At 43.6% G+C, this 72,089-nt stretch overlaps 1 long non-coding RNA gene across 12 annotated transcripts; it reads right to left on the bottom strand.

Annotated features, from left to right (window-relative positions):
* Positions 1-15,707: 15,707 nt before the first annotated feature.
* Positions 15,708-71,260, bottom strand: LOC142476212 (uncharacterized). 12 transcript variants are annotated; one of them, XR_012791432.1, is made up of 31 exons: positions 71,143-71,260; positions 69,788-69,898; positions 67,270-67,389; positions 66,154-66,249; positions 64,606-64,709; positions 58,957-59,067; positions 56,441-56,560; positions 55,325-55,420; positions 53,777-53,880; positions 52,431-52,541; positions 49,913-50,032; positions 48,797-48,892; positions 47,249-47,352; positions 45,906-46,016; positions 43,392-43,511; positions 42,276-42,371; positions 40,728-40,831; positions 39,600-39,661; positions 39,385-39,495; positions 36,867-36,986; positions 35,751-35,846; positions 34,203-34,306; positions 32,861-32,971; positions 30,343-30,462; positions 29,227-29,322; positions 27,673-27,784; positions 23,933-24,052; positions 22,849-22,946; positions 21,172-21,282; positions 17,750-17,859; positions 15,708-16,378 (listed from the first exon to the last, which is right to left on the bottom strand). It is a non-coding gene; the product is annotated as an uncharacterized LOC142476212 (long non-coding RNA). The 12 variants fall into 12 exon arrangements; XR_012791431.1 differs by lacking the exon at positions 39,600-39,661 and having other exon boundaries at positions 15,709-16,378; XR_012791434.1 differs by lacking the exons at positions 15,708-16,378; positions 39,600-39,661 and adding an exon at positions 17,241-17,255 and having other exon boundaries at positions 17,748-17,859.
* Between the last annotated feature and the right edge of the window lie 829 nt (positions 71,261-72,089).

The raw sequence follows: 72,089 nt of genomic DNA, 5'->3' as shown, positions 1-72,089 counted from the left end.
TCACATAACTAAAAATGTTCTATTCTTTTTTCACCAAACACAAATACAAAAATAATCGTAAGGGTCAACCCTAACCCTAACTTTCAACGCTAACCCTAACTCTTCTCTGATTGGTTAGTACCCAAATGAGTCACATACCTAAATTTTCGTATTCCCCTATAACCCTGGGCCAAACAAAAATAGAAAAATAATCCTAAGTGTCAACCCTAACTTTCAACCCTAACTTTCAACCCTAACTTTCAACCCTAACTTTCAACCCTAACTCTTCTCTGATTGGTTAGTACCCAAATGAGTCACATACCTAAATTTTCGTATTCCCCTATAACCCTGGGCCAAACAAAAATAGAAAAATAATCCTAACTTTCAACCCTAACTTTCAACCCTAACTTTCAACCCTAACTTTCAACCCTAACTTTCAACCCTAACTCTTCTCTGATTGGTTAGTACCCAAATGAGTCACATACCTAAATTTTCGTATTCCCCTATAACCCTGGGCCAAACAAAAATAGAAAAATAATCCTAAGTGTCAACCCTAACTTTCAACCCTAACTTTCAACCCTAACTTTCAACCCTAACTTTCAACCCTAACTCTTCTCTGATTGGTTAGTACCCAAATATGTCACATACCTAAATTTTCGTATTCCCCTATAACCCTAACCCTAACCCTAACCCTAACCCATACCCTAACCCATACCCTAACCCTAACCCTAATACCCTAACCCTAACCCTAACCCTAACTTTCAACCCTAACTTTCAACCCTAACTCTTCTCTGATTGGTTAGTACCCAAATGAGTCACATACCTAAATTTTCGTATTCCCCTATAACCCTAACCCTAACCCTAACCCTAACCCTAACCCTAACTCTTCTCTGATTGGTTAGTACCCAAATGAGTCACATACCTAAATTTTCGTATTCCCCTATAACCCTGGGCCAAACAAAAATAGAAAAATAACCCTAACTTTCAACCCTAACTTTCAACCCTAACTTTCAACCCTAACTTTCAACCCTAACTTTCAACCCTAACTTTCAACCCTAACTCTTCTCTGATTGGTTAGTACCCAAATGAGTCACATACCTAAATTTTCGTATTCCCCTATAACCCTAACCCTAACCCTAACCCTAACCCTAACCCTAACCCTAAATTTTCGTATTCCCCTATAACCCTGGGCCAAACAAAAATAGAAAAATAATCCTAACTTTCAACCCTAACTTTCAACCCTAACTTTCAACCCTATCTTTCAACCCTAACTCTTCTCTGATTGGTTAGTACCCAAATGAGTCACATACCTAAATTTTCGTATTCCCCTATAATCCTGGGCCAAACAAAAATAGAAAAATAATCCTAAGTGTCAACCCTAACTTTCAACCCTAACTTTCAACCCTAACTTTCAACCCTAACTCTTCTCTGATTGGTTAGTACCCAAATGAGTCACATACCTAAATTTTCGTATTCCCCTATAACCCTGGGCCAAACAAAAATAGAAAAATAATCCTAAGTGTCAACCCTAACTTTCAACCCTAACTTTCAACCCTAACTTTCAACCCTAACTCTTCTCTGATTGGTTAGTACCCAAATGAGTCACATACCTAAATTTTCGTATTCCCCTATAACCCTGGGCCAAACAAAAATAGAAAAATAATCCTAAGTGTCAACCCTAACTTTCAACCCTAACTTTCAACCCTAACTTTCAACCCTAACTTTCAACCCTAACTCTTCTCTGATTGGTTAGTACCCAAATGAGTCACATACCTAAATTTTCGTATTCCCCTATAACCCTGGGCCAAACAAAAATAGAAAAATAATCCTAACTTTCAACCCTAACTTTCAACCCTAACTTTCAACCCTAACTTTCAACCCTAACTCTTCTCTGATTGGTTAGTACCCAAATGAGTCACATACCTAAATTTTCGTATTCCCCTATAACCCTGGGCCAAACAAAAATAGAAAAATAATCCTAAGTGTCAACCCTAACTTTCAACTCTAACTTTCAACCCTAACTTTCAACCCTAACTTTCAACCCTAACTCTTCTCTGATTGGTTAGTACCCAAATGAGTCACATACCTAAATTTTCGTATTCCCCTATAACCCTGGGCCAAACAAAAATAGAAAAATAATCCTAAGTGTCAACCCTAACTTTCAACCCTATCTTTCAACCCTAACTCTTCTCTGATTGGTTAGTACCCAAATGAGTCACATACCTAAATTTTCGTATTCCCCTATAACCCTGGGCCAAACAAAAATAGAAAAATAATCCTAAGTGTCAACCCTAACTTTCAACCCTAACTTTCAACCCTAACTTTCAACCCTAACTCTTCTCTGATTGGTTAGTACCCAAATGAGTCACATACCTAAATTTTCGTATTCCCCTATAACCCTGGGCCAAACAAAAATAGAAAAATAATCCTAAGTGTCAACCCTAACTTTCAACCCTAACTTTCAACCCTAACTTTCAACCCTAACTCTTCTCTGATTGGTTAGTACCCAAATGAGTCACATACCTAAATTTTCGTATTCCCCTATAACCCTGGGCCAAACAAAAATAGAAAAATAATCCTAAGTGTCAACCCTAACTTTCAACCCTAACTTTCAACCCTAACTCTTCTCTGATTGGTTAGTACCCAAATGAGTCACATACCTAAATTTTCGTATTCCCCTATAACCCTGGGCCAAACAAAAATAGAAAAATAATCCTAAGTGTCAACCCTAACTTTCAACCCTAACTTTCAACCCTAACTTTCAACCCTAACTCTTCTCTGATTGGTTAGTACCCAAATGAGTCACATACCTAAATTTTCGTTTTCCCCTATAACCCTGGGCCAAACAAAAATAGAAAAATAATCCTAAGTGTCAACCCTAACTTTCAACCCTAACTTTCAACCCTAACTTTCAACCCTAACTCTTCTCTGATTGGTTAGTACCCAAATGAGTCACATACCTAAATTTTCGTATTCCCCTATAACCCTGGGCCAAACAAAAATAGAAAAATAATCCTAAGTGTCAACCCTAACTTTCAACCCTAACTTTCAACCCTAACTTTCAACCCTAACTTTCAACCCTAACTTTCAACCCTAACTCTTCTCTGATTGGTTAGTACCCAAATGAGTCACATACCTAAATTTTCGTATTCCCCTATAACCCTGGGCCAAACAAAAATAGAAAAATAATCCTAACTTTCAACCCTAACTTTCAACCCTAACTTTCAACCCTAACTCTTCTCTGATTGGTTAGTACCCAAATGAGTCACATACCTAAATTTTCGTATTCCCCTATAACCCTAACCCTAACCCTAACTTTGAACCCTAACTCTTCTCTGATTGGTTAGTACCCAAATGAGTCACATACCTAAATTTTCGTATTCCCCTATAACCCTGGGCCAAACAAAAATAGAAAAATAATCCTAAGTGTCAACCCTAACTTTCAACCCTAACTTTCAACCCTAACTTTCAACCCTAACTCTTCTCTGATTGGTTAGTACCCAAATGAGTCACATACCTAAATTTTCGTATTCCCCTATAACCCTGGGCCAAACAAAAATAGAAAAATAATCCTAAGTGTCAACCCTAACTTTCAACCCTAACTTTCAACCCTAACTTTCAACCCTAACTCTTCTCTGATTGGTTAGTACCCAAATGAGTCACATACCTAAATTTTCGTATTCCCCTATAACCCTGGGCCAAACAAAAATAGAAAAATAATCCTAAGTGTCAACCCTAACTTTCAACCCTAACTTTCAACCCTAACTTTCAACCCTAACTCTTCTCTGATTGGTTAGTACCCAAATGAGTCACATACCTAAATTTTCGTATTCCCCTATAACCCTAACCCTAACCCTAACCCTAACCCTAACCCTAACCCTAACCCTAACCCTAACCCTAACCCTAACCCTAACCCTAACCCTAACCCTAACTTTCAACCCTAACTTTCAACCCTAACTTTCAACCCTAACTTTCAACCCTAACTCTTCTCTGATTGGTTAGTACCCAAATGAGTCACATACCTAAATTTTCGTATTCCCCTATAACCCTGGGCCAAACAAAAATAGAAAAATAATCCTAAGTGTCAACCCTAACTTTCAACCCTAACTTTCAACCCTAACTCTTCTCTGATTGGTTAGTACCCAAATGAGTCACATACCTAAATTTTCGTATTCCCCTATAACCCTAACCCTAACCCTAACCCTAACCCTAACCCTAACCCTAACCCTAACCCTAATACCTAAATTTTCGTATTCCCCTATAACCCTGGGCCAAACAAAAATAGAAAAATAATCCTAAGTGTCAACCCTAACTTTCAACCCTAACTTTCAACCCTAACTTTCAACCCTAACTTTCAACCCTAACTCTTCTCTGATTGGTTAGTACCCAAATGAGTCACATACCTAAATTTTCGTATTCCCCTATAACCCTGGGCCAAACAAAAATAGAAAAATAATCCTAAGTGTCAACCCTAACTTTCAACCCTAACTTTCAACCCTAACTCTTCTCTGATTGGTTAGTACCCAAATGAGTCACATACCTAAATTTTCGTATTCCCCTATAACCCTGGGCCAAACAAAAATAGAAAAATAATCCTAAGTGTCAACCCTAACTTTCAACCCTAACTTTCAACCCTAACTTTCAACCCTAACTCTTCTCTGATTGGTTAGTACCCAAATGAGTCACATACCTAAATTTTCGTATTCCCCTATAACCCTGGGCCAAACAAAAATAGAAAAATAATCCTAAATGTCAACCCTAACTTTCAACCCTAACTTTCAACCCTAACTTTCAACTCTAACTTTCAACCCTAACTTTCAACCCTAACTTTCAACCCTAACTCTTCTCTGATTGGTTAGTACCCAAATGAGTCACATACCTAAATTTTCGTATTCCCCTATAACCCTGGGCCAAACAAAAATAGAAAAATAATCCTAACTTTCAACCCTAACTTTCAACCCTAACTTTCAACCCTAACTTTCAACCCTAACTTTCAACCCTAACTCTTCTCTGATTGGTTAGTACCCAAATGAGTCACATACCTAAATTTTCGTATTCCCCTATAACCCTGGGCCAAACAAAAATAGAAAAATAATCCTAAGTGTCAACCCTAACTTTCAACCCTAACTTTCAACCCTAACTTTCAACCCTAACTTTCAACCCTAACTCTTCTCTGATTGGTTAGTACCCAAATGAGTCACATACCTAAATTTTCGTATTCCCTTATAACCCTGGGCCAAACAAAAATAGACAAATAATCCTAAGTGTCAACCCTAACTTTCAACCCTAACTTTCAACCCTAACTTTCAACTCTAACTTTCAACCCTAACTTTCAACCCTAACTTTCAACCCTAACTCTTCTCTGATTGGTTAGTACCCAAATGAGTCACATACCTAAATTTTCGTATTCCCCTATAACCCTGGGCCAAACAAAAATAGAAAAATAATCCTAAGTGTCAACCCTAACTTTCAACCCTAACTTTCAACCCTAACTTTCAACCCTAACTTTCAACCCTAACTTTCAACCCTAACTCTTCTCTGATTGGTTAGTACCCAAATGAGTCTTACCTAAATTTTCGTATTCCCCTATAACCCTGGGCCAAACAAAAATAGAAAAATAATCCTAACTTTCAACCCTAACTTTCAACCCTAACTTTCAACCCTAACTTTCAACCCTAACTTTCAACCCTAACTTTCAACCCTAACTCTTCTCTGATTGGTTAGTACCCAAATGAGTCACATACCTAAATTTTCGTATTCCCCTATAACCCTGGGCCAAACAAAAATAGAAAAATAATCCTAAGTGTCAACCCTAACTTTCAACCCTAACTTTCAACCTTAACTTTCAACCCTAACTCTTCTCTGATTGGTTAGTACCCAAATGAGTCACATACCTAAATTTTCGTATTTCCCTATAACCCTGGGCCAAACAAAAATAGAAAAATAATCCTAAGTGTCAACCCTATCTTTCAACCCTAACTTTCAACCCTAACTTTCAACCCTAACTTTCAACCCTAACTTTCAACCCTAACTTTCAACCCTAACTCTTCTCTGATTGGTTAGTACCCAAATGAGTCACATACCTAAATTTTCGTATTCCCCTATAACCCTAACCCTAACCCTAACCCTAACTCTAACCCTAACCCTAACCCTAACCAGTGTCAACCCTAACTTTCAACCCTAACTTTCAACCCTAACGCTTCTCTGATTGGTTAGTACCCAAATGAGTCACATACCTAAATTTTCGTATTCCCCTATAACCCTGGGCCAAACAAAAATAGAAAAATAATCCTAAGTGTCAACCCTAACTTTCAACCCTAACTTTCAACCCTAACTTTCAACCCTAACTTTCAACCCTAACTCTTCTCTGTTTGGTTAGTACCCAAATGAGTCACATACCTAAATTTTCGTATTCCCCTATAACCCTGGGCCAAACAAAAATAGAAAAATAATCCTAAGTGTCAACCCTAACTTTCAACCCTAACTTTCTACCCTAACTTTCAACCCTAACTCTTCTCTGATTGGTTAGTACCCAAATGAGTCACATACCTAAATTTTCGTATTCCCCTATAACCCTGGGCCAAACAAAAATAGAAAAATAATCCTAAGTGTCAACCCTAACTTTCAACCCTAACTTTCAACCCTAACTTTCAACCCTAACTCTTCTCTGATTGGTTAGTACCCAAATGAGTCACATACCTAAATTTTCGTATTCCCCTATAACCCTGGGCCAAACAAAAATAGAAAAATAATCCTAAATGTCAACCCTAACTTTCAACCCTAACTTTCAACCCTAACTTTCAACTCTAACTTTCAACCCTAACTTTCAACCCTAACTCTTCTCTGATTGGTTAGTACCCAAATGAGTCACATACCTAAATTTTCGTATTCCCCTATAACCCTGGGCCAAACAAAAATAGAAAAATAATCCTAAGTGTCAACCCTAACTTTCAACCCTAACTTTCAACCCTAACTTTCAACCCTAACTTTCAACCCTAACTTTCAACCCTAACTCTTCTCTGATTGGTTAGTACCCAAATGAGTCACATACCTAAATTTTCGTATTCCCCTATAACCCTGGGCCAAACAAAAATAGAAAAATAATCCTAAGTGTCAACCCTAACTTTCAACCCTAACTTTCAACCCTAACTCTTCTCTGATTGGTTAGTACCCAAATGAGTCACATACCTAAATTTTCGTATTCCCCTATAACCCTGGGCCAAACAAAAATAGAAAAATAATCCTAAGTGTCAACCCTAACTTTCAACCCTAACTTTCAACCCTAACTCTTCTCTGATTGGTTAGTACCCAAATGAGTCACATACCTAAATTTTCGTATTCCCCTATAACCCTGGGCCAAACAAAAATAGAAAAATAATCCTAAGTGTCAACCCTAACTTTCAACCCTAACTTTCAACCCTAACTTTCAACCCTAACTCTTCTCTGATTGGTTAGTACCCAAATGAGTCACATACCTAAATTTTCGTATTCCCCTATAACCCTGGGCCAAACAAAAATAGAAAAATAATCCTAAGTGTCAACCCTAACTTTCAACCCTAACTTTCAACCCTAACTTTCAACCCTAACTTTCAACCCTAACTTTCAACCCTAACTTTCAACCCTAACTCTTCTCTGATTGGTTAGTACCCAAATGAGTCACATACCTAAATTTTCGTATTCCCCTTTAACCCTGGGCCAAACAAAAATAGAAAAATAATCCTAAGTGTCAACCCTAACTTTCAACCCTAACTTTCAACCCTAACTTTCAACCCTAACTCTTCTCTGATTGGTTAGTACCCAAATGAGTCACATACCTAAATTTTCGTATTCCCCTCTAACCCTGGGCCAAACAAAAATAGAAAAATAATCCTAACTTTCAACCCTAACTTTCAACCCTAACTTTCAACCCTAACTTTCAACCCTAACTTTCAACCCTAACTCTTCTCTGATTGGTTAGTACCCAAATGAGTCACATACCTAAATTTTCGTATTCCCCTATAACCCTGGGCCAAACAAAAATAGAAAAATAATCCTAAGTGTCAACCCTAACTTTCAACCCTAACTTTCAACCCTAACTTTCAACCCTAACTCTTCTCTGATTGGTTAGTACCCAAATGAGTCACATACCTAAATTTTCGTATTCCCCTATCACCCTGGGCCAAACAAAAATAGAAAAATAATCCTAACTTTCAACCCTAACTTTCAACCCTAACTCTTCTCTGATTGGTTAGTACCCAAATGAGTCACATACCTAAATTTTCGTATTCCCCTATAACCCTGGGCCAAACAAAAATAGAAAAATAATCCTAAGTGTCAACCCTAACTTTCAACCCTAACTTTCAACCCTAACTTTCAACCCTAACTCTTCTCTGATTGGTTAGTACCCAAATGAGTCACATACCTAAATTTTCGTATTCCCCTATAACCCTGGGCCAAACAAAAATAGAAAAATAATCCTAAGTGTCAACCCTAACTTTCAACCCTAACTTTCAACCCTAACTTTCAACCCTAACTTTCAACCCTAACTCTTCTCTGAGTGGTTAGTACCCAAATGAGTCACATACCTAAATTTTCGTATTCCCCTATAACCCTAACCCTAACCCTAACGTTTATCTCTATGGCAATGAACAGACCCGCTTATTGCCCCCCGGTCCGACCCCCCAGAGATGGACTCCAACTGGACAAGCACAGTCTCACCAAGTATGTGGAGGGCACTGATCGGATTGACATGTTTCTAAGGAACTTTGAAACGCAGTGCCGGCGGTACGGGGTGCTTCCCCAGCATAGGGTTGCACGCCTGGACCCGCTACTCTCCAGCTTGGCTAAACAGACTTTGATGGCGCTTACAGAGGAGTTTGCTGATGACTATGACCACCTGAAAGAACTTTTGCTGTTTCAGCATGGTTTTACCCCTGAAGCTTACCGGGGTAAGTTCCGGCTGGAGGAGAGGCACCCTCAGGAGACCTATGTCACTTATGTGACCCGCATGGCTTTGTATGGGTTACACTGGGTGGAGGGCTCTGAGGCCAAGACTTACCAACGCCTGCTGGACCTCATCTTTCAGGAGCAGCTCATGCAGCAGTGCCCGCCGGCGGTGAGGGCTTTTGTGTATGATAAAAAGCCCAAGACCTACACCGAGGCGGCGAGGATGGCAGATGACTATGTGGTCAGCCGGTCCCAGATGACCGCCAAGGTACCAGCCAAAGCGGTAACCCCACCGGCGCCGGCCAAGAAAGCTGTGAGTACCCCCCAGTGGACCCAAAAGCCGCCTGCGGGCAGCGGGTCACAGAAGGCGGGAGAGCTCCGGCATGAGCGCCGGTGCTACAATTGCAACAGCACTGGTCACATCAGACCAGATTGCCCGGAACCCCTGCGTTCCAACGGACCCTATCGAGGGCAACGCACCCCAGCTGCAAAGCCGGTAGCCCGCGTGCGGGTGGCTTCCACCAAAGAACCAGGACCGGTCATGGAAACAACTCCCAGCGAGACGTCCCATGTCACCCCTACCCCGGTTTCTTCAGTGCCTACAGCCAGGAGCGGAGGACATCACAGCGCAGACCTGCAGCAGACGGACGGCAGGAGCAAGCATCTCACCCCGGTCACAGTCGGTGACCGGCAAGCAGTTGGCTTACTTGATTCAGGAGCTGCAGTGACCCTGGTCCGACCTGATATGGTCCGGCCAGAGGAATTGATCCCAGGCCCTGGGATACAGATCACTGTGGCTGACGGAGAGCCACGTTTCCTGCAGGTGGCCCGCATTTTTTTGGATTGGGGGGTGGGCAAGGGTGTGCGGGAGGTGGGGGTTTTACCAGGTTTGGATGCTGAAATTCTTTTGGGCAATGACCTGGGACCGATGACCTGCACCTACGACCGTGTGCCCCAGCCCGCTGCAGTGGCGGCGGTTACCCGGAGCCAGACCGCGGCAATGTCGGCGGTGGCCACCCCAGTCCCCCAGCCTTTGGGACCAACGTTAGCGGAGGGCACAGAGGAGCCCAGGGAGGTAAGCCAGGATCAGTTGCAACCACAGGCTGACTTACTGTTCCCCCTTACCGTGTCCCCTTCCCCTGACAATGACATGACTGGGGGGGGGGGGGCAGATTTAGGAGCCCAGTTTAGGGAGGCAGTGAAGGCAGACCCTACCCTGGCCGGCGTGAGACTTCGGGCGTCCGAATCTCAGGCAGGGGAGGGCACTGAGCGCTGCCTATGGCATAAGGGACTCCTATACAGAGAAGAAGGGAACCCGAGAATAGAGAAGGGATTGACCGGTAAGCGACAGCTAGTAGTACCCCAGGGGTACCGACAGCAATTGTTACGGGTAGCTCACTCTATTCCGTTAGCGGGACATCAGGGGGTCACCAGAACGCGAGCCCGGTTATTGCAGCGTTATTTCTGGCCGGGGGCATCCAGGGATGCGGCTGATTTCTGCCGCTCCTGTGATGCCTGCCAGCGAGTAGGTAAGGCGGGCGACCGTGTGAAGGCACCCCTGAGACCCCTACCGATAATAGGGGAACCCTTCCAGAAGGTAGCGATGGACCTGATAGGACCCCTCATGATTCCTAGCAGGTCAGGGAAGTGCTACATCCTCACGGTGGTGGATTTTGCCACCCGGTACCCTGAGGCGGTAGCACTGGGCACCATAAGTGCCAAGACAGTGGCAGCAGCTTTGCTGAACATTTTTGCTAGGGTAGGTTTCCCTAGTGAGATCCTAACTGATCAGGGGTCGCAGTTCATGAGTGAACTGTTACATTGTCTCTGGGATGCCTGCGGTGTACAGCACCAGCGCACTTCCCCTTACCATCCCCAAACAAACGGATTATGTGAGAGGTTTAATGGTACCCTGAAGCAGATGCTTCGGACCTTTATAGAGGTGGAGGGGAAAGACTGGGAGATTCACCTGCAGCACTTGCTGTTTGCATACCGAGAGGTACCGCAAGAATCTACAGGCTTCTCCCCCTTCGAGCTACTATATGGCCGCAGGGTACGTGGACTTCTGGACCTCTTCCGTGAGGGATGGGAGGGGGAGACTACTGCTACTGATGCTTCAGTGATCCAGTATGTAGTAGATCTCAGAGACCGGTTAGAGATGCTTATGGGGGTGGCCCAGGACCACCTCAGGGCTGCTCAGACCAAGCAGAAGCAATGGTATGACCAGCAGGCCGTAGCAGAGAATTCATCCCAGGACAGCAGGTGCTTGTTCTCAAACCCACTCGGGAGAACAAGCTGATGGCTGCCTGGTCGGGACCGTACCCGGTTATCCGAAAGGTGAATGAGTGCAACTATGTTGTACAGGTAGCGCCTGAGAGGCACAAGACATATCACATTAATATGTTAAAGGAATACAGAGCACCGAGTATGGGAGCAGTAATGGCCATTTGTAGCCCACTGCTGGAGGATCCGGTGAGCAATGCTCTGCCTGATCTCCTAGGGGAGGCAAAGCAAGGAAACACTGTTGAGCAGGTAGAGATCGGGGCACAGTTGAGTGCTAGGCAGAAGGGAGAAGCCAGGGACATGCTAGCTCAGTATAGCGCCCTCTTCACTGACATGCCAGGGACCACACATCTCACCAAACACCCAGTACACACAGGGGACCTGCAGCCTCTGCATAAGCACGCTTATAGAGTGTCAGCAGAGGTCAAGACAAGTATGGAGAGAGAGATTGAGGAGATGCTGACCCTAGGGGTAATTACTCCGTCCCAGAGCCCTTGGGCAAGTCCAGTAGTCCTAGTGCCTAAGAAGGACAAAACCACCCGGTTTTGTGTGGACTACCGGTTGCTCAACGCTGGGACGGTGTCAGATGCTTACCCCATGCCCCGCATGGATGAGTTACTAGATGAACTCGCGGGGGCAAAGTATCTGACCACCATGGATCTGAGCAAAGGCTACTGGCAGATTCCCCTGACCCTGGAGGCTAGGGAGAAGTCAGCATTCTTCACTCCAAGTGGCCTCTATGAGTTTTTGGTGATGCCATTTGGGATGAAGAATGCCCCGGCTACCTTCCAACGCCTGGTCAATAGGTTACTGGAAGGGATGCAGAGCTATGCCAGGGCTTACTTAGATGACATTGCTGTCTTTAGTAATTCCTGGGAATCCCACATAGGACATGTAGCTGCGGTGCTGGATAGAATCAGGGAGGCTGGGCTTACCTTAAAACCCACTAAGTGTATGGTAGGTATGGCAGAAGTCCTGTACTTAGGGCACAGGGTGGGTGGAGGGCATTTCAAGCCAGAGCCAGCCAAGGTAGAAGCCATAGTTCAGTGGCCTGTTCCAAAAACCAAGAAACAGGTCATGGCCTTTTTGGGCACCGCAGGGTACTACAGGAAATTTGTCCCACAGTACAGCGCCGTGGCCAAACCCCTGACTGATCTGACTAAGAAGCAACTGCCTGTGCTTATTACCTGGTCTCCTGCTGTGAAACTGCTTTCCAGGCACTGAAAGCTGCGCTTGCTGAGGCCCCCATCCTGGCTGCCCCAGATTATACCAAGCATTTTCTTATTCAGACTGATGCCTCAGACTTTGGTGTGGGGGCTGTGTTGAGCCAGGTGGGGGACGACGGCAAAGAGCACCCTGTGGTGTATCTCAGTCGCAAACTGCTCCCCAGGGAGGTGGCATATGCCACCATTGAAAAGGAGTGCTTGGCCATTGTGTGGGCACTCAAAAAGCTCCAGCCCTATGTCTATGGGAGGGCTTTCACGGTCATTACCGACCACAATCCCCTGAGCTGGCTACAGAGGGTATCAGGGGAAAATGCCAAACTGCTGAGATGGAGCTTGGCTTTGCAAGAATTTGAATTCACCATTCAGCACAAAAAGGGTAGTGAAAACAGCAATGCTGATGGACTTTCACGCCAGGACTATCCCTCTGAGACTGAATTCATTAATGGTGCCAGCAGTGCCCCACTCCCCGTCAGGGCCAGTGGGCCACAGGACACGCATTAAGAAGGGGAGGTGTAGAGGGAGAGAGGGGGTGGCCCGGTATTAAAGGGGTTGCACCCCATTTGGCCACCCCTGACCGCACCAGGGAGACAAGGGGTTAACTGGGCTGAGGTCCAGAAATGTGATGTAACCCTTGTTATGACATGTAAATGTATTTTCCCCTGTTCCATTGTAATGTCTGGTTACTCAGTGTTTGCATCACACACACACTAGAATCCATCCGGGAGCACAAGGGTTAATAATTCTTTAATGATTATAGCTCTTTGTGTAAGTTTCCCGCCTTTTCGGGCACCATTTTGCAGGTCCCCATTGGCCGCCATTAGGGCTCAATGCATTTCAATAGGAATTTGTGCTGTTTTCGTCCTGTTTCCTGTAGTGACCAGCAGGTGGCGTCCGAGAGGGAGAGCGGCGGTTTCCCATTGAAAGTCAATGGGCTCATTGACTTCAATGGAGATGCCTCGAGGTAACCTAGTTGGCTGCCGTCCAGACCGCAAACCGCAAAGCGGATACAATGTCCTTCAAAAGAGCTAAAATCACTGGGTCAAGTTCAATGTCAATTAGCGGGGAAATAAACTGTTTTAGGGCACCTAGGGATAAAATTATTTTTGCCCCTAGTTCCTAAGCGTCCCCCCACTCGACCACCACCGGGTCCCCGAATCCTGGACCCCCGATAAGGGTCGAACCAGATAGAGCGGGTCGCGCCATAGGCTTTGCCGGCGGCAGAAACGGCTCAGAAAAATGACTAAGTGAGAAATGCTGAATTTTAGGAATCCATATCTCCGGTTCCGGAGGGTTCAGCGGATCAGGGTTTGGGGTATCTGTAGCCACTGCTCCGGCATCGCTGCAGAACCATCCTTGACCCGCTTGGACCAACCCGACGGAGTATGGACCCCCTTGAAGTTCGGGACTTTTCCCATAAACTTCAATGGCAGAAAACCCCCATTGACTTCAATGGCGGCGATTTACCATTGAAAGTCTATGGCGGAGCTGCCCGTTGTTTTCAATGGGGATTTAGTGAAAAGCTGAGATTTCTTTTTCAATGGAGATTTTTGTATTAAAATGATTTAATGTGCATTGGTGTAACTTCGGTTTCTTAGGTCGTAGCAAGTCGCTTTTTGGACCATATGGTGTCCCAGTTCTGGCAATGCGAACTGGGAAGTTTGGACCTGCTAAACCTAACGGAACCGGATATTTTAATACGTTTATGTTTTATGCTTAATAGTGTATCTTAAGGTATGGACAAAGACCCAGAAGAGATTCTTTTGGGCCATAAGGTAGCAGATGGCCCTGGGGACGCCGCTATGTCTAGGATTTAAGTGCTGTTCAAAGAGTTTTATCACCCTCACTGTTTATCCGAAGCCCAAACCAGGGCAGGTCTTAAGTGTTCCAGTTAACACCTTTCAACAAAGGTTTTCCTGCCAGAACTCCAAATGGTAGACTGTCTGGCATTCCTGACGTAAATGTGGGGCTTCAGAAATGAGACCCCCAGAGTTCTACTGCGCATGTGCCAACTAGCAGGGGGGCATGGGTCAGAATGCTTTCCCACGTTAGTGAGTGGCTGGAGGTAATTGTAAACCAATCCCCTGTGCTTAAGGTTAAGAATAGAAGGAGAATGGTTTATAAACTGCTGTCCACCCATATATCCTTTGTCTTCGTTTGCTGATATGGTTACCTGATATCACCTGAATGATTTCCTCACTGCTGAAAGAAATGCTACATCATACTTCTCATTCCCCAACCCTTAAGTAAGTGTACTTCTTGTTCGTTACTGTATTATCTGTTGTGTTCACCTATATTCTAAGGAATAAATACAATTTATTATATCTTAAGCCTCGTTCAGTTCAAACCCAATTATTTTTGTGTAATATTAATAAGCCTGTGGAAGCTATCGTCACAAGGAGGTATTATAGTGTGTATTGTGGGGAGAATTAGTGTGTGTGTTGTTTGGGAGTGATATTCGGGAGGATTGTGTGTGCAGAAGGAAGAATGAGTGAGGGGGGAGTAAGGGAGCAGGATTGAATGAGAGGGGGTCATTGAGTGATAGCGGGGAGGGGAGGGAAGAGTGAGGAGAGTGGGTGTAGGAGGGAGCAGTGCAAGAGACCGTCGGGGGCAGAATACATGGTGAGAAGGGAGGCTGCCTAGAAGCATAAAAATCTACTTCACCACTGTTCTGTACTCTCTTCAATACTCTGTGTTACAGATCTCTCTGGCAAGAAATGGGGTCCAATGGCAAAGACTGCTCTAAATAAGATAGTATAAATGAACACAGAGAGAAATTCCAAAGAGTAACCCAAGAAAATACAAGTGAAATCTAATCGTAAGGTAATTAGTCCCATTAAGTGAAATACATAAAGGAATAGTCCATAAAAAAGCACAAAGGAAAAAAATAGGAGTACTTTATTGTGATGTTACATTTCAGAGAATATAAAATTATAGGAAAACAATTCCACTTTGTTCAGAAAACCAGAAAGTCTTGGTCCCAGGTGGACTGAATTTTTATTGCAAATAAGTTCCTTAATACACAAGTAAAGAATATAGTTACTTATTCTATTCTCTACTGTAAGACGTGCCACATTGCCCAATATTTGGGTACAGTGCCCAGATTGTGACCATGCACTACAGAGGTGAGATTCCCCCAACTCCAATTTGCTACACACTCCAAGAGAGATTATTGTGATCAGAGGTGGAATGAGAGGGGTGAGAAGGGTCGCTGCCCAGGGAGTAGCCTGACAGGGGGTACAGAAATCTCTTTTGGTGCATATATTGCGGAGCTGCATTGATTGACTTGTCAATCAGCTCTGCTGCCTATCCCATTGACATCATGATCCGGCACTGTGATCAGCTGCAGCGCTGACCCAGGTGTGTTAGTGCAGCACTTTACAGGGAGGGAACAGAGGTTGTGGATGACAGATGCTGGGGATAGGCCATGAGTACGGGCCAGAGTAAGGTGGAGACTTTCTGTACTCTGCATACAGGACACTGCATGCATGACAGTGTCTGTGTGTGTGTGTGTGTGTGTGTGTGTGTATTCCAAGTGTCAGTGTGCATAAGTAAGTGTGCTCTGTAAGTATGCCTGTGTGGCAGGTATAGGGGGGTGGTTCAGCTGGAGGAACTTATCCAGGCACAAAAGCACATAGATGCCCCAGATTATACCACCCCAAATGCTGATAATATCCTGCTGCACTTTACAGAAGATGATGCAGATGTCAGTGGGTGGTGGGTTCATTAAATCCATCCATCATATCATAGCCACACTGTGCATATGATGTACTGAATCAATCACAGGAAGACATCTCCATGGTAGGGGTAGAAGTTAACAGAATATGTCCAGCACTGTGGTGTGTAGCCCATAAATAATAATTGTGCACATTACAGAACATACTTGCAACTGCAAGATCATTTTGCTGCTTGTAGTGTTTGCTCTTGTCCTGTGCAGTGTTGTCGTAGATCCGTCTCTTCAGTGTTCACTGCAATAAAAGTAAGACATTGCATTAATATTACAGAAGTTTGGGAGCTGAAATCCCACTATGCTGCAGACATTTTCCCTTTGCATAAGATTCTTGTGATTATATCTCAATGATGATCAATAACAACTACATCATAACACAGCCGCTCAATACAAAATATGTATTTGCTATCAATGGTCATGGAGGCCAAACGTCACACAATGTACAGATATACTGCTGCGGCCGAGTTTATTCGAGCATTTGCCCGTTCTTGGCCGCAGCAGTAACCTGGCGCGCGCCGGAGGGTGCCGGGCGCACGCCGAAGCAGCGGAGGAGCGCCCTCCGATCGGGGCTTTCTCCCTTCCGCTGCCGGGTCCGTCGGGTCCCCCGGAACCCCCTGCCGCTGTCCCCCACATCGCGGGACACCAGTGCTCCCTCGGGGAGCCCTGGACGCGCGTGCAGGGGGCGCAGGCACCCGATGACGCGTGACCGTGCATCGGTGATGCGCGGCACGCTGAGGGAGTGCGGCTAGCACGCCGGGGCATCCCCCGGCTTGCGGTGCTAGCCGTGCTTCAATAAAACGTGTCGGTAGTGTAGCAAGGATTATTTCTTCCTCTGGTGCATTATGATGGGATGTGTTGTAAGATTCTGCATTATTAGCATCACTGAATCTTTTGGAAACTGAGTAATATTCTATGTTTTAATGCAATATTATGGATGATCAGCCGGTAAAATAAAGCTTACTGTATCTGTAGCCATGCTCTACCCATGATGTGCTGAATCAATGACTGCAGAGTGATTCAGAGTGGTAAACATGACTGGAACTCATCTCTGAATAGAGGACAGAACAGCAGTGCAGAGTAGGAGGTGAATGTATCTCAAATGGAAGACTTAGTAGCTGTGTGGGGAGTAGACAGTACAGACTGATCAAATAAATAGTTAAAGGAGTATCTTCAACATTACTTGGCTTTGTTATCAACATTGAAGTTTCTCTTGTTTTTTCTGTTCTTTAAATCACTACTACTGATGCCATGTGTAACCTGTACTGAGAGATATACTCTACTGGCCTAGATGAAACCATATGATGCAAACAGGATTCATCCCACTCCAGATTCATATGATTGCACCACTTCAACCCTTAATAATACACATAGAACTACAGCAGTGCGCTACTGCACATGTTCTTGTTATGAATGGTAGTAGATGTGGTCCTTGGGTCAATACTTCATACAGCAGCCACACTCTACTCATGATGTATTGAATCAACAAAAACCTGCATGGTACAGATCACAGGAAGGGTAGAGTAGAGGGGAATATGTCCAATGCGAAACCCTTAGCAGCTGGATTGTGTGGAGTCAACAAAACGACAAATACTAAATGAGAAATATACACATTGCTTATCTGTCTCTGTGTAGTCATTTTCCTCCTCTTCAACTGTCTTTCAAAATTTCTCTTCTGACAGAAAAGAAACACATGGCTTCAATATTCACTGTTCTTCCCTCCTGAAATAAAAGTTAAGCATTGCATGGTTATGATCATACATACAATGAACCTTGCGCCAAACCATGTGATCCAAAGTAAATCCACCTCCCTCCCATAGCTGTGTTCCTTCTAGAGCTTCTACCACACAAGTCATTAATGTTCGTGACACTGTACTGCAGTCACAGTCTGCACACAAAGTACTGAATCAATTACATCACACTGAAAAGGCAGTCTACATGATGCAATAGTTAACCATAATAACTCTGTCATGCAAATGACAGGAAAACCTATATGTATATCATTAGGGGAGAGGGGAAAAATAATTAAAAAATAAGTGCGACAAATAAAAACAGATTATAGGAAAGTAAATCCTTGCCCTGGGAACTTTACAATCTAATAGAAATGTTAGAAGACTTAAAGAGAGGCAGCAGTTGGGGGAAGAAGTGCAGTAGATGACAATGCTTGTCCTTAATGGTGGGTACAATTAGTAGAAAGCACATCTTGGGAACAATAGTTGTTAGCAGTGACTGTGGGTGTGGGACAGTAGCCACGAGTCAAAGTTTTTTAAATGCTTGATTTAAGTCGTGAATTTTAAGATTGGTCTTACATGTGGGTGGAAGAGGTTATGTTGGCATATACTGAGTGTGAGGAAGTTTCACATGTACGGTGCAGTGATGGAAAATGGTTTCAGGCAAGTGAGAGAACAGTAGAGGTGAAAGAAGTTTACAGGAGACAGTTATGGTTATAGTGCAAGAGACAAGCAAGGGCATAACGAGAGATCAAAGATGATATGCAAGAAGGAGCAGATTAATGGAGAGCCTTAACAAAAAGGTAAGGAGGAGAACTTTGTAGGTGATACAAAAACTTGATGGGATGCCAGGACAGGGATTTAAGGAGATGAGCAGAGACTGTTGTGGGAGAAAGTGAGATAATTCAAGCAGCAGAGTTTTGCATAGGAGAAAGTTGTGAAGCATGGAGGCCTGTTAGTAGTATGTTAAAATAACCTATAGGATAACAGTATACATTGGAGTTTTAGCAGTAGGTTGAGAGGGGAAAGGGAAGATCTTGGCAATATTACAGAGAAAGAGGCAACACATTTTACCCATAGCCGTGCATGTGAATGGAGATGGAATTGAAGAGCCAAATGTTACTCCTATGCAACATGTTTGATGACAAGATAGATGGTAGTACTGTTTACTGTGATGGAGAAAGGGGATAATATGAGCCCAGTGTTAGACATTAAGTTTAAGGCAGTGGAGTGCCATCCATGAGCATATAGCCAGGAGACAACCCAAGAGTAGGGACTGGATTGCAGGAGTGAGAACAGGGGTGGATAGATTTGTGTGTGTATCATCCGCATAGAGATTATATCTAAGGCCAAAAGCATTGATGAAGTCACCAAATGATAGTATGTAGAGAGAAAGAGAGATCTCAGAACAGAGCCCTGATGTATACCCACAGACAGATCAATAGAAGACGAAGACATGTTAGCAACAGAGATGGAGAATGTGTGACAGGAAAGTTATGATGAAAACCAGGATAGAACTTTGTTACTGATACCAAGAGAGAGTTTAGAATATGAAGGAGGAGAGTGATTGAGAGCATCAAACGCAGCCGATAGATCAAGTCGGATTAGTAGGGAAAAACCTTGGGAATTAGCTTTAAGCACAGTCTGTAGAACGTGCTGTACGAAAGGCAGGTTGTAAAGGATCCAGGAGGGCATGTGATTTAAGAATGTTGACACTAGCAATTAGAAGGCAAACAGCATGAGGGATACAGAGCGGTAGTTAGTAAGGCACATAGGGTGTAGTTTGTTTCTGACAAAAGGGTGACCGCTACAGGCTTAAAGTAAGAGGGCAAAAATCCAGAGAATAGGGAGAAATTGAAGATGTGGGTGAGAGTGGGGACTAAGAGATGCAGTAAGGTGTGAGGGGATACGATCTAGAGGGCATGTGGTAGAGGGAGAATAGAAGATGATTAGCTTCCAGCTCTGTAAGAGAAGAAAAGGAGTCAAGTGCAGAAGGAGATTTGGGAAGAAGGAGAGAAGGGGGAAGGGACAGAAGGAATCTCCTTTTGGGTGGCATCCACCTTGCCTCTGAAGTAGTCAAATGCTTGAGGAGAAGTGAAGGAAGGATGGCAAGTGGGAGGAGAAGGTCAGTGGAGGGAGTCAAATACAGAGAAAAAAAACAGCGTAAATTAAATTTGAGTGTTGATGAGTGTGGAAAAAAGTAGTGTATTTAGCCCTAGAGAGCAGCTTTATACAGGACAGGAGACATTTTTACTGTAGAAAAATCAAACAAAGTGTGAGATTTCCTCCGTAGGTATTAAGAACAGCGAGTGGAAGTGTGATGAGTGTGTTTGGGAATTTAGCCAAAGGTGTGGGTTAGAGGGATGAGTGTGTCAGAGCCTATAGGGGGCATATAGATAGGAGGATAGCATTGTAAGAGTTAATAAGATTGTTAGTTTAAGCAGAAAGAAAGAGAGAGAAGAGAGAAGAGAGGTTAGAGTAGATGTCAGAGGAGAGTTTAATTAAGCAGAGGCAAATCAGTGGGACAGGTAAGATGCGGTGAGGGGAATGACTGATTGTGACTGATGAGAGCAGAAGAGGTTATGTACAACTAGAGCCTTGTTAGTAAGAGTGGACATTCCAGAGGGCACAGGAGAAGGGAAGAGAAAAGTAAGGAAAGGAATGTGGATTACATTAGATAGGTTAACACTCTTAGTAGGGAGGCCTGATGTGTATATGAGCCGGTCCAAGATTATAAGAGATATCCCCCAACATCAGCGAGCATAGAAGGAGACACAGAGATAGGTGTAGAGAGAGACAGAGATAGGGATATGTAGAGAGAGAAGGGCGTCAAGAGAATGAGACAGATAGGCGTAGAGAGAGGAGACATAGAGAGAGGGGGCTTTGAGAGGGGGGCGTAGAGAATGAGGGAAGGTGGAAGAGAATAGGATGTGCAGGAGTGCATTTCATTGAGCAGTGCAGAAATAGCTGCAATAGAGGTCTGTACAAATGGTGCTTTGTGTAGACACATGAAAAGGTAGGGGAAGGAAAGTGTATAGAACATGTGGATAAAAGCAGGAGTGTGGAAGTTAGAGAAATTAGAAAAGTTTTACAGAGGAGTGAGGAAACAGTAAACAGAAAGAACAAGAGAGAGGTTACATTGGGATGACGTGCTGTGGTAGAGAGAAATGCTAGGAGAGAGCCTCCAGATATTAGAGGACATGAATTGAGAGAGCAAATGTATAAATCAAAACCGGAGGGGGAGGTATAGCACGAAAGCTTGCACAGCAGTTGATGAAGATTATAGTCTTAAAGTTGCGTGTACCTGTCAGGGCACTCAAGAAGGTCAATGCTCACAAGTGCAGAGTTCATGAAGAAATGCTGAATCCAGTTCCCCTCCAATTTAATTTTAATATAACTTTTTCATTCTTCATTACTGCAAAAAGCAAACAAAACAAAACCACATTGCATTACTATTTTCAAAATGGATTGAATGACATATTCAACAGTAACTGTGTGATGCCAATATTGCCTTCTCACTCGTAGGCCAGTACGGTCAGGTACCCAGTACTGATAAAACAATAAGTGCCCGTACTAAGTACCAATATGAATTATAAGGAAATGTAAAATCTCCAGGTCTCTCTCCATCTCTGCAACAGATATATGGATAAGCCCATATTAAGGCATCACGTGACCGGAGCCGTCACTGACTGGGTATACGCAAAGATGCAGGGAGATGCAAAGAAAGGGAGGGAGAGAGACAGGGAGAAGATGGGAAACGGAGGGAGGCACGGATGGCAGGCCTCTCTCTTTCACTGGTGCATGCAAGGAGCTGGTCCCAACATCCACAAAGTGTGTGTGTATTATTGGTTGTGTTTTATGGCGGTAGGAGGATAGTGTGTATATTGTGTGTGTGTGGGAGTATTATATTGTGTGTAGGGTATTATAGTGTGTATATTATGTTGAGGTGCAGAGGAGAGTGTTAGATTGGGTATCTTGTGTTAGGGGGTATTGTGTATATTGTGTTTAAGACTATAATATTATTGGGGAGATTATTATTGAGGAGGTATTAAAGTGTGTATTGTGGGGAGTATTAGTGTATGTATTATTTGTGGGTGACAGATGCTGTGGGTAGGCCAAGAGTACGGGCCAGACTAAGGTGGAGACTTTCTGTACTCTGCATACAGGACTCTACATGCACTGCAGAGGTGAAATTCCCCCAACTCCAATTTGCTACACTCTCCAAGAGAGAATATTGTGATCAGAGGTGGAAGATGAGCAGGGTCACTGCCCAGGGAGTAGCCTGTCAGGGGGCATGGAAATCTCTTTTGGTGCGTATGTTGCCACGTGGCATTGATTGACCGGTCAATTAGCACTGCTTCCTATCACAGTGACATGATCCGGTGCTGTGATCGGTTGCAGCGCTGACCAAGGTGTGTTAGTGCAGCAATTTACAGGGAGGGAACAGAGGTTGTGGGTGACAGATGCTGGGGGTAGGCCAAGAGTACGGGCCAGAGCAAGGTGGAGATATTCTGTACTCTGCATGCCCATCCTGCATGCCCAGGACTCTGCATGCATGCCAGTGGCTGTGGGGTGTGTGTGTGTAGGTATGCCAAGTGTCAGTGTGCATAAGTAAGTGTGCTGTGTGTGTAAGTAAGTTTGCCTGTGTGGCAGGAGGTGTAGGGGGGTGGGGGGCGGGGGGCGGTTCAGCTGGAGGACTTTACCCAGCACAAAAGCACATAGATGCCTCTGATTATATCACCCCAAATGCTGATAATATCCTGCTGTAGATGCACTTTACAGAAGATGATACAGATGTCATCAGTGTTTGGTGGGTTCATTAAATCAATCCATCATATAATAGCCACACTATGCATATGATGTACTGAATCAGTAACACCAATCACAGGAAGACATCTCCATGGTAGGGGTAGTGTTGAAGTTAACAAAATATGTCCAGCACTGTGGTGTGGAGCCCATACATAATAATTGTGCACATTACCAGAACAACATATTGTCAACTGCATGATCATTTTGCTGCTTGTAGTGTATACTCTTGTCCTGTGCAGTGTTGTAGTAGATCCGTCTCTTCGGTGTTCACTGCAATAAAAGTAAGACATTGCATTAATATTACAGAAGTTTGGGGGCTGAAATCCCACTATGCTAATGACAGTTTCCCTTTGCATAAGATTCTTGTGATTATATCTCAATGATGATCAATAACAACTACATCATAACACAGCTGCTCTATACAGAATATGTATTTGCCATCAATGGTCATGGAGGCAATATGTCACACAATGTACATATATAGCAAGGATTATTTCTTCCTCTGGTGTATTATGATGGGAGGGTGAGATTCTGCATTATCAGCATCAGTAAATCTGTAGGAAACTGAGTGATATTCTATTTTTTAATGCAATATTAGGGTAAAATAAAGCTTGCTGTATCTATAGCCATGCTCTACCCATGATGTGCTGAATCAATGACTGCAGAGCGATTTAGAGTGGTAAACATGACTTGAACTCATCTCTGAATAGAGGGTAGCACAGTAGTGCAGAGTAGAAGGTGAATGTATCTCAAATGGAAACCCTTAGCAGCTGTGTGGGGAGTAGACAGTACAGACTGACCAAGTAAATAGTAAAAAGTAGTAACTTCAACATTACTTGGTTTTGTTCTCCACTCCTGTTTTTCTGTTCTTTAAATCACTAATACTGATGCCATATGTAACCTGTACTGAGAGTTATATACTCTACTGGCCTAGATCAAATTAAATGATGCAAACAGGATCCCTCCCACTCAAGATTCATATGATTGCACCACCTCAACCTTTCATAGCAATAACATAGAACTGCAGCAGTGCGCTACTGCACATGTTCTTGTTATGAATGGTAGTAGATGTGGTCCTTGGGTCAGTACTTCATACTGTAGCCACACTCTATTCATGATGTATTGAATCAACAAAAATCTGCATGGTACAGATCACAGGAAGGGGTGGAGTAGAGGTGAATATGTCCAATGCGAAACCCTTAGCAGCCGGATTTTTTGGAGTCAATAAAACGACAAATACTAAATGAGAAATATACACATTGCTTATCTGTCTCTGTGTAGTCATTTTCCTCCTCTTCAACTGTCCTTCAATTTTCTATTTTGCAAGAAAATGAACACATGGCTTCAATATTCACTTCTGTTCTGCAGTCTTTCCTCTTGAAATAAAAAAGTTAAGCATTGCATTATTATTATTATAATTATTATTGACGATACATACAATGAACCTTGCTCCAAACCATGTGATACAAAGCAAATCCACCTCCCTCCCACAGCTGTGCTCCTTCTAGAGCTTCTACCACACAAGTTATTCATGTCAGTGAAACTGTACTGCAGTCCCGGTCTGCACACAATCTACTGAATCAATGACATCACACTGTGTCACACAATGTCATGCTAACGACAGGAAACAATCTTTGTATATATCTTTGTATATATAATAATAATAATAATAATAAAAAAAATAAGACAGGACAGACACTCCTACATTGCAATCAATAGAAAATAACTGGGACAGGCACTTCAAGGATGCATACAGTCCCGGATAAACTGTAGCTACCTATACACGTGTGCCTTGTCTCTAGACTCTGCATATATCTCTATTTATATACCACCCATTGTGTACTCAGCGCTTTACAAGAGAGACCAAAAAGTACAGGAAATTATTATACAATAAGTTCAACAAACAAAAACAGACAATAGGAAAGTAAATCCCTGTCCTGGGTAGTTTACAATCTAAGAGAAATGTAAGGAGACTTACAGAGAGACAACAGGTGGGGGAACAAGTGCAGTAGATGACAATGCTTGTCCTTATTGGTGGGTACTTGTAGTATAAAGCACTTCTTGGGAACAATAGTTAGTGACTGAATGAGTGACAGTAGCAACGAGTAAAAGCTATTGAAATGCTTCATTTAAGTTGTGAATTTTAAGGTTGATCTTAAATGTGGCTGGAAGAGGGTATGTTGGCATATACTGAGTGTGTGTGAGTTTCACAGGTAAATTGATGGGAAAGGGTTTCAGGCAAGAGAGCGAGTGCGCAGTAGAGGTGTAAGAAGTATAATGGAGACAGCTATTAGTAGAGCTTAGGAGACGAGGAAGGGCATAACGAGACCAAAGATGATATGTAGGAAGGAGCAGATGAATAGAGAATAGTGTTGGACTGGGTCCTCAACTATAAAAAAATGGGTAACGGGTACCCGGCCAAAATGAAAGGTTCTACCCGGTCGGGTACACGGTTTGGCACTTACCTTCCGGGTGGCGGTGACATCTAGGATCAGCAGCAGTCCTGTGACGGTGGCAGCATCTGTGGTGTCTTCAGCCGGCGGGGGAGCTGCAGGCTCACAGACACAGCTTACCTGCTTCGGTGCTGTGGAAGTGATTCCTGCAGCTCCCCCCGCCAGGTGAAGACACCTCTGATGCTGCCAACATCAGAGGACTGCTGCTGCTGATCCTAGATGTCTTAGGAAAGGTAAGTATAAAAGATTATTTCCAGCTGCCCTGACATTACCCGACGCCGGGTATTACCCGGCCAAGTCCACTTCTCAGTGGCCGGTTTCGAGTAATGTCCGGGTAGCTGGAAATGTGTCGGGTAACGCCGGGTACTCGGTACACCACTAATAGAGAACCTTAACAAAAAGGTAAGGAGGAGAACTTTGTAGGTGATCTGAAACTTGATGGGAAGCAAGGAGAGGGATTTAAGGAGGAGGAGGAGATGAGCAGATACTGTTGTGGGAGAAAGGGAAATTATTCAAGCAGCAGAGTTTTGGATAGATTGCAAATGAGAAAGTTGTGAAGCAGGGAGCCCTGTTAGCAGTATGTTAACCCATACGATAAGGGCATGCATTGGCGTTTTAGCAGTAGATTGACAGAGAAAAGGGCAAATCTTGGAAATATTACAGAGAAAGAATCGACAAACTTTAGCCAGTGTCGTGAATGAAGATGGAAAGGGAAGAGTCAAATGTTACTCCTAGGCAATGTGCTTTCATGACAGGATGATGGTAGTACTGTTTACTGCGATGGAGAAAGGTGATATTAGGCCAGATTTAGGGGGAAATATGAGGAGCTCAGTTTTAGACATTAGGTTTAAGGCAGAAGAGTGTCATCCATGGAGGATATAGCCAGGAGGCGACCCGAAACTAGGAACTAAATTGCAGGAGTGACGGTAGGGTGGATAGGTGTGTGTATCATCTGCATAGAGATGATATCAAGGGCCAAAATAGTTGATAAGGTCAACTAGTGATAGTATGTAGTGAGAGAGGTCCCAGAACAGAGTCCTGAGGTATACCAACAGACAAAACAACAGGAGACAAAGACACGTTAGCAACAGAGATGGAGAATGTGTGATGGAGAAGTATGATGAAAACCAGGATATAAGTTTGCTGCGGATACGAAGAAAGAGTTTAGAATATGAATGAGAAGAGTGATTGACAGTATCAAAAGCAGAAGAGAGATCAAGCAGGATTAGTAAGTAAAATGGACCTTGGGAATTTTCTTTATGTACATAATTGGTTACATTGGGAAAGGCAGATTGTGAAGGGCCCAGAGGAGCATGTGATTTAAGAATGTTGATCAAACGGGAGATCACAAGACGTTCTAGCAATTAGGAGGCAAATGGTAGGACGGATACAGGGCGATAGTTAGAAATTCACACAAGGTCAAGGTTATTTTTGAGAATAGGGGTGACCACTGCATGCTTAAAAGGAAGAGTTGAAAGAGCCAAAGGATATGGAGGAATTGAAGATGTGGGTGAGAGTGAGAATATAGGATTGAGAGGGCATGTGGTAGAGGGAGAAGAGAAGATCAGGTTCCAGCTTTGTGACAGGAGAAAAGGAGTCAAGAGTGCAATGAGATCTAGATAGAAAAAGAGAGAGGGGGAAGGGAGAGAACGAATCTACTTGTGGATGGCATCCACCTTGCCTCAAGTGAGCAAAGGCTTGAGGAGAAATAAAGGATGGATGTTAAGTGGGAGGAGAAAGTCAGTGGTGGGACTCAAATACATAGAAGACAGTGTGAATGAAATTGGAGTGTTGATGAGTGAGGAAAAAGTAGTGTTTGACCTTAAAAAAAGGAGCAGAGTTTTACAGAACAGGACAAAGGTTTAGTGTAGAAAATCAGACTGTGAGATTTCCTCCATAGGTGTTAAGAGCAGCAGTGTGATGTGATGAAGTGTGATGAGAGCGTGCTTGTGAATAAAACCAATGCATGGGTTAGGCTGCGTCTATAGTAAGCACGCAACAGATGGCAAAGTTAGCGCATGCCTGTCGCTCCAGCAATCCCTGCACTGAGGTCCGAGGCGACGGGGAGGCCCTGCATCGCTCGCACGCACTGTGGACAACCAAGCGTGTGCCCATGATAATCACGGCCTTAGAGGGATGAGTGTGTCAGAGCCTAGAAGGGGCATATAGATGATGGAGGAGGAGGGAGGAGGAGATGATAGCATTGTAAGAGTTAACAAGATAGCTAGTTTAAGCAGAAAGTGAGGAGAGGTTAGAGATAAGGGTAGATGTCAGAGGAGAGAGTTCAATTAAGCTGAGGTATCGAGTAGGACAGGGGTGAGGGGAATGAGAAGTGGTGGATGATGAGAGCAGAAGAGGTCATGTACAAATAGACCATGTTAGTCGTAGAGCAGACATTCCAGAGGGCACGTGAGAAGGGAAGAGTAAAGTGAGACAAGGAATGTGGATTACATTAGATGGGTTAATACGCTTAGCAGGGAGGTGGAGAGAGAGGCAAGAGGCAGAGGGTGGTGTAGGGGTAGAGGAAGAGATGTTGCATGTACCTTGTCAGAACATTAAAGAACGTCAATTCACACTGGTGCAGAGTTGATGATGAAATGCTGAATCCAGTTCACGTCCAATTCAATTTTAACAGAACTTTTTCATTCTTCATTACTGCAAAAAAAAAAGTAAAAAACAATGCATTACTATTTTCAAAATGGATTGAATTCCCCCACCAATGACTATGTGTTACCAATATATCCCTCTCAGTCCCACTGCAGCACATACTGTACCAGTGTGAAAGTAAGAAGGTACACAGTACCGGTAAAACAATACGTGCCGGTACTATGCATCATATGAATTATAAGGGGATGTAAATCTCCCAGTCTCTCTCCATATCCGCAACAGAGCGGGCTCCGGTCAGTGGCATGGATGCCCATATATGGGTATGCTCATATTTGGGCATCCCATGTCACTGACCGGAGCCGGCTCTGAGTATAGGGATATATGCGGAGACGCACAGGTGCAAGGAAATGGGAGGAGGCACGGTGAGAAACAGGGAGAGACCACAGGAAGATAGAGGGCAACAACTTCCACAAGGTACTTGTATGGGTATAATTGTTTGTATTTTGTGCAGAGGGGGTAATTTCAGATAAAATACAATTCTCCACCCTCTACGAAACAATTCCACTTTGTTCAGTAAGCCAGAAAGTCTTGGTCCCATGTGGACTGAATTTAATGCAAATAAGGTCCTTAATACACAAGTAAAGAATAAAGTTACTTATTCTCTACTGTAAGAAGTGCCACATTGCCCACTATTTGGGTCCTGTGCCCAGATTGTGACCATGCATGGCAGAGGTGAGATTCCCCCAACTCCAATTTGCTACACTCTCCAAGAGAGATAATTGTGATCAGAGGTGGAACTAGGGGAGGGTGTGAGCAGGGTCACTGCCCAGGGAGTAACCTGACTGGGGGCACGGAAATCTCATTTAGTGCATATGTTGCGGCACTGCATTGATTGACCGGTCAATCTGCACTGCTGCCTGTCACAGTGACATCCTGATCGGGCACTGTGATCAGCTATAGCACTGACCCAGGTGAGATAGTTCAGCACTTTACAAGGAGGGAACAGATGTTGTGGGTGACAGATGCTGGAGGTAGGCCAAGACTGTTGGCCAGAGTAACGTGGAGACTTACTGCACTCTGCATGCCCATCCTCTCCCTGACATCAGGGGAAGGAAGTGGCCCTGGGGTGTGTGTAGGTATGCCAGATGTCAGTGTATGCATAAGTAAGTATGCCTGTGTAGTGGGAGGTGTAGGGGCGTTAAGCTGGAGGACTTAAAACAGGCACAAAAGCACATAGATACCTCTGATTATACCGCACCAAATGCTGATAATATCATGCTGTAGCTGCACTTTACAGAAGATGATGCAGATGTCATCATTGGTTGGTGGGTTCATTAAATCAATCCATCATATCATAACCACACTGTGCATATGATGTACTGAATCAGTAACACCAGGAAGACATCTCCATGTTAGGAGTAGAGTTGAAGTTAACAGAATATGTCCAGCACTGTGGTGTGTAGCCCATAAATAATAATTGTGCACATTACCAGAACAACATACTGTCAACTGCAAGATCATTTTGCTGCTTGTAGCGTATGCTCATCCTGTACAGTGTTGTAGTAGATCCGTCTCTTCAGTGTTCACTGCAACAAAAGTAAGACATTGCATTAATATTACAGACGTTTGGGGGCTGAAATCTCACTTCGCTGCGGACAATTTCCCTTTGCATAAGATTCTTGTGATTATGTCAATGATGATCAATAACTGCATCATAACACAGCCGCTCTATACAGAAGATGTACTTGCTCTCATTGGTCATTGAGGTAATACGTCACACAATGTACAGATATAGCAAGGATTATTTCTCCCACTTGTGCATTATGGCATTATGATGGGAAATGTTGTGAGATTCTGCATTATCAGCATCACTGAATCTTTTGGAAATTAAGTGATATTCTATGTTTTAATGCAATATTATGGGTGATCAGCCGGTAAAATAATAATAGCTTGCTGTATCTGTAGCCATGCTCTACCCATGATGTGCTGAACCAATGACTGCAGAGAGATTCAGAGTGCTAAACATGACTGGAACGCATCTCTGAATAATGGGCAGCAAAGCAGTGCAGAATAGGAGGTGAAAGTATTTAAAATGGAAGATCCTTAGCAGCTGTGTGGAGAGTAGACAGTACAGACTGACCAAGTAAATGGTAAAAGGAGTAACTTCAACATTACTTGGCTTTGTTCTCCACATTGAAGCTTTCCTCCTCTTTAAATCACTAATACTGATGCCATGTGTAACCTGTACTGAGAGTTATATAATCTACTGGCCTAGATGAAACCATATGATGCAAACAGGATCCATCCCACTCCAGATTCATAGAATTGAACCACCTCAACCTTTCATAACAATCACATAGAACTGCAGCTGTGCGCTACTGCACATGTTCTTGTTATGAATGGTAGTAGATGTGGTCCTTGGGTCTTTACTTCATACTGTAGCCACACTCTACTCATGATGTATTGAATCAACGAAAACTTGCATGGTTCAGATCACAGGAAGGGGTAGAGTAGAGATGAAAATATTCAATGTGAAACCCGTAGCAGCCGGATTGTGTGGAGTCAATAAAACGACAAATACTAAATGGTAAATGAGAAATATACACATTGCTTATCTGTCTCTGTGTAGTAATTTTCCTTCTCTTCAACTGTCCTTCAAATTTTCTCTTTTGCAAGAAAAGGAACACATGGCTTCAATATTCACTTCTGTTCTGCAGTCATCCCTCCTGAAATAAAAGTTAAGCATTGCATTGTTATTATGATAATACATACAATAAACCTTGCTCCAAACCATTTGATGCAAAGCAAATCCACCTCCCACCCACAGCTGTGCTCCTTCTAGAGCATGCATGTCAAACTCCAGTCCTCGAGGGTCCCAAACAGGCCAGGTTTTCAGTAGGGATATCCTGAAAACCTGGCCTGTTTGCGGCCCTCGAGGACTGGAGTTTGACATCCTTGTTCTTGAGCTTCTACCACGCAAGTCATCCATGTGAGTGACACTGTACTGCAGTCCTGGTCTGCACACAATCTACTGAATCAATGACATCACACTGTAAAGGCAATCTACAAGATGTATTAGTTGTCCACACTTCCGAAATGTTACTTTTATGTCCAAATCACTTATTCCCATGACCTGATATTTGTATTTGTTATTTATAGGATTGTCACAAAGAGTTGATGAGGTCACCAAATGATAGTATGTAGAGAGAAAGAGAGATCTCAGAACAGAGCCCTGATGTATACCCACAGACAGATCAATAGAAGACGAAGACATGTTAGCAACAGAGATGGAGAATGTGTGACAGGAAAGTTATGATGAAAACCAGGATAGAACTGTGTTACGGATACCAAGAGAGAGTTTAGAATATGAAGGAGGAGAGTGATTGAGAGCATCAAACGCAGCAGATAGATCAAGTAGGATTAGTAGGGAAAAGTGACCTTGGGAATTTGCTTTAAGCACAGTCTGTAGAACGAGCTGTACGAAAGGCAGGTTGTAAAGGATCCAGGAGGGAATGTGATTTAAGAATGTTGACATTCTAGCAATTAGGAGACAAACAGCAGGAGGGATACAGGGCGGTAGTTAGTAAGGCACATAGGGTGTAGGTTGTTTCTGAGAAAAGGGTGACCACTACAGGCTTAAAGTAAGAGGGTAAAGAGCCAGAGAATAGGGAGGAATTGAAGATGTGGGTGAGAGTGGGGACTAAGAGATGCAGTAAGGTGTGAGGGGATACGATCTAGAGGGCATGTGGTAGAGGGAGAAGAGAAGATGATTTGCTTCCAGCTCTGTAAGAGAAGAAAAAGAGTCAAATGCAGAAGGAGAATTAGGTAGAAGGAGAGAAGGGGGAAGGGACAGAAGGAATCTCCTTGTGGGTGGCATCCACCTTGCCTCTGAAGTAGTCAAATGCTTGAGGAGAAGTGAAGGAAGGATGGCAAGTGTGAGGAGAAGGTTAGTGGAGGGAGTCAAATACAGGGAAAAAAAGACAGCGTAAATTAAATTTGAGTGTTGATGAATGTGAAAAAAAAGTAGTGTGGTTTGGCCCCAGAGAGCAGCTTTATACAGGACTGGAGACATTTTTACTGTAGAAAAATCAAATATCAATTGTGTGATTTCCTTCATAGGCATTAAGAACAGCGAGTGGAAGTGTGATGAACATGTTTGGGAATTTAGCCAAGGGTGTGGGCTAGAGGGACAAGTGTGTCAGAGCCTAGAGGGGGCATATAGATAGGAGGATAGCATTGTAAGAGTTAATAAGATTGTTAGTTTAAGCGGAAAGAGAGAGAGAGCAGAGAGGTTAGAGTAGATGTCAGAGGAGAGTTTAATTAAGCAGAGGCAAATCAGTGGGACAGGAAAGATGGGGTGAGGGGAATGACTGATTGTGAATGATGAGAGCAGAAGAGGTCATGTACAACTAGAGCCTTGTTAGTCAGAGAACGGACATTCCAGATGGCATAGGAGAAGGGAAGAGAAAAGTAAGGAAAGGAATGTGGATTACATTAGATAGGTTAACACTCTTAGCAGGGAGGCAGAGGCAGGGAGGCCCGATGTGTATATGAGCAGGTTCAAGATTATAAGAGATATCCCACACATCAGCAAACATAGAAGGAGACACAGAGATAGGTGTAGAGAGAGACAGAGATAGCTCTATGTAGAGAGAGAGGGACGTAGAGAGAATGAGACAGATAGGCGCAGAGAGAGGGGGCGCAGAGAGAGGAGGCGCCAAAAGAGGGGGCGCAGAGAGAGGGGGCACAGAGAATAGGATATTAAAGAGTGCTTTTCATTGAGCAGTGCAGAAATAGCTGCAATAGAGGTCTGTACAAATGGTGCAGTGTGTAGACACATGCAAAGGTAGGGGAAGGAAAGAGGAGAACATGTGGATAAAAGCAGGAGTGTGGAAGTTAGAGAAATTAGAAAAGTTTAACAGAGGAGTGAGGAAACAGCCAGCAGAAAGAACAAGAGAGAGGTTACATTGGGATGACGTTCTGTGGTAAAGAGAAAATGCTAGGAGAGAGCTTTCAAATATTAGAGGACATGAATTGAGGGAGCAAATGTATAAATCAAAACCTGAGGGGGAGGTATAGCACGAAAGCTTGCACAGCAGATTATAGTCTTAATGTTGCGTGTACCTGTCAGGGTATTCAAGAAGTTAAATTCTCACAAGTGCAGAGTTCATGATGAAATGCTGAATCTAGTCCCCCTCCAATTTAATTTTAATATAACTTTTCCATTCTTCATTACTGCAAAAAGCAAACAAAACAAAACCACATTGCATTACTATTTTCAAAATGGATTGAATGGCATATTCAACAGTGACTGTGTGATGCCAATATTCCCCACTCACTCGTAGTGAAGCACATATTGTACTAGTGTTGAAAGTAGGCCGGTAGAGTCAGGTACGCAGTACTGATAAAACAATAAGTGCCCGTCGTAAGTACCAGCTCCGCAAAAGTGCGGGCATCACATTAGTGACGTGGATGAACATATATGGATAAGCCCATATTAAGGCATCACGTGACCAGAGCCGTCACTGACTGGGTATACGTAAAGACGCAGGGAGATGCAAGGAAAGGGAGGGAGAGAGACAGGGAGAAGATGTGAAACGGAGGAAGGCACGGATGGAGGGAGTTCTTCCGAGCTTCTGCGGGCCTCTCTCTTTCACTGGTGCATGCCGGGAGCTGGTCCCAACATCCACAAAGTGTGTGTGTATTATTGGTTGTATTTTATGGGGGTAGGAGGGTAGTGTGTATATTGTGTGTGTGGGAGTATTATATTGTGTGTAGAGGTGCAGAGGAGAGTACTAGATTGTGTATCTTGTGTAAGGGTGTTGTGTATATTGTGTTTGGAGCTATAATATTATTGGGGAGATTAGTATTGAGGAGGTATTATAGTGTGTATTGTGGGGAGTATTAGTGTGTGTATTGTTTGTGGGTGACAGATGCTGGGGGTATGCAGCAATCCCTGCACTGAGGTCCGAGGCGGCTCTGCATCGCTCGCACGCACTGTGGATGACCAAGCATGTGCCCATGATAATCATGGCCTTACAGGGATGAGTGTGTCAGAGCCTAGAAGGGGCATATATATGATGGAGGAGGGAGGAGGAGGAGGGAGGAGGAGGAGATGATAGCATTGTAAAAGTTAACAAGATAGTTAGTTTAAGCAGAAAGTGAGGAGAGGTTAGAGATAAGGGTAGATGTCAGAGGAGAGAGTTCAATTAAGCTGAGGTATCGAGTAGGACAGGGGTGAGGGGAATGAGAGGTGGTGGATGATGAGAGCAGAAGAGGTCATGTACAAATAGACCTTGTTAGTCAGAGAGCAGTCATTCCAGAGGGCACGTGAGAAGTGAAGAGTAAAGTGAGACATGGAATGTGGATTACATTAGATGGGTTAATACGCTTAGCAGGGAGGTGGAGAGAGAGAGGCAAGAGGCAGAGAGTGGTGCAGGGGTTGAGGAAGAGATGTTGCATGTACCTTATCAGAACATTAAAGAACATCAATTCACACTGGTGCAGAGTTGATGATGAATCCAGTTCACCTCCAATTCAATTTTAACAGAAATGTTTCATTCTTCATTACTGAAAAAAAAGAAAAGTAAAAAACATTTCATTACTATTTTCAAAATGGATTGAATTCCCCCAACAATGACTATGTGTTACCAATATATCCCTCTCAGTCCCACTGCAGCATATACTGTACCAGTGTGAAAGTAGGAAGGTACACAGTACCGGTAAAACAATACGTGCCGGTACTATGCACCATATGAATTATAAGGGGATGTAAATCTCCCAGTCTCTCTCCATATCCGCAACAGAGCGGGCTCCGGTCAGTGGCATGGATGCCCATATATGGGTATGCTCATATTTGGGCATCCCATGTCACTGACCGGAGCCGGCTCTGAGTATAGGGATATATGCGGAGACGCACAGGTGCAAGGAAATGGGAGGAGGCACGGTGAGAAACAGGGAGAGACCACAGGAAGATAGAGGGCAACAACTTCCACAAGGTACTTGTATGGGTATAATTGTTTGTATTTTGTGCAGAGGGGGTAATTTCAGATAAAATACAATTCTCCACCCTCTACGAAACAATTCCACTTTGTTCAGTAAGCCAGAAAGTCTCTGTCCCATGTGGACTGAATTTAATGCAAATAAGGTCCTTAATACACAAGTAAAGAATAAAGTTACTTATTCTCTACTGTAAGAAGTGCCACATTGCCCACTATTTGGGTCCTGTGCCCAGATTGTGACCATGCATGGCAGAGGTGAGATTCCCCCAACTCCAATTTGCTACACTCTCCAAGAGAGATAATTGTGATCAGAGGTGGAACTAGGGGAGGGTGTGAGCAGGGTCACTGCCCAGGGAGTAACCTGACTGGGGGCACGGAAATCTCATTTAGTGCATATGTTGCGGCACTGCATTGATTGACCGGTCAATCTGCACTGCTGCCTGTCACAGTGACATCCTGATCGGGCACTGTGATCAGCTATAGCACTGACCCAGGTGAGATAGTTCAGCACTTTACAAGGAGGGAACAGATGTTGTGGGTGACAGATGCTGGAGGTAGGCCAAGACTGTTGGCCAGAGTAACGTGGAGACTTACTGCACTCTGCATGCCCATCCTCTCCCTGACATCAGGGGAAGGAAGTGGCCCTGGGGTGTGTGTAGGTATGCCAGATGTCAGTGTATGCATAAGTAAGTATGCCTGTGTAGTGGGAGGTGTAGGGGCGTTAAGCTGGAGGACTTAAAACAGGCACAAAAGCACATAGATACCTCTGATTATACCGCACCAAATGCTGATAATATCATGCTGTAGCTGCACTTTACAGAAGATGATGCAGATGTCATCATTGGTTGGTGGGTTCATTAAATCAATCCATCATATCATAACCACACTGTGCATATGATGTACTGAATCAGTAACACCAGGAAGACATCTCCATGTTAGGAGTAGAGTTGAAGTTAACAGAATATGTCCAGCACTGTGGTGTGTAGCCCATAAATAATAATTGTGCACATTACCAGAACAACATACTGTCAACTGCAAGATCATTTTGCTGCTTGTAGCGTATGCTCATCCTGTACAGTGTTGTAGTAGATCCGTCTCTTCAGTGTTCACTGCAACAAAAGTAAGACATTGCATTAATATTACAGACGTTTGGGGGCTGAAATCTCACTTCGCTGCGGACAATTTCCCTTTGCATAAGATTCTTGTGATTATGTCAATGATGATCAATAACTGCATCATAACACAGCCGCTCTATACAGAAGATGTACTTGCTCTCATTGGTCATTGAGGTAATATGTCACACAATGTACAGATATAGCAAGGATTATTTCTCCCACTTGTGCATTATGGCATTATGATGGGAAATGTTGTGAGATTCTGCATTATCAGCATCACTGAATCTTTTGGAAATTAAGTGATATTCTATGTTTTAATGCAATATTATGGGTGATCAGCCGGTAAAATAATAATAGCTTGCTGTATCTGTAGCCATGCTCTACCCATGATGTGCTGAACCAATGACTGCAGAGAGATTCAGAGTGGTAAACATGACTGGAACGCATCTCTGAATAATGGGCAGCAAAGCAGTGCAGAATAGGAGGTGAAAGTATTTAAAATGGAAGATCCTTAGCAGCTGTGTGGAGAGTAGACAGTACAGACTGACCAAGTAAATGGTAAAAGGAGTAACTTCAACATTACTTGGCTTTGTTCTCCACATTGAAGCTTTCCTCCTCTTTAAATCACTAATACTGATGCCATGTGTAACCTGTACTGAGAGTTATATAATCTACTGGCCTAGATGAAACCATATGATGCAAACAGGATCCATCCCACTCCAGATTCATAGAATTGAACCACCTCAACCTTTCATAACAATCACATAGAACTGCAGCTGTGCGCTACTGCACATGTTCTTGTTATGAATGGTAGTAGATGTGGTCCTTGGGTCTTTACTTCATACTGTAGCCACCCTCTACTCATGATGTATTGAATCAACGAAAACTTGCATGGTTCAGATCACAGGAAGGGGTAGAGTAGAGATGAAAATATTCAATGTGAAACCCGTAGCAGCCGGATTGTGTGGAGTCAATAAAACGACAAATACTAAATGGTAAATGAGAAATATACACATTGCTTATCTGTCTCTGTGTAGTAATTTTCCTTCTCTTCAACTGTCCTTCAAATTTTCTCTTTTGCAAGAAAAGGAACACATGGCTTCAATATTCACTTCTGTTCTGCAGTCATCCCTCCTGAAATAAAAGTTAAGCATTGCATTGTTATTATGATAATACATACAATAAACCTTGCTCCAAACCATTTGATGCAAAGCAAATCCACCTCCCACCCACAGCTGTGCTCCTTCTAGAGCATGCATGTCAAACTCCAGTCCTCGAGGGTCCCAAACAGGCCAGGTTTTCAGTAGGGATATCCTGAAAACCTGGCCTGTTTGCTGCCCTCGAGGACTGGAGTTTGACATCCTTGTTCTTGAGCTTCTACCACGCAAGTCATCCATGTGAGTGACACTGTACTGCAGTCCTGGTCTGCACACAATCTACTGAATCAATGACATCACACTGTAAAGGCAATCTACAAGATGTATTAGTTGTCCACACTTCCGAAATGTTACTTTTATGTCCAAATCACTTATTCCCATGACCTGATATTTGTATTTGTTATTTATAGGATTGTCACAAAGAGTTGATGAGGTCACCAAATGATAGTATGTAGAGAGAAAGAGAGATCTCAGAACAGAGCCCTGATGTATACCCACAGACAGATCAATAGAAGACGAAGACATGTTAGCAACAGAGATGGAGAATGTGTGACAGGAAAGTTATGATGAAAACCAGGATAGAACTGTGTTACGGATACCAAGAGAGAGTTTAGAATATGAAGGAGGAGAGTGATTGAGAGCATCAAACGCAGCAGATAGATCAAGTAGGATTAGTAGGGAAAAGTGACCTTGGGAATTTGCTTTAAGCACAGTCTGTAGAACGAGCTGTACGAAAGGCAGGTTGTAAAGGATCCAGGAGGGAATGTGATTTAAGAATGTTGACATTCTAGCAATTAGGAGACAAACAGCAGGAGGGATACAGGGCGGTAGTTAGTAAGGCACATAGGGTGTAGGTTGTTTCTGAGAAAAGGGTGACCACTACAGGCTTAAAGTAAGAGGGTAAAGAGCCAGAGAATAGGGAGGAATTGAAGATGTGGGTGAGAGTGGGGACTAAGAGATGCAGTAAGGTGTGAGGGGATACGATCTAGAGGGCATGTGGTAGAGGGAGAAGAGAAGATGATTAGCTTCCAGCTCTGTAAGAGAAGAAAAGGAGTCAAATGCAGAAGGAGAATTAGGTAGAAGGAGAGAAGGGGGAAGGGACAGAAGGAATCTCCTTGTGGGTGGCATCCATCTTGCCTCTGAAGTAGTCAAATGCTTGAGGAGAAGTGAAGGAAGGATGGCAAGTGTGAGGAGAAGGTTAGTGGAGGGAGTCAAATACAGGGAAAAAAAGACAGCGTAAATTAAATTTGAGTGTTGATGAATGTGAAAAAAAAGTAGTGTGGTTTGGCCCCAGAGAGCAGCTTTATACAGGACTGGAGACATTTTTACTGTAGAAAAATCAAATATCAATTGTGTGATTTCCTTCATAGGCATTAAGAACAGCGAGTGGAAGTGTGATGAACATGTTTGGGAATTTAGCCAAGGGTGTGGGCTAGAGGGACAAGTGTGTCAGAGCCTAGAGGGGGCATATAGATAGGAGGATAGCATTGTAAGAGTTAATAAGATTGTTAGTTTAAGCGGAAAGAGAGAGAGAGCAGAGAGGTTAGAGTAGATGTCAGAGGAGAGTTTAATTAAGCAGAGGCAAATCAGTGGGACAGGTAAGATGGGGTGAGGGGAATGACTGATTGTGAATGATGAGAGCAGAAGAGGTCATGTACAACTAGAGCCTTGTTAGTCAGAGAACGGGCATTCCAGATGGCATAGGAGAAGGGAAGAGAAAAGTAAGGAAAGGAATGTGGATTACATTAGATAGGTTAACACTCTTAGCAGGGAGGCAGAGGCAGGGAGGCCCGATGTGTATATGAGCAGGTTCAAGATTATAAGAGATATCCCACACATCAGCAAACATAGAAGGAGACACAGAGATAGGTGTAGAGAGAGACAGAGATAGCTCTATGTAGAGAGAGAGGGACGTAGAGAGAATGAGACAGATAGGCGCAGAGAGAGGGGGAGCAGAGAGAGGAGGCGCCAAAAGAGGGGGCGCAGAGAGAGGGGGCACAGAGAATAGGATATTAAAGAGTGCTTTTCATTGAGCAGTGCAGAAATAGCTGCAATAGAGGTCTGTACAAATGGTGCAGTGTGTAGACACATGCAAAGGTAGGGGAAGGAAAGAGGAGAACATGTGGATAAAAGCAGGAGTGTGGAAGTTAGAGAAATTAGAAAAGTTTAACAGAAAAGTGAGGAAACAGCAAGCAGAGAGAACAAGAGAGAGGTTACATTGGGATGACGTTCTGTGGTAGAGAGAAAATGCTAGGAGAGAGCTTTCAAATATTAGAGGACATGACTTGAGGGAGCAAATGTATAAATCAAAACCTGAGGGGGAGGTATAGCACGAAAGCTTGCACAGCAGATTATAGTCTTAAAGTTGCGTGTACCTCTCAGGGCATTCAAGAAGGTAAATTCTCACAAGTGCAGAGTTCATGATGAAATGCTGAATCCAGTTCCCCTCCAATTTAATTTTAATATAACTTATCCATTCTTCATTACTGCAAAAAGCAAACAAAACAAAACCACATTGCATTACTATTTTCAAAATGGATTGAATGGCATATTCAACAGTGACTGTGTAATGCCAATATTCCCCACTCACTCGTAGTGAAGCACTTATTGTACTAGTGTTGAAAGTAGGCCGGTAGAGTCAGGTACGCAGTACTGATAAAACAATAAGTGCGCGTCGTAAGTACCAGCTCCGCAACAGTGCGGGCATCACATTAGTGACGTGGATGAACATATATGGATAAGCCCATATTAAGGCATCACGTGACCAGAGCCGTCACTGACTGGGTATACGTAAAGACGCAGGGAGATGCAAGGAAAGGGAGGGAGAGAGACAGGGAGAAGATGGGAAACGGAGGGAGGCACGGATGGAGAGAGGGAGTTCTTCCGAGCTTCTGCTGGCCTCTCTCTTTCACTGGTGCATGCCGGGAGCTGGTCCCAACATCCACAAAGTGTGTGTGTATTATTGGTTGTATTTTATGGGGGTAGGAGGGTAGTGTGTATATTGTGTGTGTGGGAGTATTATATTGTGTGTAGAGGTGCAGAGGAGAGTACTAGATTGTGTATCTTGTGTAAGGGTGTTGTGTATATTGTGTTTGGAGCTATAATCTTATTGGAGAGATTAGTATTGAGGAGGTATTATAGTGTGTATTGTGGGGAGTATTAGTGTGTGTATTGTTTGTGTGTGACAGATGCTGGGGTATGCAGCAATCCCTGCACTGAGGTCCGAGGCGGCTCTGCATCGCTCGCACGCACTGTGGATGACCAAGCATGTGCCCATGATAATCATGGCCTTAGAGGGATGAGTGTGTCAGAGCCTAGAAGGGGCATATAAATATATAATGGAGGAGGGAGGAGGGAGGAGGAGGAGATGATAGCATTGTAAAAGTTAACAAGATAGTTAGTTTAAGCAGAAAGTGAGGAGAGGTTAGAGATAAGGGTAGATGTCAGAGGAGAGAGTTCAATTAAGCTGAGGTATCGAGTAGGACAGGGGTGAGGGGAATGAGAAGTGGTGGATGATGAGAGCAGAAGAGGTCATGTACAAATAGACCTTGTTAGTCAGAGAGCAGACATTCCAGAGGGCACGTGAGAAGTGAAGAGTAAAGTGAGACACGGAATGTGGATTACATTAGATGGGTTAATACGCTTAGCAGGGAGGTGGAGAGAGAGAGGCAAGAGGCAGAGAGTGGTGTAGGGGTTGAGGAAGAGATGTTGCATGTACCTTATCAGAACATTAAAGAACATCAATTCACACTGGTGCAGAGTTGATGATGATTCCAGTTCACCTCCAATTCAATTTTAACAGAACTTTTTCATTCTTCATTACTGCAAAAAAAAAAAAGTATAAAACATTGCATTACTATTTTCAAAATGGATTGAATTCCCCCAACAATAACTATGTGTTACCAATATATCCCTCTCAGTCCCACTGCAGCACATACTGTACCAGTGTGAAAGTAGGAAGGTACACAGTACCGGTAAAACAATACGTGCCGGTACTATGCACCATATGAATTATAAGGGGATGTAAATCTCCCAGTCTCTCTCCATATCCGCAACAGAGCGGGCTCCGGTCAGTGGCATGGATGCCCATATATGGGTATGCTCATATTTGGGCATCCCATGTCACTGACCGGAGCCGGCTCTGAGTATAGGGATATATGCGGAGACGCAGAGGTGCAAGGAAATGGGAGGAGGCACGGTGAGAAACAGGGAGAGACCACAGGAAGATAGAGGGCAACAACTTCCACAAGGTACTTGTATGGGTATAATTGTTTGTATTTTGTGCAGAGGGGGTAATTTCAGATAAAATACAATTCTCCACCCTCTACGAAACAATTCCACTTTGTTCAGTAAGCCAGAAAGTCTTGGTCCCATGTGGACTGAATTTAATGCAAATAAGGTCCTTAATACACAAGTAAAGAATATAGTTACTTATTCTCTACTGTAAGAAGTGCCACATTGCCCACTATTTGGGTCCTGTGCCCAGATTGTGACCATGCATGGCAGAGGTGAGATTCCCCCAACTCCAATTTGCTACACTCTCCAAGAGAGATAATTGTGATCAGAGGTGGAACTAGGGGAGTGGGTGAGCAGGGTCGCTGCCCAGGGAGTTACCTGACTGGGGGCACGGAAATCTCATTTAGTGCATATGTTGCGGCACTGCATTGATTGACCGGTCAATCTGCACTGCTGCCTGTCACAGTGACATCATGATCGGGCACTGTGATCAGCTATAGCACTGACCCAGGTGAGATAGTTCAGCACTTTACAAGGAGGGAACAGATGTTGTGGGTGACAGATGCTGGGGGTAGGCCAAGACTGTTGGCCAGAGTAATGTGGAGACTTACTGCACTCTGCATGCCCATCCTCTCCCTGACATCAGGGGAAGGAAGTGGCCCTGGGGTGTGTGTAGGTATGCCAGATGACAGTGTATGCATAAGTAAGTATGCCTGTGGAGTGGGAGGTGTAGGGGCGTTAATCTGGAGGACTTAAACCAGGCACAAAAGCACATAGATACCTCTGATTATACCGCACCAAATGCTGATAATATCATGCTGTAGCTGCACTTTACAGAAGATGATGCAGATGTCATCAGCTGTTGGTGGGTTCATTAAATCAATCCATCATATCATAGCCACATTGTGCATATGATGTACTGAATCAGTAACACCAGGAAGACATCTCCATGTTAGGGGTAGAGTTGAAGTTAACAGAATATGTCCAGCACTGTGGTGTGTAGCCCATAAATAATAATTGTGCACATTACCAGAACAACATACTGTCAACTGCAAGATCATTTTGCTGCTTGTAGTGTATGCTCGTCCTGTGCAGTGTTGTAGTAGATCCATCTCTTCAGTGTTCACTGCAACAAAAGTAAGACATTGCATTAATATTACAGACGTTTGGGGGCTGAAATCTCACTTCGCTGCTGACAATTTCCCTTTGCATAAGATTCTTGTGATTATGTCAATGATGATCAATAACTACATCATAACACAGCCGCTCTATACAGAAGATGTACTTGCTATCAATGGTCATGGAGGTAATACGTCACACAATGTACAGATATAGCAAGGATTATTTCTTCCTCTGGTGCATTATGGCATTATGATGGGAAATGTTGTGAGATTCTGCATTATCAGCATCACTGAATCTTTTGGAAATTAAGTGATATTCTATGTTTTAATGCAATATTATGGATGATCAGCCGGTAAAATAATAATAGCTTGCTGTATCTGTAGCCATGCTCTACCCATGATGTGCTGAACCAATGACTGCAGAGAGATTCAGAGTGGTAAACATGACTGGAACGCATCTCTGAATAATGGGCAGCAAAGCAGTGCAGAATAGGAGGTGAAAGTATTTAAAATGGAAGACCCTTAGCAGCTGTGTGGGGAGTAGACAGTACAGACTGACCAAGTAAATGGTAAAAGGAGTTACTTCAACATTACTTGGCTTTGTTCTCCACATTGAAGCTTTCCTCCTCTTTACATCACTAATACTGATGCCATGTGTAACCTGTACTGAGAGTTATATAATCTACTGGCCTAGATGAAACCATATGATGCAAACAGGATCCATCCCACTCCAGATTCATAGAATTGAACCACCTCAACCTTTCATAACAATCACATAGAACTGCAGCTGTGCGCTACTGCACATGTTCTTGTTATGAATGGTAGTAGATGTGGTCCTTGGGTCTTTACTTCATACTGTAGCCACCCTCTACTCATGATGTATTGAATCAACGAAAACTTGCATGGTTCAGATCACAGGAAGGGGTAGAGTAGAGATGAAAATATTCAATGTGAAACCCGTAGCAGCCGGATTGTGTGGAGTCAATAAAACGACAAATACTAAATGGTAAATGAGAAATATACACATTGCTTATCTGTCTCTGTGTAGTAATTTTCCTTCTCTTCAACTGTCCTTCAAATTTTCTCTTTTGCAAGAAAAGGAACACATGGCTTCAATATTCACTTCTGTTCTGCAGTCATCCCTCCTGAAATAAAAGTTAAGCATTGCATTGTTATTATGATAATACATACAATAAACCTTGCTCCAAACCATTTGATGCAAAGCAAATCCACCTCCCACCCACAGCTGTGCTCCTTCTAGAGCATGCATGTCAAACTCCAGTCCTCGAGGGTCCCAAACAGGCCAGGTTTTCAGTAGGGATATCCTGAAAACCTGGCCTGTTTGCTGCCCTCGAGGACTGGAGTTTGACATCCTTGTTCTTGAGCTTCTACCACGCAAGTCATCCATGTGAGTGACACTGTACTGCAGTCCTGGTCTGCACACAATCTACTGAATCAATGACATCACACTGTAAAGGCAATCTACAAGATGTATTAGTTGTCCACACTTCCGAAATGTTACTTTTATGTCCAAATCACTTATTCCCATGACCTGATATTTGTATTTGTTATTTATAGGATTGTCACAAAGAGTTGATGAGGTCACCAAATGATAGTATGTAGAGAGAAAGAGAGATCTCAGAACAGAGCCCTGATGTATACCCACAGACAGATCAATAGAAGACGAAGACATGTTAGCAACAGAGATGGAGAATGTGTGACAGGAAAGTTATGATGAAAACCAGGATAGAACTGTGTTACGGATACCAAGAGAGAGTTTAGAATATGAAGGAGGAGAGTGATTGAGAGCATCAAACGCAGCAGATAGATCAAGTAGGATTAGTAGGGAAAAGTGACCTTGGGAATTTGCTTTAAGCACAGTCTGTAGAACGAGCTGTACGAAAGGCAGGTTGTAAAGGATCCAGGAGGGAATGTGATTTAAGAATGTTGACATTCTAGCAATTAGGAGACAAACAGCAGGAGGGATACAGGGCGGTAGTTAGTAAGGCACATAGGGTGTAGGTTGTTTCTGAGAAAAGGGTGACCACTACAGGCTTAAAGTAAGAGGGTAAAGAGCCAGAGAATAGGGAGGAATTGAAGATGTGGGTGAGAGTGGGGACTAAGAGATGCAGTAAGGTGTGAGGGGATACGATCTAGAGGGCATGTGGTAGAGGGAGAAGAGAAGATGATTAGCTTCCAGCTCTGTAAGAGAAGAAAAGGAGTCAAATGCAGAAGGAGAATTAGGTAGAAGGAGAGAAGGGGGAAGGGACAGAAGGAATCTCCTTGTGGGTGGCATCCACCTTGCCTCTGAAGTAGTCAAATGCTTGAGGAGAAGTGAAGGAAGGATGGCAAGTGTGAGGAGAAGGTTAGTGGAGGGAGTCAAATACAGGGGAAAAAAAGACAGCGTAAATTAAATTTGAGTGTTGATGAATGTGAAAAAAAAGTAGTGTGGTTTGGCCCCAGAGAGCAGCTTTATACAGGACTGGAGACATTTTTACTGTAGAAAAATCAAATATCAATTGTGTGATTTCCTTCATAGGCATTAAGAACAGCGAGTGGAAGTGTGATGAACATGTTTGGGAATTTAGCCAAGGGTGTGGGCTAGAGGGACAAGTGTGTCAGAGCCTAGAGGGGGCATATAGATAGGAGGATAGCATTGTAAGAGTTAATAAGATTGTTAGTTTAAGCGGAAAGAGAGAGAGAGCAGAGAGGTTAGAGTAGATGTCAGAGGAGAGTTTAATTAAGCAGAGGCAAATCAGTGGGACAGGTAAGATGGGGTGAGGGGAATGACTGATTGTGAATGATGAGAGCAGAAGAGGTCATGTACAACTAGAGCCTTGTTAGTCAGAGAACGGACATTCCAGATGGCATAGGAGAAGGGAAGAGAAAAGTAAGGAAAGGAATGTGGATTACATTAGATAGGTTAACACTCTTAGCAGGGAGGCAGAGGCAGGGAGGCCCGATGTGTATATGAGCAGGTTCAAGATTATAAGAGATATCCCACACATCAGCAAACATAGGAGACAGAGATAGGTGTAGAGAGAGACAGAGATAGCTCTATGTAGAGAGAGAGGGACGTAGAGAGAATGAGACAGATAGGCGCAGAGAGAGGGGGCGCAGAGAGAGGAGGCGCCAAAAGAGGGGGCGCAGAGAGAGGGGGCACAGAGAATAGGATATTAAAGAGTGCTTTTCATTGAGCAGTGCAGAAATAGCTGCAATAGAGGTCTGTACAAATGGTGCAGTGTGTAGACACATGCAAAGGTAGGGGAAGGAAAGAGGAGAACATGTGGATAAAAGCAGGAGTGTGGAAGTTAGAGAAATTAGAAAAGTTTAACAGAGGAGTGAGGAAACAGCAAGCAGAAAGAACAAGAGAGAGGTTACATTGGGATGACGTTCTGTGGTAAAGAGAAAATGCTAGGAGAGAGCTTTCAAATATTAGAGGACATGAATTGAGGGAGCAAATGTATAAATCAAAACCTGAGGGGGAGGTATAGCACGAAAGCTTGCACAGCAGATTATAGTCTTAATGTTGCGTGTACCTGTCAGGGTATTCAAGAAGTTAAATTCTCACAAGTGCAGAGTTCATGATGAAATGCTGAATCTAGTCCCCCTCCAATTTAATTTTAATATAACTTTTCCATTCTTCATTACTGCAAAAAGCAAACAAAACAAAACCACATTGCATTACTATTTTCAAAATGGATTGAATGGCATATTCAACAGTGACTGTGTGATGCCAATATTCCCCACTCACTCGTAGTGAAGCACATATTGTACTAGTGTTGAAAGTAGGCCGGTAGAGTCAGGTACGCAGTACTGATAAAACAATAAGTGCCCGTCGTAAGTACCAGCTCCGCAACAGTGCGGGCATCACATTAGTGACGTGGATGAACATATATGGATAAGCCCATATTAAGGCATCACGTGACCAGAGCCGTCACTGACTGGGTATACGTAAAGACGCAGGGAGATGCAAGGAAAGGGAGGGAGAGAGACAGGGAGAAGATGTGAAACGGAGGAAGGCACGGATGGAGGGAGTTCTTCCGAGCTTCTGCGGGCCTCTCTCTTTCACTGGTGCATGCCGGGAGCTGGTCCCAACATCCACAAAGTGTGTGTGTATTATTGGTTGTATTTTATGGGGGTAGGAGGGTAGTGTGTATATTGTGTGTGTGGGAGTATTATATTGTGTGTAGAGGTGCAGAGGAGAGTACTAGATTGTGTATCTTGTGTAAGGGTGTTGTGTATATTGTGTTTGGAGCTATAATATTATTGGGGAGATTAGTATTGAGGAGGTATTATAGTGTGTATTGTGGGGAGTATTAGTGTGTGTATTGTTTGTGGGTGACAGATGCTGGGGGTATGCAGCAATCCCTGCACTGAGGTCCGAGGCGGCTCTGCATCGCTCGCACGCACTGTGGACGACCAAGCATGTGCCCATGATAATCATGGCCTTAGAGGGATGAGTGTGTCAGAGCCTAGAAGGGGTATATATATAATGGAGGAGGGAGGAGGAAGGAGGAGGAGGGAGGAGGAGATGATAGCTTTGTAAAAGTTAACAAGATAGTTAGTTTAAGCAGAAAGTGAGGAGAGGTTAGAGATAAGGGTAGATGTCAGAGGAGAGAGTTCAATTAAGCTGAGGTATCGAGTAGGACAGGGGTGAGGGGAATGAGAGGTGGTGGATGAGAGCAGAAGAGGTCATGTACAAATAGACCTTGTTAGTCAGAGAGCAGTCATTCCAGAGGGCACGTGAGAAGTGAAGAGTAAAGTGAGACATGGAATGTGGATTACATTAGATGGGTTAATACGCTTAGCAGGGAGGTGGAGAGAGAGAGGCAAGAGGCAGAGAGTGGTGCAGGGGTTGAGGAAGAGATGTTGCATGTACCTTATCAGAACATTAAAGAACATCAATTCACACTGGTGCAGAGTTGATGATGAATCCAGTTCACCTCCAATTCAATTTTAACAGTAATGTTTCATTCTTCATTACTGAAAAAAAAGAAAAGTAAAAAACATTTCATTACTATTTTCAAAATGGATTGAATTCCCCCAACAATGACTATGTGTTACCAATATATCCCTCTCAGTCCCACTGCAGCATATACTGTACCAGTGTGAAAGTAGGAAGGTACACAGTACCGGTAAAACAATACGTGCCGGTACTATGCACCATATGAATTATAAGGGGATGTAAATCTCCCAGTCTCTCTCCATATCCGCAACAGAGCGGGCTCCGGTCAGTGGCATGGATGCCCATATATGGGTATGCTCATATTTGGGCATCCCATGTCACTGACCGGAGCCGGCTCTGAGTATAGGGATATATGCGGAGACGCAGAGGTGCAAGGAAATGGGAGGAGGCACGGTGAGAAACAGGGAGAGACCACAGGAAGATAGAGGGCAACAACTTCCACAAGGTACTTGTATGGGTATAATTGTTTGTATTTTGTGCAGAGGGGGTAATTTCAGATAAAATACAATTCTCCACCCTCTACGAAACAATTCCACTTTGTTCAGTAAGCCAGAAAGTCTTGGTCCCATGTGGACTGAATTTAATGCAAATAAGGTCCTTAATACACAAGTAAAGAATAAAGTTACTTATTCTCTACTGTAAGAAGTGCCACATTGCCCACTATTTGGGTCCTGTGCCCAGATTGTGACCATGCATGGCAGAGGTGAGATTCCCCCAACTCCAATTTGCTACACTCTCCAAGAGAGATAATTGTGATCAGAGGTGGAACTAGGGGAGGGTGTGAGCAGGGTCACTGCCCAGGGAGTAACCTGACTGGGGGCACGGAAATCTCATTTAGTGCATATGTTGCGGCACTGCATTGATTGACCGGTCAATCTGCACTGCTGCCTGTCACAGTGACATCCTGATCGGGCACTGTGATCAGCTATAGCACTGACCCAGGTGAGATAGTTCAGCACTTTACAAGGAGGGAACAGATGTTGTGGGTGACAGATGCTGGAGGTAGGCCAAGACTGTTGGCCAGAGTAACGTGGAGACTTACTGCACTCTGCATGCCCATCCTCTCCCTGACATCAGGGGAAGGAAGTGGCCCTGGGGTGTGTGTAGGTATGCCAGATGTCAGTGTATGCATAAGTAAGTATGCCTGTGTAGTGGGAGGTGTAGGGGCGTTAAGCTGGAGGACTTAAAACAGGCACAAAAGCACATAGATACCTCTGATTATACCGCACCAAATGCTGATAATATCATGCTGTAGCTGCACTTTACAGAAGATGATGCAGATGTCATCATTGGTTGGTGGGTTCATTAAATCAATCCATCATATCATAACCACACTGTGCATATGATGTACTGAATCAGTAACACCAGGAAGACATCTCCATGTTAGGAGTAGAGTTGAAGTTAACAGAATATGTCCAGCACTGTGGTGTGTAGCCCATAAATAATAATTGTGCACATTACCAGAACAACATACTGTCAACTGCAAGATCATTTTGCTGCTTGTAGCGTATGCTCATCCTGTACAGTGTTGTAGTAGATCCGTCTCTTCAGTGTTCACTGCAACAAAAGTAAGACATTGCATTAATATTACAGACGTTTGGGGGCTGAAATCTCACTTCGCTGCGGACAATTTCCCTTTGCATAAGATTCTTGTGATTATGTCAATGATGATCAATAACTGCATCATAACACAGCCGCTCTATACAGAAGATGTACTTGCTCTCAATGGTCATGGAGGTAATACGTCACACAATGTACAGATATAGCAAGGATTATTTCTCCCACTGGTGCATTATGGCATTATGATGGGAAATGTTGTGAGATTCTGCATTATCAGCATCACTGAATCTTTTGGAAATTAAGTGATATTCTATGTTTTAATGCAATATTATGGATGATCAGCCGGTAAAATAATAATAGCTTGCTGTATCTGTAGCCATGCTCTACCCATGATGTGCTGAACCAATGACTGCAGAGAGATTCAGAGTGGTAAACATGACTGGAACGCATCTCTGAATAATGGGCAGCAAAGCAGTGCAGAATAGGAGGTGAAAGTATTTAAAATGGAAGATCCTTAGCAGCTGTGTGGGGAGTAGACAGTACAGACTGACCAAGTAAATGGTAAAAGGAGTAACTTCAACATTACTTGGCTTTGTTCTCCACATTGAAGCTTTCCTCCTCTTTAAATCACTAATACTGATGCCATGTGTAACCTGTACTGAAAGTTATATAATCTACTGGCCTAGATGAAACCATATGATGCAAACAGGATCCATCCCACTCCAGATTCATAGAATTGAACCACCTCAACCTTTCATAACAATCACATAGAACTGCAGCTGTGCGCTACTGCACATGTTCTTGTTATGAATGGTAGTAGATGTGGTCCTTGGGTCTTTACTTCATACTGTAGCCACCCTCTACTCATGATGTATTGAATCAACGAAAACTTGCATGGTTCAGATCACAGGAAGGGGTAGAGTAGAGATGAAAATATTCAATGTGAAACCCGTAGCAGCCGGATTGTGTGGAGTCAATAAAACGACAAATACTAAATGGTAAATGAGAAATATACACATTGCTTATCTGTCTCTGTGTAGTAATTTTCCTTCTCTTCAACTGTCCTTCAAATTTTCTCTTTTGCAAGAAAAGGAACACATGGCTTCAATATTCACTTCTGTTCTGCAGTCATCCCTCCTAAAATAAAAGTTAAGCATTGCATTGTTATTATGATAATACATACAATAAACCTTGCTCCAAACCATTTGATGCAAAGCAAATCCACCTCCCACCCACAGCTGTGCTCCTTCTAGAGCATGCATATCAAACTCCAGTCCTCGAGGGTCCCAAACAGGCCAGGTTTTCAGTAGGGATATCCTGAAAACCTGGCCTGTTTGCTGCCCTCGAGGACTGGAGTTTGACATCCTTGTTCTTGAGCTTCTACCACGCAAGTCATCCATGTGAGTGACACTGTACTGCAGTCCTGGTCTGCACACAATCTACTGAATCAATGACATCACACTGTAAAGGCAATCTACAAGATGTATTAGTTGTCCACACTTCCGAAATGTTACTTTTATGTCCAAATCACTTATTCCCATGACCTGATATTTGTATTTGTTATTTATAGGATTGTCACAAAGAGTTGATGAGGTCACCAAATGATAGTATGTAGAGAGAAAGAGAGATCTCAGAACAGAGCCCTGATGTATACCCACAGACAGATCAATAGAAGACGAAGACATGTTAGCAACAGAGATGGAGAATGTGTGACAGGAAAGTTATGATGAAAACCAGGATAGAACTGTGTTACGGATACCAAGAGAGAGTTTAGAATATGAAGGAGGAGAGTGATTGAGAGCATCAAACGCAGCAGATAGATCAAGTAGGATTAGTAGGGAAAAGTGACCTTGGGAATTTGCTTTAAGCACAGTCTGTAGAACGAGCTGTACGAAAGGCAGGTTGTAAAGGATCCAGGAGGGCATGTGATTTAAGAATGTTGACATTCTAGCAATTAGGAGACAAACAGCAGGAGGGATACAGGGCGGTAGTTAGTAAGGCACATAGGGTGTAGGTTGTTTCTGAGAAAAGGGTGACCACTACAGGCTTAAAGTAAGAGGGTAAAGAGCCAGAGAATAGGGAGGAATTGAAGATGTGGGTGAGAGTGGGGACTAAGAGATGCAGTAAGGTGTGAGGGGATACGATCTAGAGGGCATGTGGTAGAGGGAGAAGAGAAGATGATTAGCTTCCAGCTCTGTAAGAGAAGAAAAGGAGTCAAATGCAGAAGGAGAATTAGGTAGAAGGAGAGAAGGGGGAAGGGACAGAAGGAATCTCCTTGTGGGTGGCATCCACCTTGCCTCTGAAGTAGTCAAATGCTTGAGGAGAAGTGAAGGAAGGATGGCAAGTGTGAGGAGAAGGTTAGTGGAGGGAGTCAAATACAGGGAAAAAAAGACAGCGTAAATTAAATTTGAGTGTTGATGAATGTGAAAAAAAAGTAGTGTGGTTTGGCCCCAGAGAGCAGCTTTATACAGGACTGGAGACATTTTTACTGTAGAAAAATCAAATATCAATTGTGTGATTTCCTTCATAGGCATTAAGAACAGCGAGTGGAAGTGTGATGAACATGTTTGGGAATTTAGCCAAGGGTGTGGGCTAGAGGGACAAGTGTGTCAGAGCCTAGAGGGGGCATATAGATAGGAGGATAGCATTGTAAGAGTTAATAAGATTGTTAGTTTAAGCGGAAAGAGAGAGAGAGCAGAGAGGTTAGAGTAGATGTCAGAGGAGAGTTTAATTAAGCAGAGGCAAATCAGTGGGACAGGTAAGATGGGGTGAGGGGAATGACTGATTGTGAATGATGAGAGCAGAAGAGGTCATGTACAACTAGAGCCTTGTTAGTCAGAGAACGGACATTCCAGATGGCATAGGAGAAGGGAAGAGAAAAGTAAGGAAAGGAATGTGGATTACATTAGATAGGTTAACACTCTTAGCAGGGAGGCAGAGGCAGGGAGGCCCGATGTGTATATGAGCAGGTTCAAGATTATAAGAGATATCCCACACATCAGCAAACATAGAAGGAGACACAGAGATAGGTGTAGAGAGAGACAGAGATAGCTCTATGTAGAGAGAGAGGGACGTAGAGAGAATGAGACAGATAGGCGCAGAGAGAGGGGGCGCAGAGAGAGGAGGCACCAAAAGAGGGGGCGCAGAGAGAGGGGGCACAGAGAATAGGATATTAAAGAGTGCTTTTCATTGAGCAGTGCAGAAATAGCTGCAATAGAGGTCTGTACAAATGGTGCAGTGTGTAGACACATGCAAAGGTAGGGGAAGGAAAGAGGAGAACATGTGGATAAAAGCAGGAGTGTGGAAGTTAGAGAAATTAGAAAAGTTTAACAGAGGAGTGAGGAAACAGCAAGCAGAAAGAACAAGAGAGAGGTTACATTGGGATGACGTTCTGTGGTAAAGAGAAAATGCTAGGAGAGAGCTTTCAAATATTAGAGGACATGAATTGAGGGAGCAAATGTATAAATCAAAACCTGAGGGGGAGGTATAGCACGAAAGCTTGCACAGCAGATTATAGTCTTAATGTTGCGTGTACCTGTCAGGGTATTCAAAAAGTTAAATTCTCACAAGTGCAGAGTTCATGATGAAATGCTGAATCTAGTCCCCCTCCAATTTAATTTTAATATAACTTTTCCATTCTTCATTACTGCAAAAAGCAAACAAAACAAAACCACATTGCATTACTATTTTCAAAATGGATTGAATGGCATATTCAACAGTGACTGTGTGATGCCAATATTCCCCACTCACTCGTAGTGAAGCACATATTGTACTAGTGTTGAAAGTAGGCCGGTAGAGTCAGGTACGCAGTACTGATAAAACAATAAGTGCCCGTCGTAAGTACCAGCTCCGCAACAGTGCGGGCATCACATTAGTGACGTGGATGAACATATATGGATAAGCCCATATTAAGGCATCACGTGACCAGAGCCGTCACTGACTGGGTATACGTAAAGACGCAGGGAGATGCAAGGAAAGGGAGGGAGAGAGACAGGGAGAAGATGTGAAACGGAGGAAGGCACGGATGGAGGGAGTTCTTCCGAGCTTCTGCGGGCCTCTCTCTTTCACTGGTGCATGCCGGGAGCTGGTCCCAACATCCACAAAGTGTGTGTGTATTATTGGTTGTATTTTATGGGGGTAGGAGGGTAGTGTGTATATTGTGTGTGTGGGAGTATTATATTGTGTGTAGAGGTGCAGAGGAGAGTACTAGATTGTGTATCTTGTGTAAGGGTGTTGTGTATATTGTGTTTGGAGCTATAATATTATTGGGGAGATTAGTATTGAGGAGGTATTATAGTGTGTATTGTGGGGAGTATTAGTGTGTGTATTGTTTGTGGGTGACAGATGCTGGGGGTATGCAGCAATCCCTGCACTGAGGTCCGAGGCGGCTCTGCATCGCTCGCACGCACTGTGGACGACCAAGCATGTGCCCATGATAATCATGGCCTTAGAGGGATGAGTGTGTCAGAGCCTAGAAGGGGTATATATATAATGGAGGAGGGAGGAGGAAGGAGGAGGAGGGAGGAGGAGATGATAGCATTGTAAAAGTTAACAAGATAGTTAGTTTAAGCAGAAAGTGAGGAGAGGTTAGAGATAAGGGTAGATGTCAGAGGAGAGAGTTCAATTAAGCTGAGGTATCGAGTAGGACAGGGGTGAGGGGAATGAGAGGTGGTGGATGATGAGAGCAGAAGAGGTCATGTACAAATAGACCTTGTTAGTCAGAGAGCAGTCATTCCAGAGGGCACGTGAGAAGTGAAGAGTAAAGTGAGACATGGAATGTGGATTACATTAGATGGGTTAATACGCTTAGCAGGGAGGTGGAGAGAGAGAGGCAAGAGGCAGAGAGTGGTGCAGGGGTTGAGGAAGAGATGTTGCATGTACCTTATCAGAACATTAAAGAACATCAATTCACACTGGTGCAGAGTTGATGATGAATCCAGTTCACCTCCAATTCAATTTTAACAGAAATGTTTCATTCTTCATTACTGAAAAAAAAGAAAAGTAAAAAACATTTCATTACTATTTTCAAAATGGATTGAATTCCCCCAACAATGACTATGTGTTACCAATATATCCCTCTCAGTCCCACTGCAGCATATACTGTACCAGTGTGAAAGTAGGAAGGTACACAGTACCGGTAAAACAATACGTGCCGGTACTATGCACCATATGAATTATAAGGGGATGTAAATCTCCCAGTCTCTCTCCATATCCGCAACAGAGCGGGCTCCGGTCAGTGGCATGGATGCCCATATATGGGTATGCTCATATTTGGGCATCCCATGTCACTGACCGGAGCCGGCTCTGAGTATAGGGATATATGCGGAGACGCAGAGGTGCAAGGAAATGGGAGGAGGCACGGTGAGAAACAGGGAGAGACCACAGGAAGATAGAGGGCAACAACTTCCACAAGGTACTTGTATGGGTATAATTGTTTGTATTTTGTGCAGAGGGGGTAATTTCAGATAAAATACAATTCTCCACCCTCTACGAAACAATTCCACTTTGTTCAGTAAGCCAGAAAGTCTTGGTCCCATGTGGACTGAATTTAATGCAAATAAGGTCCTTAATACACAAGTAAAGAATAAAGTTACTTATTCTCTACTGTAAGAAGTGCCACATTGCCCACTATTTGGGTCCTGTGCCCAGATTGTGACCATGCATGGCAGAGGTGAGATTCCCCCAACTCCAATTTGCTACACTCTCCAAGAGAGATAATTGTGATCAGAGGTGGAACTAGGGGAGGGTGTGAGCAGGGTCACTGCCCAGGGAGTAACCTGACTGGGGGCACGGAAATCTCATTTAGTGCATATGTTGCGGCACTGCATTGATTGACCGGTCAATCTGCACTGCTGCCTGTCACAGTGACATCCTGATCGGGCACTGTGATCAGCTATAGCACTGACCCAGGTGAGATAGTTCAGCACTTTACAAGGAGGGAACAGATGTTGTGGGTGACAGATGCTGGAGGTAGGCCAAGACTGTTGGCCAGAGTAACGTGGAGACTTACTGCACTCTGCATGCCCATCCTCTCCCTGACATCAGGGGAAGGAAGTGGCCCTGGGGTGTGTGTAGGTATGCCAGATGTCAGTGTATGCATAAGTAAGTATGCCTGTGTAGTGGGAGGTGTAGGGGCGTTAAGCTGGAGGACTTAAAACAGGCACAAAAGCACATAGATACCTCTGATTATACCGCACCAAATGCTGATAATATCATGCTGTAGCTGCACTTTACAGAAGATGATGCAGATGTCATCATTGGTTGGTGGGTTCATTAAATCAATCCATCATATCATAACCACACTGTGCATATGATGTACTGAATCAGTAACACCAGGAAGACATCTCCATGTTAGGAGTAGAGTTGAAGTTAACAGAATATGTCCAGCACTGTGGTGTGTAGCCCATAAATAATAATTGTGCACATTACCAGAACAACATACTGTCAACTGCAAGATCATTTTGCTGCTTGTAGCGTATGCTCATCCTGTACAGTGTTGTAGTAGATCCGTCTCTTCAGTGTTCACTGCAACAAAAGTAAGACATTGCATTAATATTACAGACGTTTGGGGGCTGAAATCTCACTTCGCTGCGGACAATTTCCCTTTGCATAAGATTCTTGTGATTATGTCAATGATGATCAATAACTGCATCATAACACAGCCGCTCTATACAGAAGATGTACTTGCTCTCATTGGTCATGGAGGTAATACGTCACACAATGTACAGATATAGCAAGGATTATTTCTCCCACTTGTGCATTATGGCATTATGATGGGAAATGTTGTGAGATTCTGCATTATCAGCATCACTGAATCTTTTGGAAATTAAGTGATATTCTATGTTTTAATGCAATATTATGGATGATCAGCCGGTAAAATAATAATAGCTTGCTGCATCTGTAGCCATGCTCTACCCATGATGTGCTGAACCAATGACTGCAGAGAGATTCAGAGTGGTAAACATGACTGGAACGCATCTCTGAATAATGGGCAGCAAAGCAGTGCAGAATAGGAGGTGAAAGTATTTAAAATGGAAGATCCTTAGCAGCTGTGTGGAGAGTAGACAGTACAGACTGACCAAGTAAATGGTAAAAGGAGTAACTTCAACATTACTTGGCTTTGTTCTCCACATTGAAGCTTTCCTCCTCTTTAAATCACTAATACTGATGCCATGTGTAACCTGTACTGAGAGTTATATAATCTACTGGCCTAGATGAAACCATATGATGCAAACAGGATCCATCCCACTCCAGATTCATAGAATTGAACCACCTCAACCTTTCATAACAATCACATAGAACTGCAGCTGTGCGCTACTGCACATGTTCTTGTTATGAATGGTAGTAGATGTGGTCCTTGGGTCTTTACTTCATACTGTAGCCACCCTCTACTCATGATGTATTGAATCAACGAAAACTTGCATGGTTCAGATCACAGGAAGGGGTAGAGTAGAGATGAAAATATTCAATGTGAAACCCGTAGCAGCCGGATTGTGTGGAGTCAATAAAACGACAAATACTAAATGGTAAATGAGAAATATACACATTGCTTATCTGTCTCTGTGTAGTAATTTTCCTTCTCTTCAACTGTCCTTCAAATTTTCTCTTTTGCAAGAAAAGGAACACATGGCTTCAATATTCACTTCTGTTCTGCAGTCATCCCTCCTGAAATAAAAGTTAAGCATTGCATTGTTATTATGATAATACATACAATAAACCTTGCTCCAAACCATTTGATGCAAAGCAAATCCACCTCCCACCCACAGCTGTGCTCCTTCTAGAGCATGCATGTCAAACTCCAGTCCTCGAGGGTCCCAAACAGGCCAGGTTTTCAGTAGGGATATCCTGAAAACCTGGCCTGTTTGCTGCCCTCGAGGACTGGAGTTTGACATCCTTGTTCTTGAGCTTCTACCACGCAAGTCATCCATGTGAGTGACACTGTACTGCAGTCCTGGTCTGCACACAATCTACTGAATCAATGACATCACACTGTAAAGGCAATCTACAAGATGTATTAGTTGTCCACACTTCCGAAATGTTACTTTTATGTCCAAATCACTTATTCCCATGACCTGATATTTGTATTTGTTATTTATAGGATTGTCACAAAGAGTTGATGAGGTCACCAAATGATAGTATGTAGAGAGAAAGAGAGATCTCAGAACAGAGCCCTGATGTATACCCACAGACAGATCAATAGAAGACGAAGACATGTTAGCAACAGAGATGGAGAATGTGTGACAGGAAAGTTATGATGAAAACCAGGATAGAACTGTGTTACGGATACCAAGAGAGAGTTTAGAATATGAAGGAGGAGAGTGATTGAGAGCATCAAACGCAGCAGATAGATCAAGTAGGATTAGTAGGGAAAAGTGACCTTGGGAATTTGCTTTAAGCACAGTCTGTAGAACGAGCTGTACGAAAGGCAGGTTGTAAAGGATCCAGGAGGGAATGTGATTTAAGAATGTTGACATTCTAGCAATTAGGAGACAAACAGCAGGAGGGATACAGGGCGGTAGTTAGTAAGGCACATAGGGTGTAGGTTGTTTCTGAGAAAAGGGTGACCACTACAGGCTTAAAGTAAGAGGGTAAAGAGCCAGAGAATAGGGAGGAATTGAAGATGTGGGTGAGAGTGGGGACTAAGAGATGCAGTAAGGTGTGAGGGGATACGATCTAGAGGGCATGTGGTAGAGGGAGAAGAGAAGATGATTAGCTTCCAGCTCTGTAAGAGAAGAAAAGGAGTCAAATGCAGAAGGAGAATTAGGTAGAAGGAGAGAAGGGGGAAGGGACAGAAGGAATCTCCTTGTGGGTGGCATCCACCTTGCCTCTGAAGTAGTCAAATGCTTGAGGAGAAGTGAAGGAAGGATGGCAAGTGTGAGGAGAAGGTTAGTGGAGGGAGTCAAATACAGGGAAAAAAAGACAGCGTAAATTAAATTTGAGTGTTGATGAATGTGAAAAAAAAGTAGTGTGGTTTGGCCCCAGAGAGCAGCTTTATACAGGACTGGAGACATTTTTACTGTAGAAAAATCAAATATCAATTGTGTGATTTCCTTCATAGGCATTAAGAACAGCGAGTGGAAGTGTGATGAACATGTTTGGGAATTTAGCCAAGGGTGTGGGCTAGAGGGACAAGTGTGTCAGAGCCTAGAGGGGGCATATAGATAGGAGGATAGCATTGTAAGAGTTAATAAGATTGTTAGTTTAAGCGGAAAGAGAGAGAGAGCAGAGAGGTTAGAGTAGATGTCAGAGGAGAGTTTAATTAAGCAGAGGCAAATCAGTGGGACAGGTAAGATGGGGTGAGGGGAATGACTGATTGTGAATGATGAGAGCAGAAGAGGTCATGTACAACTAGAGCCTTGTTAGTCAGAGAACGGACATTCCAGATGGCATAGGAGAAGGGAAGAGAAAAGTAAGGAAAGGAATGTGGATTACATTAGATAGGTTAACACTCTTAGCAGGGAGGCAGAGGCAGGGAGGCCCGATGTGTATATGAGCAGGTTCAAGATTATAAGAGATATCCCACACATCAGCAAACATAGAAGGAGACACAGAGATAGGTGTAGAGAGAGACAGAGATAGCTCTATGTAGAGAGAGAGGGACGTAGAGAGAATGAGACAGATAGGCGCAGAGAGAGGGGGCGCAGAGAGGAGGCGCCAAAAGAGGGGGCGCAGAGAGAGGGGGCACAGAGAATAGGATATTAAAGAGTGCTTTTCATTGAGCAGTGCAGAAATAGCTGCAATAGAGGTCTGTACAAATGGTGCAGTGTGTAGACACATGCAAAGGTAGGGGAAGGAAAGAGGAGAACATGTGGATAAAAGCAGGAGTGTGGAAGTTAGAGAAATTAGAAAAGTTTAACAGAGGAGTGAGGAAACAGCAAGCAGAAAGAACAAGAGAGAGGTTACATTGGGATGACGTTCTGTGGTAAAGAGAAAATGCTAGGAGAGAGCTTTCAAATATTAGAGGACATGAATTGAGGGAGCAAATGTATAAATCAAAACCTGAGGGGGAGGTATAGCACGAAAGCTTGCACAGCAGATTATAGTCTTAATGTTGCGTGTACCTGTCAGGGTATTCAAGAAGTTAAATTCTCACAAGTGCAGAGTTCATGATGAAATGCTGAATCTAGTCCCCCTCCAATTTAATTTTAATATAACTTTTCCATTCTTCATTACTGCAAAAAGCAAACAAAACAAAACCACATTGCATTACTATTTTCAAAATGGATTGAATGGCATATTCAACAGTGACTGTGTGATGCCAATATTCCCCACTCACTCGTAGTGAAGCACATATTGTACTAGTGTTGAAAGTAGGCCGGTAGAGTCAGGTACGCAGTACTGATAAAACAATAAGTGCCCGTCGTAAGTACCAGCTCCGCAACAGTGCGGGCATCACATTAGTGACGTGGATGAACATATATGGATAAGCCCATATTAAGGCATCACGTGACCAGAGCCGTCACTGACTGGGTATACGTAAAGACGCAGGGAGATGCAAGGAAAGGGAGGGAGAGAGACAGGGAGAAGATGTGAAACGGAGGAAGGCACGGATGGAGGGAGTTCTTCCGAGCTTCTGCGGGCCTCTCTCTTTCACTGGTGCATGCCGGGAGCTGGTCCCAACATCCACAAAGTATGTGTGTATTATTGGTTGTATTTTATGGGGGTAGGAGGGTAGTGTGTATATTGTGTGTGTGGGAGTATTATATTGTGTGTAGAGGTGCAGAGGAGAGTACTAGATTGTGTATCTTGTGTAAGGGTGTTGTGTATATTGTGTTTGGAGCTATAATATTATTGGGGAGATTAGTATTGAGGAGGTATTATAGTGTGTATTGTGGGGAGTATTAGTGTGTGTATTGTTTGTGGGTGACAGATGCTGGGGGTATGCAGCAATCCCTGCACTGAGGTCCGAGGCGGCTCTGCATCGCTCGCACACACTGTGGATGACCAAGCATGTGCCCATGATAATCATGGCCTTAGAGGGATGAGTGTGTCAGAGCCTAGAAGGGGCATATATATGATGGAGGAGGGAGGAGGAGGAGGGAGGAGGAGGAGATGATAGCATTGTAAAAGTTAACAAGATAGTTAGTTTAAGCAGAAAGTGAGGAGAGGTTAGAGATAAGGGTAGATGTCAGAGGAGAGAGTTCAATTAAGCTGAGGTATCGAGTAGGACAGGGGTGAGGGGAATGAGAGGTGGTGGATGAGAGCAGAAGAGGTCATGTACAAATAGACCTTGTTAGTCAGAGAGCAGTCATTCCAGAGGGCACGTGAGAAGTGAAGAGTAAAGTGAGACATGGAATGTGGATTACATTAGTATTTAAAATGGAAGATCCTTAGCAGCTGTGTGGGGAGTAGACAGTACAGACTGACCAAGTAAATGGTAAAAGGAGTAACTTCAACATTACTTGGCTTTGTTCTCCACATTGAAGCTTTCCTCCTCTTTAAATCACTAATACTGATGCCATGTGTAACCTGTACTGAGAGTTATATAATCTACTGGCCTAGATGAAACCATATGATGCAAACAGGATCCATCCCACTCCAGATTCATAGAATTGAACCACCTCAACCTTTCATAACAATCACATAGAACTGCAGCTGTGCGCTACTGCACATGTTCTTGTTATGAATGGTAGTAGATGTGGTCCTTGGGTCTTTACTTCATACTGTAGCCACCCTCTACTCATGATGTATTGAATCAACGAAAACTTGCATGGTTCAGATCACAGGAAGGGGTAGAGTAGAGATGAAAATATTCAATGTGAAACCCGTAGCAGCCGGATTGTGTGGAGTCAATAAAACGACAAATACTAAATGGTAAATGAGAAATATACACATTGCTTATCTGTCTCTGTGTAGTAATTTTCCTTCTCTTCAACTGTCCTTCAAATTTTCTCTTTTGCAAGAAAAGGAACACATGGCTTCAATATTCACTTCTGTTCTGCAGTCATCCCTCCTGAAATAAAAGTTAAGCATTGCATTGTTATTATGATAATACATACAATAAACCTTGCTCCAAACCATTTGATGCAAAGCAAATCCACCTCCCACCCACAGCTGTGCTCCTTCTAGAGCATGCATGTCAAACTCCAGTCCTCGAGGGTCCCAAACAGGCCAGGTTTTCAGTAGGGATATCCTGAAAACCTGGCCTGTTTGCTGCCCTCGAGGACTGGAGTTTGACATCCTTGTTCTTGAGCTTCTACCACGCAAGTCATCCATGTGAGTGACACTGTACTGCAGTCCTGGTCTGCACACAATCTACTGAATCAATGACATCACACTGTAAAGGCAATCTACAAGATGTATTAGTTGTCCACACTTCCGAAATGTTACTTTTATGTCCAAATCACTTATTCCCATGACCTGATATTTGTATTTGTTATTTATAGGATTGTCACAAAGAGTTGATGAGGTCACCAAATGATAGTATGTAGAGAGAAAGAGAGATCTCAGAACAGAGCCCTGATGTATACCCACAGACAGATCAATAGAAGACGAAGACATGTTAGCAACAGAGATGGAGAATGTGTGACAGGAAAGTTATGATGAAAACCAGGATAGAACTGTGTTACGGATACCAAGAGAGAGTTTAGAATATGAAGGAGGAGAGTGATTGAGAGCATCAAACGCAGCAGATAGATCAAGTAGGATTAGTAGGGAAAAGTGACCTTGGGAATTTGCTTTAAGCACAGTCTGTAGAACGAGCTGTACGAAAGGCAGGTTGTAAAGGATCCAGGAGGGAATGTGATTTAAGAATGTTGACATTCTAGCAATTAGGAGACAAACAGCAGGAGGGATACAGGGCGGTAGTTAGTAAGGCACATAGGGTGTAGGTTGTTTCTGAGAAAAGGGTGACCACTACAGGCTTAAAGTAAGAGGGTAAAGAGCCAGAGAATAGGGAGGAATTGAAGATGTGGGTGAGAGTGGGGACTAAGAGATGCAGTAAGGTGTGAGGGGATACGATCTAGAGGGCATGTGGTAGAGGGAGAAGAGAAGATGATTAGCTTCCAGCTCTGTAAGAGAAGAAAAGGAGTCAAATGCAGAAGGAGAATTAGGTAGAAGGAGAAAAGGGGGAAGGGACAGAAGGAATCTCCTTGTGGGTGGCATCCACCTTGCCTCTGAAGTAGTCAAATGCTTGAGGAGAAGTGAAGGAAGGATGGCAAGTGTGAGGAGAAGGTTAGTGGAGGGAGTCAAATACAGGGAAAAAAAGACAGCGTAAATTAAATTTGAGTGTTGATGAATGTGAAAAAAAAGTAGTGTGGTTTGGCCCCAGAGAGCAGCTTTATACAGGACTGGAGACATTTTTACTGTAGAAAAATCAAATATCAATTGTGTGATTTCCTTCATAGGCATTAAGAACAGCGAGTGGAAGTGTGATGAACATGTTTGGGAATTTAGCCAAGGGTGTGGGCTAGAGGGACAAGTGTGTCAGAGCCTAGAGGGGGCATATAGATAGGAGGATAGCATTGTAAGAGTTAATAAGATTGTTAGTTTAAGCGGAAAGAGAGAGAGAGCAGAGAGGTTAGAGTAGATGTCAGAGGAGAGTTTAATTAAGCAGAGGCAAATCAGTGGGACAGGTAAGATGGGGTGAGGGGAATGACTGATTGTGAATGATGAGAGCAGAAGAGGTCATGTACAACTAGAGCCTTGTTAGTCAGAGAACGGACATTCCAGATGGCATAGGAGAAGGGAAGAGAAAAGTAAGGAAAGGAATGTGGATTACATTAGATAGGTTAACACTCTTAGCAGGGAGGCAGAGGCAGGGAGGCCCGATGTGTATATGAGCAGGTTCAAGATTATAAGAGATATCCCACACATCAGCAAACATAGAAGGAGACACAGAGATAGGTGTAGAGAGAGACAGAGATAGCTCTATGTAGAGAGAGAGGGACGTAGAGAGAATGAGACAGATAGGCGCAGAGAGAGGGGGCGCAGAGAGAGGAGGCGCCAAAAGAGGGGGCGCAGAGAGAGGGGGCACAGAGAATAGGATATTAAAGAGTGCTTTTCATTGAGCAGTGCAGAAATAGCTGCAATAGAGGTCTGTACAAATGGTGCAGTGTGTAGACACATGCAAAGGTAGGGGAAGGAAAGAGGAGAACATGTGGATAAAAGCAGGAGTGTGGAAGTTAGAGAAATTAGAAAAGTTTAACAGAGGAGTGAGGAAACAGCAAGCAGAAAGAACAAGAGAGAGGTTACATTGGGATGACGTTCTGTGGTAAAGAGAAAATGCTAGGAGAGAGCTTTCAAATATTAGAGGACATGAATTGAGGGAGCAAATGTATAAATCAAAACCTGAGGGGGAGGTATAGCACGAAAGCTTGCACAGCAGATTATAGTCTTAATGTTGCGTGTACCTGTCAGGGTATTCAAGAAGTTAAATTCTCACAAGTGCAGAGTTCATGATGAAATGCTGAATCTAGTCCCCCTCCAATTTAATTTTAATATAACTTTTCCAATCTTCATTACTGCAAAAAGCAAACAAAACAAAACCACATTGCATTACTATTTTCAAAATGGATTGAATGGCATATTCAACAGTGACTGTGTGATGCCAATATTCCCCACTCACTCGTAGTGAAGCACATATTGTACTAGTGTTGAAAGTAGGCCGGTAGAGTCAGGTACGCAGTACTGATAAAACAATAAGTGCCCGTCGTAAGTACCAGCTCCGCAACAGTGCGGGCATCACATTAGTGACGTGGATGAACATATATGGATAAGCCCATATTAAGGCATCACGTGACCAGAGCCGTCACTGACTGGGTATACGTAAAGACGCAGGGAGATGCAAGGAAAGGGAGGGAGAGAGAGAGACAGGGAGAAGATGTGAAACGGAGGAAGGCACGGATGGAGGGAGTTCTTCCGAGCTTCTGCGGGCCTCTCTTTTTCACTGGTGCATGCCGGGAGCTGGTCCCAACATCCACAAAGTGTGTGTGTATTATTGGTTGTATTTTATGGGGGTAGGAGGGTAGTGTGTATATTGTGTGTGTGGGAGTATTATATTGTGTGTAGAGGTGCAGAGGAGAGTACTAGATTGTGTATCTTGTGTAAGGGTGTTGTGTATATTGTGTTTGGAGCTATAATATTATTGGGGAGATTAGTATTGAGGAGGTATTATAGTGTGTATTGTGGGGAGTATTAGTGTGTGTATTGTTTGTGGGTGACAGATGCTGGGGGTATGCAGCAATCCCTGCACTGAGGTCCGAGGCGGCTCTGCATCGCTCGCACGCACTGTGGACGACCAAGCATGTGCCCATGATAATCATGGCCTTAGAGGGATGAGTGTGTCAGAGCCTAGAAGGGGTATATATATAATGGAGGAGGGAGGAGGAAGGAGGAGGAGGGAGGAGGAGATGATAGCATTGTAAAAGTTAACAAGATAGTTAGTTTAAGCAGAAAGTGAGGAGAGGTTAGAGATAAGGGTAGATGTCAGAGGAGAGAGTTCAATTAAGCTGAGGTATCGAGTAGGACAGGGATGAGGGGAATGAGAGGAATGAGAGGTGGTGGATGATGAGAGCAGAAGAGGTCATGTACAAATAGACCTTGTTAGTCAGAGAGCAGTCATTCCAGAGGGCACGTGAGAAGTGAAGAGTAAAGTGAGACATGGAATGTGGATTACATTAGATGGGTTAATACGCTTAGCAGGGAGGTGGAGAGAGAGAGGCAAGAGGCAGAGAGTGGTGCAGGGGTTGAGGAAGAGATGTTGCATGTACCTTATCAGAACATTAAAGAACATCAATTCACACTGGTGCAGAGTTGATGATGAATCCAGTTCACCTCCAATTCAATTTTAACAGAAATGTTTCATTCTTCATTACTGAAAAAAAAGAAAAGTAAAAAACATTTCATTACTATTTTCAAAATGGATTGAATTCCCCCAACAATGACTATGTGTTACCAATATATCCCTCTCAGTCCCACTGCAGCATATACTGTACCAGTGTGAAAGTAGGAAGGTACACAGTACCGGTAAAACAATACGTGCCGGTACTATGCACCATATGAATTATAAGGGGATGTAAATCTCCCAGTCTCTCTCCATATCCGCAACAGAGCGGGCTCCGGTCAGTGGCATGGATGCCCATATATGGGTATGCTCATATTTGGGCATCCCATGTCACTGACCGGAGCCGGCTCTGAGTATAGGGATATATGCGGAGACGCAGAGGTGCAAGGAAATGGGAGGAGGCACGGTGAGAAACAGGGAGAGACCACAGGAAGATAGAGGGCAACAACTTCCACAAGGTACTTGTATGGGTATAATTGTTTGTATTTTGTGCAGAGGGGGTAATTTCAGATAAAATACAATTCTCCACCCTCTACGAAACAATTCCACTTTGTTCAGTAAGCCAGAAAGTCTTGGTCCCATGTGGACTGAATTTAATGCAAATAAGGTCCTTAATACACAAGTAAAGAATAAAGTTACTTATTCTCTACTGTAAGAAGTGCCACATTGCCCACTATTTGGGTCCTGTGCCCAGATTGTGACCATGCATGGCAGAGGTGAGATTCCCCCAACTCCAATTTGCTACACTCTCCAAGAGAGATAATTGTGATCAGAGGTGGAACTAGGGGAGGGTGTGAGCAGGGTCACTGCCCAGGGAGTAACCTGACTGGGGGCACGGAAATCTCATTTAGTGCATATGTTGCGGCACTGCATTGATTGACCGGTCAATCTGCACTGCTGCCTGTCACAGTGACATCCTGATCGGGCACTGTGATCAGCTATAGCACTGACCCAGGTGAGATAGTTCAGCACTTTACAAGGAGGGAACAGATGTTGTGGGTGACAGATGCTGGAGGTAGGCCAAGACTGTTGGCCAGAGTAACGTGGAGACTTACTGCACTCTGCATGCCCATCCTCTCCCTGACATCAGGGGAAGGAAGTGGCCCTGGGGTGTGTGTAGGTATGCCAGATGTCAGTGTATGCATAAGTAAGTATGCCTGTGTAGTGGGAGGTGTAGGGGCGTTAAGCTGGAGGACTTAAAACAGGCACAAAAGCACATAGATACCTCTGATTATACCGCACCAAATGCTGATAATATCATGCTGTAGCTGCACTTTACAGAAGATGATGCAGATGTCATCATTGGTTGGTGGGTTCATTAAATCAATCCATCATATCATAACCACACTGTGCATATGATGTACTGAATCAGTAACACCAGGAAGACATCTCCATGTTAGGAGTAGAGTTGAAGTTAACAGAATATGTCCAGCACTGTGGTGTGTAGCCCATAAATAATAATTGTGCACATTACCAGAACAACATACTGTCAACTGCAAGATCATTTTGCTGCTTGTAGCGTATGCTCATCCTGTACAGTGTTGTAGTAGATCCGTCTCTTCAGTGTTCACTGCAACAAAAGTAAGACATTGCATTAATATTACAGACGTTTGGGGGCTGAAATCTCACTTCGCTGCGGACAATTTCCCTTTGCATAAGATTCTTGTGATTATGTCAATGATGATCAATAACTGCATCATAACACAGCCGCTCTATACAGAAGATGTACTTGCTCTCAATGGTCATGGAGGTAATACGTCACACAATGTACAGATATAGCAAGGATTATTTCTCCCACTGGTGCATTATGGCATTATGATGGGAAATGTTGTGAGATTCTGCATTATCAGCATCACTGAATCTTTTGGAAATTAAGTGATATTCTATGTTTTAATGCAATATTATGGATGATCAGCCGGTAAAATAATAATAGCTTGCTGTATCTGTAGCCATGCTCTACCCATGATGTGCTGAACCAATGACTGCAGAGAGATTCAGAGTGGTAAACATGACTGGAACGCATCTCTGAATAATGGGCAGCAAAGCAGTGCAGAATAGGAGGTGAAAGTATTTAAAATGGAAGATCCTTAGCAGCTGTGTGGGGAGTAGACAGTACAGACTGACCAAGTAAATGGTAAAAGGAGTAACTTCAACATTACTTGGCTTTGTTCTCCACATTGAAGCTTTCCTCCTCTTTAAATCACTAATACTGATGCCATGTGTAACCTGTACTGAGAGTTATATAATCTACTGGCCTAGATGAAACCATATGATGCAAACAGGATCCATCCCACTCCAGATTCATAGAATTGAACCACCTCAACCTTTCATAACAATCACATAGAACTGCAGCTGTGCGCTACTGCACATGTTCTTGTTATGAATGGTAGTAGATGTGGTCCTTGGGTCTTTACTTCATACTGTAGCCACCCTCTACTCATGATGTATTGAATCAACGAAAACTTGCATGGTTCAGATCACAGGAAGGGGTAGAGTAGAGATGAAAATATTCAATGTGAAACCCGTAGCAGCCGGATTGTGTGGAGTCAATAAAACGACAAATACTAAATGGTAAATGAGAAATATACACATTGCTTATCTGTCTCTGTGTAGTAATTTTCCTTCTCTTCAACTGTCCTTCAAATTTTCTCTTTTGCAAGAAAAGGAACACATGGCTTCAATATTCACTTCTGTTCTGCAGTCATCCCTCCTGAAATAAAAGTTAAGCATTGCATTGTTATTATGATAATACATACAATAAACCTTGCTCCAAACCATTTGATGCAAAGCAAATCCACCTCCCACCCACAGCTGTGCTCCTTCTAGAGCATGCATGTCAAACTCCAGTCCTCGAGGGTCCCAAACAGGCCAGGTTTTCAGTAGGGATATCCTGAAAACCTGGCCTGTTTGCTGCCCTCGAGGACTGGAGTTTGACATCCTTGTTCTTGAGCTTCTACCACGCAAGTCATCCATGTGAGTGACACTGTACTGCAGTCCTGGTCTGCACACAATCTACTGAATCAATGACATCACACTGTAAAGGCAATCTACAAGATGTATTAGTTGTCCACACTTCCGAAATGTTACTTTTATGTCCAAATCACTTATTCCCATGACCTGATATTTGTATTTGTTATTTATAGGATTGTCACAAAGAGTTGATGAGGTCACCAAATGATAGTATGTAGAGAGAAAGAGAGATCTCAGAACAGAGCCCTGATGTATACCCACAGACAGATCAATAGAAGACGAAGACATGTTAGCAACAGAGATGGAGAATGTGTGACAGGAAAGTTATGATGAAAACCAGGATAGAACTGTGTTACGGATACCAAGAGAGAGTTTAGAATATGAAGGAGGAGAGTGATTGAGAGCATCAAACGCAGCAGATAGATCAAGTAGGATTAGTAGGGAAAAGTGACCTTGGGAATTTGCTTTAAGCACAGTCTGTAGAACGAGCTGTACGAAAGGCAGGTTGTAAAGGATCCAGGAGGGCATGTGATTTAAGAATGTTGACATTCTAGCAATTAGGAGACAAACAGCAGGAGGGATACAGGGCGGTAGTTAGTAAGGCACATAGGGTGTAGGTTGTTTCTGAGAAAAGGGTGACCACTACAGGCTTAAAGTAAGAGGGTAAAGAGCCAGAGAATAGGGAGGAATTGAAGATGTGGGTGAGAGTGGGGACTAAGAGATGCAGTAAGGTGTGAGGGGATACGATCTAGAGGGCATGTGGTAGAGGGAGAAGAGAAGATGATTAGCTTCCAGCTCTGTAAGAGAAGAAAAGGAGTCAAATGCAGAAGGAGAATTAGGTAGAAGGAGAGAAGGGGGAAGGGACAGAAGGAATCTCCTTGTGGGTGGCATCCACCTTGCCTCTGAAGTAGTCAAATGCTTGAGGAGAAGTGAAGGAAGGATGGCAAGTGTGAGGAGAAGGTTAGTGGAGGGAGTCAAATACAGGGAAAAAAAGACAGCGTAAATTAAATTTGAGTGTTGATGAATGTGAAAAAAAAGTAGTGTGGTTTGGCCCCAGAGAGCAGCTTTATACAGGACTGGAGACATTTTTACTGTAGAAAAATCAAATATCAATTGTGTGATTTCCTTCATAGGCATTAAGAACAGCGAGTGGAAGTGTGATGAACATGTTTGGGAATTTAGCCAAGGGTGTGGGCTAGAGGGACAAGTGTGTCAGAGCCTAGAGGGGGCATATAGATAGGAGGATAGCATTGTAAGAGTTAATAAGATTGTTAGTTTAAGCGGAAAGAGAGAGAGAGCAGAGAGGTTAGAGTAGATGTCAGAGGAGAGTTTAATTAAGCAGAGGCAAATCAGTGGGACACGTAAGATGGGGTGAGGGGAATGACTGATTGTGAATGATGAGAGCAGAAGAGGTCATGTACAACTAGAGCCTTGTTAGTCAGAGAACGGACATTCCAGATGGCATAGGAGAAGGGAAGAGAAAAGTAAGGAAAGGAATGTGGATTACATTAGATAGGTTAACACTCTTAGCAGGGAGGCAGAGGCAGGGAGGCCCGATGTGTATATGAGCAGGTTCAAGATTATAAGAGATATCCCACACATCAGCAAACATAGAAGGAGACACAGAGATAGGTGTAGAGAGAGACAGAGATAGCTCTATGTAGAGAGAGAGGGACGTAGAGAGAATGAGACAGATAGGCGCAGAGAGAGGGGGCGCAGAGAGAGGAGGCGCCAAAAGAGGGGGCGCAGAGAGAGGGGGCACAGAGAATAGGATATTAAAGAGTGCTTTTCATTGAGCAGTGCAGAAATAGCTGCAATAGAGGTCTGTACAAATGGTGCAGTGTGTAGACACATGCAAAGGTAGGGGAAGGAAAGAGGAGAACATGTGGATAAAAGCAGGAGTGTGGAAGTTAGAGAAATTAGAAAAGTTTAACAGAGGAGTGAGGAAACAGCAAGCAGAAAGAACAAGAGAGAGGTTACATTGGGATGACGTTCTGTGGTAAAGAGAAAATGCTAGGAGAGAGCTTTCAAATATTAGAGGACATGAATTGAGGGAGCAAATGTATAAATCAAAACCTGAGGGGGAGGTATAGCACGAAAGCTTGCACAGCAGATTATAGTCTTAATGTTGCGTGTACCTGTCAGGGTATTCAAGAAGTTAAATTCTCACAAGTGCAGAGTTCATGATGAAATGCTGAATCTAGTCCCCCTCCAATTTAATTTTAATATAACTTTTCCATTCTTCATTACTGCAAAAAGCAAACAAAACAAAACCACATTGCATTACTATTTTCAAAATGGATTGAATGGCATATTCAACAGTGACTGTGTGATGCCAATATTCCCCACTCACTCGTAGTGAAGCACATATTGTACTAGTGTTGAAAGTAGGCCGGTAGAGTCAGGTACGCAGTACTGATAAAACAATAAGTGCCCGTCGTAAGTACCAGCTCCGCAACAGTGCGGGCATCACATTAGTGACGTGGATGAACATATATGGATAAGCCCATATTAAGGCATCACGTGACCAGAACCGTCACTGACTGGGTATACGTAAAGACGCAGGGAGATGCAAAGAAAGGGAGGGAGAGAGACAGGGAGAAGATGTGAAACGGAGGAAGGCACGGATGGAGGGAGTTCTTCCGAGCTTCTGCGGGCCTCTCTCTTTCACTGGTGCATGCCGGGAGCTGGTCCCAACATCCACAAAGTGTGTGTGTATTATTGGTTGTATTTTATGGGGGTAGGAGGGTAGTGTGTATATTGTGTGTGTGGGAGTATTATATTGTGTGTAGAGGTGCAGAGGAGAGTACTAGATTGTGTATCTTGTGTAAGGGTGTTGTGTATATTGTGTTTGGAGCTATAATATTATTGGGGAGATTAGTATTGAGGAGGTATTATAGTGTGTATTGTGGGGAGTATTAGTGTGTGTATTGTTTGTGGGTGACAGATGCTGGGGGTATGCAGCAATCCCTGCACTGAGGTCCGAGGCGGCTCTGCATCGCTCGCACGCACTGTGGATGACCAAGCATGTGCCCATGATAATCATGGCCTTACAGGGATGAGTGTGTCAGAGCCTAGAAGGGGCATATATATGATGGAGGAGGGAGGAGGAGGAGGGAGGAGGAGGAGGGAGGAGGAGGAGATGATAGCATTGTAAAAGTTAACAAGATAGTTAGTTTAAGCAGAAAGTGAGGAGAGGTTAGAGATAAGGGTAGATGTCAGAGGAGAGAGTTCAATTAAGCTGAGGTATCGAGTAGGACAGGGGTGAGGGGAATGAGAGGTGGTGGATGATGAGAGCAGAAGAGGTCATGTACAAATAGACCTTGTTAGTCAGAGAGCAGTCATTCCAGAGGGCACGTGAGAAGTGAAGAGTAAAGTGAGACATGGAATGTGGATTACATTAGATGGGTTAATACGCTTAGCAGGGAGGTGGAGAGAGAGAGGCAAGAGGCAGAGAGTGGTGCAGGGGTTGAGGAAGAGATGTTGCATGTACCTTATCAGAACATTAAAGAACATCAATTCACACTGGTGCAGAGTTGATGATGAATCCAGTTCACCTCCAATTCAATTTTAACAGAAATGTTTCATTCTTCATTACAGAAAAAAAAGAAAAGTAAAAAACATTTCATTACTATTTTCAAAATGGATTGAATTCCCCCAACAATGACTATGTGTTACCAATATATCCCTCTCAGTCCCACTGCAGCATATACTGTACCAGTGTGAAAGTAGGAAGGTACACAGTACCGGTAAAACAATACGTGCCGGTACTATGCACCATATGAATTATAAGGGGATGTAAATCTCCCAGTCTCTCTCCATATCCGCAACAGAGCGGGCTCCGGTCAGTGGCATGGATGCCCATATACACTGGCGACACACTTTATTCGAGCTTGGCTAGTCCCACGAATTCGGGTATACCCGGGTGTATTGAGGTTTGTGACTGTTTTCTGCCCGAGTGCATTGAGGTATTTTCCAAGCAGGGATTGAAGCATTTTATTCCCGCTGGCTGCAATACTGCACAGTATATATATATATATATACTGCATTACAATTCATGAATTTATGCCATCTGGTAGACACGCGAAGCATTGCAGCCTATTAAATCCTAATCATTATCATTTAACAGTTCAGCCGCCCATCAGCCAGGCATGAACCCAGGCTGGGAAGGCAAATGCAACGGGGCTTGTCAGAGGTGAGGAGCGGCGCATTCCAGGTATCTGCCAGGTACATACCGGGTATTTGCTCGAATAAAGTGTGTCGGTGCAGTATGGGTATGCTCATATTTGGGCATCCCATGTCACTGACCGGAGCCGGCTCTGAGTATAGGGATATATGCGGAGACGCAGAGGTGCAAGGAAATGGGAGGAGGCACGGTGAGAAACAGGGAGAGACCACAGGAAGATAGAGGGCAACAACTTCCACAAGGTACTTGTATGG

The sequence above is a fragment of the Ascaphus truei genome, unplaced genomic scaffold, assembly GCF_040206685.1.
Source record: "Ascaphus truei isolate aAscTru1 unplaced genomic scaffold, aAscTru1.hap1 HAP1_SCAFFOLD_1499, whole genome shotgun sequence".
Taxonomy (NCBI): Eukaryota; Metazoa; Chordata; class Amphibia; order Anura; family Ascaphidae; genus Ascaphus; species Ascaphus truei.
The sequence above is the reverse complement of the archived record's forward strand: the minus strand, read 5'-3'. Positions and strand labels throughout refer to the sequence as shown.